The 72,089-nt window shown below is 38.2% G+C and overlaps 2 protein-coding genes across 2 annotated transcripts; one reads left to right on the top strand and one right to left on the bottom strand.

Moving 5' to 3' along the window:
- Positions 1-122: 122 nt before the first annotated feature.
- On the bottom strand, positions 123-13,790 carry LOC117420908 (polyadenylate-binding protein-interacting protein 1-like). Its single transcript, XM_034034656.3, has 11 exons — positions 13,095-13,790; positions 9,100-9,275; positions 7,170-7,373; positions 6,279-6,391; positions 5,818-5,929; positions 4,789-4,914; positions 4,181-4,287; positions 3,699-3,816; positions 3,505-3,559; positions 1,804-1,897; positions 123-599 (listed from the first exon to the last, which is right to left on the bottom strand). The coding sequence occupies exons 1-11, from the start codon at positions 13,309-13,311 to the stop codon at positions 500-502; spliced, it is 1,422 nt and encodes a 473-aa protein (XP_033890547.3). The 5' UTR covers positions 13,312-13,790; the 3' UTR covers positions 123-499.
- An 808-nt stretch (positions 13,791-14,598) lies between these two features.
- On the top strand, positions 14,599-69,049 carry LOC131737226 (NAD(P) transhydrogenase, mitochondrial). The gene is made up of 23 exons (XM_059024790.1): positions 14,599-15,095; positions 15,875-16,050; positions 18,425-18,629; positions 22,315-22,544; positions 22,897-23,114; positions 23,465-23,552; positions 23,857-23,945; positions 24,423-24,610; positions 26,494-26,627; positions 26,894-27,085; positions 27,453-27,606; positions 29,353-29,514; positions 30,476-30,586; positions 35,758-35,903; positions 41,161-41,356; positions 41,618-41,851; positions 42,905-43,065; positions 44,268-44,447; positions 48,349-48,508; positions 54,581-54,662; positions 65,269-65,387; positions 65,539-65,654; positions 66,802-69,049. The coding sequence occupies exons 3-23, from the start codon at positions 18,482-18,484 to the stop codon at positions 66,946-66,948; spliced, it is 3,255 nt and encodes a 1,084-aa protein (XP_058880773.1). The 5' UTR covers positions 14,599-15,095; positions 15,875-16,050; positions 18,425-18,481; the 3' UTR covers positions 66,949-69,049.
- Positions 69,050-72,089: the final 3,040 nt, after the last annotated feature.

Below are 72,089 nucleotides of genomic sequence, written 5' to 3'. Positions count from 1 at the left end.
GCCCTTTCCTTAAGCATGTTTAGATACTTGGAGCTCAACAAGAGCCCCATTTCACCCCCAAGACATCCGATTCCTGAAAAAAAGTAGACTATATAAAAACATTCCACTAGAAAATCAGGCAATTCTTGTTAGAAAGGATTTATTGCAGCCAAACATACTGTAACATCCACATTAACTAAAAAAACAAACATTTTGTTCTCTGGGATTAGATTTTTATTCTCTTAATTCAAATTATTTGTTTGTACCTGTAATATCTTGGTTCAATAAGCTGTATTCCATTACTTTGCTGAAGTACGTGCTTAAAGATGTGCTGCCTTGTAGTTTAACAGAAATCCCTGCTATATAAAAACGAAAGAAAAGGAGCGGAGATGTGATAACTTTCTTAAAATGTAAGCATATCCTGTGTTTTGCTAAAATGTAATACTTTATTTTTTTTTTACAGCTGCTAACATTCCTGCAGTATAAACATAAAAGGATTCTGTGCTAGTCTACTTTTTGCTCATTGTTTTCTTTTCTTTTCTGATTCCAAGCAGAATTTCTCAAAGGCTTCTTCAATTTCTGGGTCCATTTCATCATCATCATCATCATCATCCAAGTATCTGAAAGCAAACAAACAGCTGTTACAGCCTACTCATTAGGACCATGATAGTGCAAATACAATTGATTATGGACATTTAAATCTCCACTTTAATAAATAATAAACCTTCATCAAGGCTATTGTGACATACAAGCATATTTCAATCTTAAGAATACTTCAGTTTCGTGAACTATTACAGTGTAAAATTTAGGTTGATTAGGTGCAGCTAACAATCTATATAAAACCAAAGGACTTACTTTATAGGCGGTCAAAGGAGAAAGCTGAACAGTGTCTCTGTTCTAGAACATACATTTTTGTGTATTTCAGCTGAATTGCTCTTTGAGCTAGTATGGGATTCAGAATTTGTTTTTTTTTGTGAAAACCATTATAAAACCTGATGTTCGATTTAACAGATTTATTAAAATAAGAGAATCAAATGTCGGAATGATGAATTTGATCTGCGAGCTATGTTATAAAAATATTTCTACTTTTTGATTAAATAAGGTATGAAAAGTGTGAGTAGATCCTATGAAAATGTATTTTATTTTTAAATTATTTTTGTAGACACACTTGTCTTATATAGAAAGGCTTTTTCAAACCAACAAATTATAGATTTAATGAAGAATGTAACAATTATTTTTGAAGGGTTACCAAGTGGACTAACTTACCTTGTAATGCACTGTATAGCTTTTATAAAAATGGTGGTAATGTTTTGAATTTTCACAAATATTTATACTTATTTATTAAATAGGTATTCTTTTGTAATTTAATATTAAGTTATTCCTTTATTATTGCTGATCAGTTAGCAACAGGTGCTTTGCTTGGATAGCACTGTAAATTATGTTTTATTTTACTATTTGCCTTTTGGAAATGACGAATCTACTAATCTATTAAGTTTGATTAATTTGTAATACGTGTATATCCTCTTAAAAAATGTAATCTGTTTGTACTTCGATAAGTGGAAGCCTAAGACTAGTTCTTAGAAGGTTAAGTGCTAATTAACTGTGCTCTGACGAAGGTCTTGTGACCAAAACGTTTCTATTTTCTCCACAAACTATCATGACTACAATACCTTGTGTGCAGGAATGTCCATACAAAGTTTCATATCAGTTGGACATGATTACAAATTTATTATGCAACTCAACCATAATATACCTACTTTTCAAGTACTGCCAAGGTTTTATAAAAAAAACACCACTTGTAATTATAATCAAAGCAAGACTTACGCATCACCGCTGTAAGGATGTGTTCCATTCTCCTCGTAGAAATCTGGAAACAAATCCTCACGATCCAGCATCTCCTGGTATTTTTCAGAATAGTCTGGAAAATTATAATTTTATTAGTGATGTCAAGCTTTTCTTTGGAAGCAGACTGATCACACTGCTCATGTAATACCTGTATGTAATACCATGTTCAAAACATCCATAGGACTTAAAATGGGACAGGCCAGTGCACTAATGTGCATACCTTAGCATGCTAGTTTAGTTCAGTTATAAAGATTATACATGTTGGTGTTGCTGGACTTGAATTTGGATGTATGGAAAACATGGGGCCATATTACAGAACAATTTCCTAACTTGCTTTCCTATCTTATCTTTCATAGCTAGGATAGGATTTTTCCTAACTTGGTACAGTACATGCCAGCTAAACAGGACGACCACTTTAGTGAGACGTTTTAATGGGAACCGATTAAAAATGTGCAAGTCATTTTCAGTTTGTAGGCATGATAAAAATACAAAATTTCGCTTTAGTGGGACGACTGGCGGGCTTTGCCTGTACCTAAAGTTAAACAGCAGTTTCAGCAAAAAAAGTGTGGCAAAGAAACGCAGGGCTCTAAATTTTACTCAGGAAGAGAATAAGGTTTTGATCGCAGAAAAATCTATAATAAAATCTAGTTAACAATAAATAACGGTATTTAAAAAACACAACTTATTAAATTTCAGTCAAACACCATTTTATATTAATTAGGAATGCCAACACACAACAATATCTCACAGGCTAAAGTAAAGCTAAAAATAAGAACAGTACCGTGATGTTCGTGCCTCTGGTGTGAAAGAAAGTGTAATAATTGTGTACATGATTGAGTCCAAACAAGTCATTTTCGAGTTACATTACACATGAGCTGCTGGTTATAGTTCAAAGGTCTTGCTGTGTAATACAATAACACAACAGAATCAACACAGGATACTTCATATCTTATTCCTCACTAAACCTTAAAATATCAATCATCATAATCACCAACAGTAACGTGTGAGCGTGTCAAACTCCAACTCCATGCTGTCCCGTACACAACACGATGAATCACCTTCTCTCACAGGAGATGGGGCTAGATCTAGATGTAGCTTACTGTTAAAAGGTACGCATCCCAAAATATACTAATATACAGCATATTCTATATAGGTTCACTATAGAATATGCTGTATATAATAAGACCTACATTCCCAGAAATGTGTACAATACAAAACTTAAAATCTAAAGCAGAACAACAATAATACATGAGCATCATTTTCTCTTTTGGTTTTTTGCATGGTTTGTTCAGATCTTGCAAACTAACAATTAAGCAACAGATAGGAAAGGTTCCACCAAGTCCTAAATGTTAGGAAAGAAACTTAGGAAATGACCAAGTTAGGAATGTTCTGTAATATGCTATCTTAAATTAAGATAGGTAAGTAAGTTAGTAGAGCATTTCCTGTAATATCAACTCTAAACTTGTAATTAGGACATTCTATCTCTTAAGATGTCACCTCGGATGCTTTTGTAATATGGCACCAGGTCCTAAATCAGGGGAAGGTGTGTATTATGAAATCCCAGGGTTGTTTCTTATTAATATATTATACCTGTGGGATACAGGGATTAAATACCCAGCTATGTGAGAATAAGATACACACAGTTGTTACATATTTTTTTATTCAAATATTCAAACATACCTGGATCAGCCGCAGTAAAAGGTACACCGTCTGCTGTGTAAAATGTTGGCTCGTTCTGTTTGGGGAAAAAAAAAGAATATATATTTATATATATATATATATATATATATATATATATATATATATATATATATATATATATTCATCTACAACAACAGACTGGATTATATATTTGCCAGTTTGTTGAGCTTTACCATAAAATAGTTGGGATCGTTTTCTGGAGTGGCTTCGCTACAGGCTGCTGCTGCCTGAACTCGCCCCCAGTTACTGGACCTCAGCTCCACCAGCCTCAGTAACATCTGCTTCACATCCCTAAAACAAAACAGAGGTACAATACTGGCAAGAGAGACTATAGAAGCTTGCATAAAAGTCAGCAGTGCTGAGCTGGCTAAATCCCCAGGCTAATTTAATACACTTCAACCAACATTATGATTGTCATTAATACCTATTACAACCTTCAAATCTTTAAAGCCATCTCAAACCAATTAGATTTTGTTTTATGGTGCAAAGTAACATATGATCTGTACTAGCTTTAGTGTTGTAATGTGATTTTTAGTATTGCTTTGTACTGCCATCTAGTGGCCTGATGCAGTATTTTAAAAGTGCTTCTTAGGTGGATGCTACTCTTCTGCCACCTCTGGATTCCTACCATTTGTTAGCAGGGATAGTATCCTACCTGCTGCAGGATGCATCAAGCACGATATTTTCAATTCTCTGAATAAGCTCATCCATATCTGATTTTCCTTTTTCTTTCCATGCATCTTCCAAAACAGACCCAGTTAACTGAGGGGAATTCAAAAGAGTACAATCATTAAAAAAACAAGGTTCTCATGCAATCCAAAAACATTGGATTATTCAAATTTATTTGGAGGGAAAAATTACCACGTTGTAATTAAACAGTAACATTTGTGAAAACCTTTATTTGTTTGCACCTGCTTCAAAATAAGGCCCTTTATTATGCATGAAATAGAAATCGGCAGGCTTTCATTGGGGAAGGTGTCAGACTGAAAGTGACTAAGGTACTTTCAAAGTATGTAGCGTTTAAGGTGGTCTCCAACATATAGTCCTCAATACATTACTGTGACATTGATTCTGATTCCCTTAAGGGAGCTGTGCATATATATTTATCAACTAGATGAGCCATTCTCAAAATAAAAGGTAAAAATGTAAGTGTTTGAAATGTTTTAATTGTCAAATAAAAAGTACCCATATCCTTGCCTAACATTTAATACAAACATGATAAGCAATACAAATGTCCTCAATCCAGTGCTATGAAGTTATTACCTTTAGTAGCTTCACTGCACAAATAAGGTTACCATCAACAGGGTTAGAGAAAAGAGCATTCATTAAGTCCCGAAGACCAGTCAGAAGAATTTCAGCTCTGTTCATCTGCCCGTTTGACCCCTTTATCTACAGGTAACAAAACAAGACTTGTGATATCATTTTCTGTTGAACAAAAAAAGGATGATCAATCATTCATACAGTTTTACAAAAGCATTTATTAAAACTAAAAAGGAGTTACTGTGCAGAAAAACAAAGCACCATTTAAGGCGTATGTCATCTCAGATCGAATGGTTTGAATATGGATTGTGATATGTATCATTGATGACTACAGGTAAAAAAAAAATGTGGCAGTAAAAAAGTTTTCCATGAACACCACCTGCAATGAATTTATTGAGAACTAATGAATACAGCTTATACATGCACTCTGAAAGAGTTGTTTGTTTCAATAATATGGTGAGAGTTTTAAAAGAATGTGGCACTGAAATGGTTAATGTTCACTGGACATCACTGGTAATGGAACTTTATCTGAAAGAATAGAATGCAGCTGTGTACCAACTATAAAAACCCTGTGTCAAAGCATGTGGTCTGTATCATTGAGGTTAAGCACTGTAGCCGTGGTTATTGTTAACTCTGGAACTTAAGTTGGAATATAAAAGAATACATCGGTTTACCAAACATTAAGACAGTAGCTCAAAGTGTACAGTTTCTCTGCAGCTGTAACTTCAAAAGGTCACATGACCTCAACACCCATATTACACCAGCAGTGAATTATATTAATCACTAAAATATGAAGTCATCACCTCAAATAGTTTGGTCTTTGACACTGTGGGGACAGCTTAGCAAAAAATTAAAACAAAAGGGGTTAGTTTTTATTTTTATAAAATTGGAATCATGTGACTCAAATAAAAACACTGCAGTTGGATTTTGATTACCCTTAAAGAGAACTTCCCATCTCTCCCCAACTCCCGCTCAGTTGGGTTTAAAATAAAAGCAATCATTTGCTATAAAACACCATGAGCACACTCTTACCTCCAAGTTCAGGTACAGTTCCCCCAAGAACAGCACAAAAGAATGAAAACGTTTCCGAGTGGCTTCATCCTCCTTCACTGCCTGTTCTCTCTTGTCAAACTCTGTCTGACATCTATACAAAATTACAACTTTATACGTTTTAAAAAGGGACTAAATAACTAATTGTGCTTCAAACGAGAACCATTACAATTGAACCACTCAAGGCATATGTAAAGCACATTTTCCACAAATAACCATCAATAGTGGATCTAGATCTTAGGAGATAAACAGCATGTAAAACATTAACACATTCTAAGCAACAATAAATGGCTCATTTGAAGACATTAATGGTCATAAGCTAAAACAATGCAAGTTCTTAGCCACATTTAAGTGACTATGATAAGTGCGTTTTGGCGTCACGAAGCACTCAGATAACTATTCATTAGGGAACAGCAGCAGTTAATGTGAACACACATACTAACCTCAGAAGCAGCAGCTTTCTAAAATTGCCACTTGGGGGACTCATAGTTAAGTGATGAGACAAGTAATTGCACAGTCGTGCTCCTGTGTATGAGAAGTTCGGGACCAATGTGGACTGAAGACAAAAGAGGAAAGAGTTACTTCACATAAGAAAACAAGAAGTGAAAGTGTGTGGATATCTTCAGAGTATGGTTGATATAACTTGCATCTTTCTTCCCAATCAATTACATTTATTTTTAATTTTTGTAAAGCAATCAAAAATATGTCAACCGAAAAATCAACCAGGAATGTCTACTTAAATGAATAGCTATGGGATGCCACCAATGACCGATTTAGATTATGACTTCAGAAATATTTTTGAGTTTGTGTTTGTCAAATATTATTTTGGAGGGTGGGTGGATACATCAGAATTAGCTTTTTCAGTTTGAGGTTATTTTTCAAAAAGAAGAATACAATCTTGGTATGCATTTATCTAACTACAGACAGGCACTCTTGTTTTGCAGATTTGTGTTTTGCATACAAGGATCATATATCTTAAGACTTACAGGCAAGCACATCCAATCTGAACACTCATTGTGAACCGGAAACAAATACACACACTGTCTAGTTGCCAAATTCCTGTCTCCAGTGTGCTCTGGTGGGCAAGTCCACTGGGATCCTTACATTGTTGGTTAACTCGTTTCTCTACCTCTTAATGGTAACACTGTATAACTCCAAGCTCTGTCTTTGAAGGTCTACGTTTTCAGTTTGGCCATGGATCATGGGTGAAGGGTCATTAAGGTCATGATCAGGTACTGAAACAGTTCTGAATATACAGTTACTGTGTCATGCAAAACTTGCCTTTACTATACGGTCATTAAACACTAGGGAAAAGCTGCTCAATAGAAACACACCTGTTGATAGATTAGTTCTACAAGTTCGTGAAGCATCTCGTCTGTAGTGACCCACCCATTCAGCATCGCAGTGATGTGCTCAATGTCAGTCTCAAAAGCTCCCGGGGAATCATTCAAGTGGCTTAGGAAATCTTGCACAAATTCCGAAAGAGTGGGCTCAGATTGTATGGAAAAGCTATCGCTTCCATCTTCAAAAGATGTATCCTGAAAAGAAATGGCAAGAAATATCTCCACTGACACAATTATGTTTTCTGTTTGTATTTCAGTAGTTTTAGAGAGGTTTGGCAGTCCAAGACTTACAATAATTACATTGGTTGATTGTTCCTTACTGGAAGAAATACAATTCACATGCAACTTCAGCTGTGGTTCTCTTCATTTTTTGTTTAGGTAAATGGATTTGGGTCTACTACTCATTGGATTATTTCTGGTCCCTCAAGATTCAATCCTAGGGCTAACTTTATTGTAGGGCTGCAACGAAGGGTACATTTTAACCTTTGAAGGTTCGGAACACATTACCGAAGGAAGGTTTGAACCTTCAATGGTACTAATTTGCATAATTTACTGGTTACGTCACCATAACTACTTGTTTATATTTGATTGAAAAACCTATTTTACAGGTAATCCATTTAAATGGAATAAGACATTCACATGTAGTTTAAAAATACGATATATAGAACAGTAATCATGTTTTTAGCATTAAAATATACATTTATTTACACGTGATTGATGCGCCTTGCGATATATACAGTAAGCTTGTATTGCAGCAGCACGAACTGCAGTGGACTTAGGCCACTGGATAACACAAGTTGGAGGGAGGAAGGGCAGACGGTGCTCAGTTTTCAAAATTAATTATTAGTGTTAGCGTATATTTTGTATGTTTCAAACATATTCTACCATAGCACTTATTTTACACTGTCTTGTATTCAGTACATATTTTACTGAAGCACTACAACTGCTATAGGTACCCACCCAGTGCTTTGGCATACTATACCCTGCTCCATACACGGCACGGCGCCATATAGAGTTGAATTTATGGTTAGAACATGGTCAGTAAATTGTACATGTACTATACTTCACTATTTTTAATGTGCAAGTCAGATAATGAAATATTGAGGTAGCACTACAACATTCATTTTCACGTAAGATGACAAAACCCAATTATTCATGTCTCGCAAGGGGCGCTCCTCAGAGTTAATGTCCAGAATCTCTGTTGCAGAAAATATTTAGGAGTTTTGCATTATGTAGCCTAATAAAATAAATGTACGGCCTGCCAAATGTTTGTCTACTACCTCAAAGTTACCCATAGTCTACTGTATGAATTTCACCCTAACAAACATTTATTTTTTGGCATAACTGTTTTAATTAGTACCCAAATGTCCTGTCCTTTTTTTATCTTGGATTTTTTTAAAGGATATTTTCACAACAACTTAAAGGAAAGTGGAAAACCCAGGCCATGAATTCCTTTCTGACAGCTGTTAGTCTACTGCAGTCACACGTGTCTGAATATCACACAGTGTTATTCTAGCTATAAATAGGCTGAAACTTTAGGACATGTCATATGATTTAATAAGCCTGTCGATCGCCTGCAAACATTGGTAGTAAAAGTTTGATTTATTTTTCACTTTACCATAAAGAAAAACAGACTTTGACATTAAAACAAAATATTGTACAAAATATATTCTAATCGCTGCATGACCTAAGAAAATCTACATACTGCAGTGACTCTAGCCAAGGATGAAAAACAAACTAAGTACACTGGATAAAACTGCCCTACAGCACAGGATACCAATGAGAACAGTATTAAACGGTTAAACACACAAGAATGAAACTTATCTCCAGCAAATTGTTATCTTTAACTCTCTGCTCCACCTCTATTAAAATATGTATTGCTGGTTAGGTTATAGATCATACATTGCAGTTTGGTACTTACTGTGTATGAGCTGTAATTTGCTGGGTAGAACTCTGGTGCTGTTGCCGATAGTCTTGAATCTGCAAGAAGGGCGTCTGCCACTTGGGGGTTGACTCTTGGTGCGCTGTTACTGTTGTGTGCTGAGTGCTTCTCATGTGCTCCAGGGGGGGTTCTGGCTGCTCTTCTACTGTCTGAAACTGTACAAAAGCATGTGAAAAGAAACTATTTCACAGTAAACCTCAACATTTATATATTGCCGTTTTTATAATAAAATATAGAAATATTTTTTGTCATGTGTTATATGCAGTACATGTCTCAGGAGGCATTGTGGTCCAGTGGTTAAAGTCCAGGGCTTGTAGCCAGAAGGTCACCGGTTCAAATCCTACCTCTGCCACTGACTGACTCACTGTGTGACCATGAGCAAGTCACTTAACCTCCTTGTGCTCCATCCTGCGGATGAGATGTTAAATTAATGTCCTATTGTAAGTGACTCTGCATATAATGCACAGTTCACAGCCTTCCTCTGTAAAGTGCTCTGTGATGGTGGTCCACTATGAAAGACTAAATATAAAAATAAAGATGTTATTTTGTTCGCCGATAATTTCCGAAACGTCCAGCCATATTGTTTAACTTCTGACGATTCTGTTTACCATCTGACCTGTATTGTTAATTTATGCAGAAGATGGTTTAGAGCATGTCTCAGGTACAGGCACCTCAGTAAGTTGCTACTGTGCAAAAGTGACATTTCCCCCCTAGAGAAACTTACTGAATAGAAGACTTCTATAAACTACAAGGGTAAGGTATCGTGACCATTCCATGTCAAAGCAAGCAGTGCTGAAACATCTTCAGCTTCCTCATCTTCGATTTCTTTCCGACACTGAAGCATGAACCTCTACTCATCCTGTTACTGGTCATGGTGATAAGAAATTGCTCGAAAGCGTCACCTTTTTCAGTCACCAGTGAATTGTATACTGAGCATCAAAAGAAAATGATCACATTTATTTTCGGAAAAAAAAAAAAAGTATATAAACGATGGACATTGACAACATTTTTTGGTTTCTTTTATACCACTTGATCATTCATCCTAGACCATGACACGCTTCAGTGACTGACTGAAGCATATGCACTTAATCACCTAATTAGTGAGACAGTTGATTGGATGTTGATCGGAGTGATTTCAGCTGTTGAGCTGAATAAAAGCAATAAAGAAAATCATAGAAAAAAAAAACAACAATATGCTACTTCTGTCAAGAGAGCAGCACCTTCGTGCAATCGGCATGTTGGAGGCTGGACTAGGGCAGAGTACTGTGACTCGCCGTCTTGGGTGCTCACAGCCAGCAATTTCAAACCTGGCGAGACAGTATAACCAGACACACTGTCAATGACAGGCCACAAACTGGCCAATATCGACAGATCATTGTGCAGCATCTTCGTGATCATTTTCGCACTGCTAGTCGAACAGCATCTGATACTGCAGGTCATAACAATCCATTCATAAGCAGTTCAACTGTAAGAAGGCGGTTACACAGTCATCATCTACAGGCCAGACGACCATACAGGGGTCCGGTGCTCAGCAATGTGCACCATCACAACAGGATGAGGTGGTGCCAAAAACACCTTACGTGGACTCGCCTTCAGTGGAGCCAGGTCCTATTCAGTGACGAATCGATGGCCCTGATGGATGTCAGCGAGTATGGTGTAGACGTGGTGAACAATACGCTAATTGTTGTGTACGAGAGACCAATTGGTGGGGAGGTCCAAGTGTGATGGTCTGGGCAGGAGTGTCAAGTCACTACAGAACTCCGCTGGTAGTGACTGATGGCAACATGAGTGCACAGCGATATGCTGGCCAAGTCCTAAGGCCTCACCTGGTGCCCTTCTTGCAAGCCCATCCTAATGCGACAACATTCCAGCAAGACAACACATGTTCACATGTTCCTCGTGTCAGGACAGCTTTTTTGCAGAATGCGAACGTGAGAGTCATGCCATGGATGCCTTATTCCCCAGACCGAAGCCCAATTGAACATCTGTGGGATGAACTTGGAGGACAAGTGGCTTCTAGGGCTTGGAGACCACTGAACAGGCAGATGCTTATCCAGGCACTACAAGAGGAATGGGCCAGGATTCCACAAGACAGCATCCGAAACCTGGTGCAATGCATGCGTAGACGTACTGCTTGTATTGCTTCCAATGGTGGCCACACACGCTATAGCCTGTGACTTACACAGTATCCCCCGTCACCCCATAACATCAGACAGTAAAATGTCAATTATTGGTCAGCACAATAAAAAGTCACTGCACCTGCTCTGAGACAGTTTGTCATTTTTCGATCACATCTTGTGCATTTTATCCAAATGTGCGATACGTTTCTTTTGATACTCAAATATAAGTGATACGTTTCTTTTGATGCTCAGTATATGTTTGTGTAACTTACTGTAGCTTTGTATGAACAACCATCCTACTTTAATACAAATGTCACATGAAAAACACATCCATGAAGATGGCTGAGCAGAGGATACCTTGCATCTATAATCAATAGGCCATGTCTCTGAAAGTATTCAAGATAGCCACCTGCCGTTTTGCATTTCCATCAAAAACAATTAAAATATAAGATGGTCAAGTTAGAATTTCTTGTTGATTTGATACGGAATTACCCTTCTGTATGCACAGTTCTTACATCCGCCTTAGAGATATCCCCAAAGTCAGACATACACGCTGGTAAGGAAACGGATGCAAAAATTCAAACTGATGCCTTTGAGAAAGCAGATTTTTTTGTAACAAAACTTGAGGAAGGGCTCATCTTGACAATAATATGAGTAGTGGCATGTGTTAAATTTAGGACTGTGGGCACAATTTAGACAGAAGGGAAGACTGACAAATACACTACGGGAAAATAAACTGGGGGTAAGTGAAGGAAACAGAACAGGACAAGCATAGCCTTTGACCTTTGTTCTTTTCATAGTAGACCTCTAAGGAAACAGCAGCAACCCCGGTTTAATATTTGATTGAGTTTTACACACCGGTTTTGCGGAGAACATATAAAAAAGAGCCATATTAGATTTCCTTAACACCCAACCTCTCATTGCACAATACCACTCTTATCCACCCAACACTGGAAACTACACGTTTACATTTTCTTCTTATCGGCATCCTACTTTTGCTTCAAATCAGAGGGAAACTAAATGCTAATTTTGTAGACAATCTTAAGAAACAAAAATAAAATGGACGGAACTGCTGCCACACTCTAAAAGGGTTTTATAAAAGCACGGGAACTTCACATAGGTAAACGAGAGATTAAATAGGTGCAGCTGCAGGCCAAGGCAATGTGTACATGTCCCCTCTCAGTACACGCAACATAAATTAGTAACCATATAGTTTACATAAAGCTATACCCATTCTAATGCACAGAACGTTCACACAAACACTTAATAAAACTAAAACAAGCGCTCGACACTGCAGGGCCCACACAGCAATAAGTGTTATGGTGGTATAGGATCACCAGTCTCCTCCTAGACACCACTGAATGAAGATCGATTTGCACCACGACAGGTATTTTCCAAATAACGTGCGAGGTCTATTGAGCTGCAGAATTTCTTCAGCATCAGAGGCGGGGTGAATTCATAATCGGATGATATTCTCAAGATTTGGTCTTGTAACTACTGTCACACGATTTAATATAAAATACTTGCTCGTGGGCAAAGACTACTTTTGCTAAAAAAAAAAAAAAATTGTTAATAAAATGTATTACACTTATATTCAGTGTTATGACAAACTACCACAGGTCTGCACACGCCCACTCGAGCAGGTCAGCAATTAAATTATTTACCGTAATTTTACAATTACTCTGTCAACTACTTAACTCAAACCAAGTACATTTTACGCGCTCTACACATACACTGTACCTTAATAAAATAAATTATGTTCAAACGTTATTTTCTGAACACCACGTGCAGCATCTTTGCAATTAATTATATTATTATTTCGGAAACACTTCAGAAGCATCATGTCTTGGTTACCTGCATTTGCACTGTTTTCTACCACTGGAGGAGGGGACGTTCTCGGCTGTCTGAGTGGCTCCTGTTGGAAAAAACACTGTTTGGGTTGCGCATCTCCACTCGCTCCCCCGGCCCCAGGCACAAGGATCCGGCCGATCGCCTGCTCTCCCAATCCGGGGCTGTTAGGCTTTGCCCGGTTCCGTCCCGCCCCGGGAGCACGATCGAAGTTCTCCGTCATTCCCGCAAGTGAAAGAGGCCTTTGTGGCGCTTCACAGCAGCCGCATTCGGACAGACAGTTAGGCGTAATAAACAGAATCGACGTGGGTGATATTATTATCACGTATATTGGCCTGGGTACGTTATTATTGTTATTGTATGTTACTCGGAAATCGAAACTAAACAAACGCTACCGTTCCGGAGTCAGACTTCCTGCTGCAATACAGCAGCACAAATGACTGCGACTACTAGAGGCGTGGAGTCCGAAAACAAACAGTTCCGAGGTACAGACGGTACTTATCTTTCGGAGACTGAATGCTGTGTTAGATTCCTTTGTAAATTCAGGGTCATCAGCTATAGATACGTGCATTTATCAATTATGTGAAGCTTTCAACGACGCATGATTTTATCTTCCAACACCAATACAGGCGGCATGCTACGGTGGCTCTGAAGGGCAAAACACAAGCAAATAACAATCATGTTCGCGACATGCAAACAAATTCAAGAAATGGAACACTTAAGTGAGCCAATGGAGGAACAATCACTCATTGGTATAGGAGTGATTGTTCCTCCATTGCCTTTGCTTTGCAGAGTCCTTGGTATGTGTTTTTTTAATTTTACAAACAGAACATTTGAATACAGGATTTTAAGCACAGCTGGAGAATGGTGTCGAGAGTGTAAAACTGTTTAGTCTAAAAATATTTAGATGATTTACTATTTGTATTCAATTTTGGCTATTTATTAATCCCTCCCTCCACTATCTATAGCACCCGCCCACTTGAGTGTTCCATTTCCGTTTTCAAAGTTTTTTATTTGATGTGCCGGTGTTGTGCACGTTGTTTGTATGATGCTAAATTTTTACTGCCTTGTGTTTTGCACCGCAGCATGCAGCCTTGCGCCTCACATTTAAGTGCTAATCATTTTTATACCTGTACCACAGGCAGAGCATTTTCTCTTACAAACATGAAACAACCGTGCAATGCGATCATGTTATGAGAACACAATAACGTCAAATTTGCCACAAAGAAAACGTGGAAAAAAGAAACAAAACATTGAATTTAATAATCTTGAAATCATAAAGAAACAACTTAAATGTATAAGTTTAAAACAGATGCTTAGGGCTGCGTTAAGGTTCGAAGGTTCGTTCGCTAGCCAGGAATTCGAAAAAGGTTCGTCAGGCACCATTCATGCACTTTATTATTATTATTATTATTATTATTATTATTATTATTATTATTATTATTTTTATTATTTTTGTTAACAGAAGCTGTTTGACAGTGTGTGAATACTATAAATCACATATTAATGTCACTCGCATCTAATTCGATTTTTTGGTTTGTATAATATTACTTAAACAAAAGTTGTATTAAAATCCACTACCAAATCGTTATATGTAGCAACTCTCGGCGCCGCTGCCATGTAGGTATAGTATCCAAAGCACTGGGGCGGTAGGTTGTAGTGCTTCAGTAAAATATGTACTTAGTGTACAAGACAGTGGAAGAGAAGTGCTAGAATATGTTTGAAACATACAAATTATACGCTAACACTAATAATTTCACTTTAAAAAACGGAGCCCCGTCCGCCCCTCCCCAACTCCAGAGGCAAACCTTTAATGTATTCATTCGCCATCTCGACAGCAAAGCGTTGTATAGCGTAAGCGCTATCGAAAGAAATGTCTCGAAACCCCTCTGCTGTTTGGGATGTTTTTGTTAAATGCCCAGACGACCAACACAAAGTTGAATGCAAACTGTGCAAGAGACTGTTGATGTATCAGGCACAACCAATCTCCGAGGTCACTTGACAAGCGTAAGTTCATATTATTATTATTATTATTATTATTATTATTATTATTATTATTGTAGTAAAATGTGACTGTGACTGATAACCTACTTGGAACGGTGACTGTTAAATTAAGTTTGTTTTGCATAACTTAAATCCGCTGCAGTTAGTGCTGCTGCAATGCAAGCTTACTGTACGCAAGCAGCATCAATTACGTGTACTAAATAAACAATGTGTATTTGTATTTCAATTATAAAAACATACTGTTCTATATAGTGCATTTTTAAACTACATGTGAATGTTTTATTCCACTTATATGGATTACAAGTAAAATAATAGGATTTTCAATCCAATACAAGTAGCTATGGTGACGTCACCAAATTACTACCATCGAAGGTTCGAATCTTGTTTCGGTAATGTGTGCTGAACCTTCGAAGGTCAAAATGTACCCTTCGTTGCAGCCCGAAACACTTGAGATCATGCAGCAGAATTTTAGGTACCTAACAGAGGCAAGTTGTTTGACATGGTTATTCAACTTTTTTTTTTAATTACTACTATTCAACATACAGTATGTTATTACCAATTTACTAAACAAGCATATTATATACTGTACTTGTTTATATTATATTATAACCCCACCCATTGACAATCTGAGACCAGTTTTTTTTATATTTTCCTGCACATTTCATGCCATTAGACATACCAATAGTGCTAAATGTTTAAGATGAACAAAGGAGTCATGCACCGAAAAAACTACAAAATCATATACGTGTATAAATACTTTTTTTTGTTTTTTGCAACTACAGCATAAACGGTCTGCACATACTGTTGGAGTGGTCTGTAGTGTCCCCCATTATATGTGTGCTAAACCCTAATCACGTGACAAGAATGACTATGACCCAGCAGCAATTGAATTCGTTCCTGGATTGAAGTTCAACTTCATATCTTCTCCGCTCAATCTCTCCTACCCGGCTTCCTAAAGGTCAGTGAGCGAGATTGCTTTATTTTTTTTACTTATTGAAAATATAGACGAGTTGATGCATTTTAAAGGTTTTAAATAATATTGCAAAAACATGTGAATCGATTTGCAGTCGTAATTATCTCTTTAGGGAGGTTTTTGAAGTTTATTTTTATTTATTTTTGTCTTCACAGGCAAACGCAGCCAGCTGCCAAGTTAGGCAAAAACATAATTATTATTTTATATGATTTATTGTAAGTTGATTTTATGTGTAGCGATTCGCCGTTTTGTTTGTGCTGCAAGGACTAACTAGTGTAAACGTATGTTTCCAAATACACGATACACAAATTCATATGTATTTGTGGCGGGTTATTTCCTTTTTGCTATATCTCGCACAGCGCACGCTTTTTTTGCTTACTATGGTGTTATTATTAATGACTTATGCCATATGTTTACTAAGCCAAACTCCTTATTGCATCTGATTTAAAAGTTTAAACACATAATAATCAAGCTGAAAATCAGAATACCAGTTTCATTGCAATTGGTTCAATGCATTATGAATGTTTTAATGCAAATTTTGTTGAATCTTTTTGTTTACAAGATCAGATGGACAGAAACGTGCCATAAGGAATATACATCACTAACATATGAATATTTGAATGAAGTAATTCAATACAAAAAATGTTTAAATACAAAAAAAAAATCGTCTTGCTAGGTGGTTTTTAATTAATTTGTAAGTGAATGAATGTTTTTTTTTTTCAGATAATGAATGAAATGAGGTTTATATCGTTTTTGAATGACAAAATGTGTTACCAATCAAAAATAACTCGTTCTAAAAATGGAACGAGGATAGCATTTGGATTCCAGATTACAGTTAGCCAATTAAGATGGTCTGAGGGCGGGTTTGTATTGCTGTACAAAGGTGCTTTGCTGAGAAGATGGTCTGCTGACGTGGTATTTAGTGCACGGGCTTTCTACCTTTGTGGGAAGTTGTTATGGTAACTGCCAAACGCTACAGGCCGGTGTAGGAGGAAACAGTCACAGTACACATGTCTGAGGCGTGAGAGAACCACAACCATGATTATATATCTCGTCCTTAGTCGGCATGCTGTATTACAGTAGCAGTGGTAGAGCTTGGGAGGGCATTCGGGTGATAACCTTTTAAAGAGAGCCTCCAGAATGTCTTTAATACATTTTAGGACATTAGGTAACCCATTGTGATCTGGCACCAAAGTATGTTGGTTGGCATTATGACAGAATAGATCATTTTTATTTTATTTTTTTCTATCATGTTTTGCCTTTCATGTGTAACATGTTGTCATGGTATTCCGATAACCATGTTATACTGGCAGCAGCCTAATTGACATTATGAGTGCATTGGAGAGATTAGCGGTCTTGTATTTTACCTCTTGAATATGGAGAGATTATTTACAAAGGGTGATTAGAAAGTACGTTTTCCACGTCAGTGATATGGTGCGTTGATGTGATAAATTTACTTTCTAATCATCCTGTCTATAGGGGAAAATAAATCATCCTGGACCAGCTGTACACTATACATAAAGTTTGCTTCAATAGGAAGAACCGTGATTTCAGATACATATATTTACACAAACACATTTCTTCAATCAAACTTAGTTTAAATACAGTGCTTAGGTTTCTGGGTGAATTTTGCAGTGTTCAGGTGTGGGTACTTTAAATAGACAAATAAATAACCTACCTATGTTAAATGCAGAGTGTTTATCTTGCATAAATTGGACAGTGTGACTCATGCAAGCAGTAGAGTGTGAAGGGTACAGCAAGGATACACTGTATGTGTGTGACACAGCCCTACCCAGCTTTAAAGCTATGTACATGCAACAACCCCACAGAAAAAAAAAAAAAAAAAACCATGGGCAGAAATCTGAAACGGTAGCAACAAATGGAAAAGAGACCTAATTTATTCTGTTAATGTTAAGATAGTCCAGTGTTGGAGGCTTCCATTATTATATGTTTGAAAATCAAGAAAAGTGTATAGAAAAAGAAAGGAACACGTTTTATTGAAGTAAAAGATCTAAGATTATAAAGCAAAACTTAAGAAACACTTTGATAAAATACTCACAATGGACAAAAAAAAAAAAAACACACACAAAAGTACAGTTTACACCTCAAATTATATATTTTTCAACCCACTTGTTCTGTTACTGTGGACCCATTAAAGCCATTACTTTTCCAAGTTCATCTTGAAACTAGACACAAGCAGATTTTGCTGTAGCTTCAGTGGTTAATCTTTTCAGCCAGCTGCTCAGAATGTTTAACCCTCCACATTCCATACTGCATTGCTGTGTCTGCGATCAGCTGAGAGCCTTTAGGTTATATCACAAGGGTACTGAAACCTGCTCACTGTCATTTCCATCTGCAGGAGGAGGACGGTAAGGCATAAAGAAGCAGCAGCTCTTGGTAGCCCGTCCTGTGTATAATGGCCAGCCTCCTGCGAGTGGTGGTCAGCAGCTGCTCGAGCCCAGTCTTCAGCAGGCTGTCTGTGAAGGTGCAGACGGTGAAGACTCCATCTTCACGGTTATTCCGAACTCACCAGGCCCTCCGGTGCCAGAGCACTGTTAATCCAGGTAAATGATTTCAAGCACGTTTTCTTTCCAGTGGCGTGTGAGGATGATGCATACTTCGACATAGTACATTACCACAAAATCTGGTTACATTAGATTGTTTTTGTAATGTCTCCTTTTTTGTACAAAGTTAGAATAAATCCAGTCAAGATCCAATCTTACAATCTTCCTAACTGCTGTTTTGGCATACATACAAATGGTCGCTATAAATATACTTTTCTACCTCGTGCCATATATTGTTGAGTGTAAACTAAAGCCATGCCTGTACCTTTATGACTTTATATAACTGAATACACTAAGAAAAAAAAGCAGAGGGCACGTCAAGGAGACGGGACTTTCCTGCTGCTGGTTGTACAGCAACTAGGCCGTACTGTTCATATGTACATTGCACTGTGATTATTGCTTTTTTAAACCGCATGAATAAACATGCAGTACAGTGTACATATATACAGATCTATTAAATGAATGACCTGCTCACTGTGCCCCTTTTCAAAGCATGTGTGGAAGCATGCCATTAATAGTCATTGCTCCAGCTATGACGTGGAAGGGTGCTAACAGGTGCAGGCGGCTATTTCAGGGGCCCTCTTGAATAAAGACTGCTTTTGCTGCACACACTGAATACAGTGAAGTATACACATGTAATTTGAATGACTAGTCTTATCAATCCATGTGTGCTGCTGGCTTTAATGTAACACATCTACTGAGCAGATATTCAGTTCACCTTCATTGCATTGTCCAGGGTCCCCTGTAAAATGTCAAAGTAAATGTTCATCAAGTGCAATGTGCCCTATTCACAAAACTCCACTAGTAGCGTACAGAGAAGTGTGGCGAGATTCAGTGCGATCGTCTGCATAAAGCAACTTATATCTGACGTACAGCCTCAAATAAGTAAAATTAGAAAATGGCTTGGATAAATGAAATGCTGTGATTGGCTGAACAAGGTCACATGACCATGCGGTAAGAATTGTCTTATATATGGCTAGGGGTGAATCACCTGAGAAGATCAATCCAATTTCCTTGGGTTTATTTTCATTAAAATCTCAATCTCTTTGGCCACAGCGACAGTTCCAGTAAAGTCCATGGCTTAAGTATCAATAGCCATTCAAAGAGACATGATTTTAATTAACGCAAGAACAGTGAAAGATACGTAATGAAGATTGCCTGGTTGCTAGGCGGCCTGTCTGTGAGAGAAGTTGCCCGGAGAATGAGATGTTCTGCTTCAATAATCAGCAGACTAGTCCAGAGAAACCAGGAAACTGGCTCTGTGAGGGAGAGGCCACGTCCTAGAAAGCTGAGGGTCTTCTACCCTTGACAGACCTGATGAAAGACAAAGTGTATGAAGACGTCGTGGTGATCATTAAGCCTGGGACAGACAGACAGACAGACGCGGCACCGATGGGCATTTCCACGGTGCAGTACTGCTAGTCTGCACCCGGACACACAGGAGTGGTATGCACTATGCGGTACAGTAGTTGTCAGTACCACACTGAAGGCTATGTACTCAAATAGAATTTACATATATGGATAAAGGTTTTGCATCACCTAGTAGAATATTAGGATGCAGACATTAATTAAAAAAAGAAAAAAAGCTATATGAACATAATTTCGATATTTTATTTAACATGATGCAATCTAAGAAACTACAAAATGGTATCTCAAAAGTCTACAGTAGTAGTACAGTATTTCATGTTAGATTTGGAAATGCCACATTTTTCAATTTTTGGAAAACTACAAAGTGATATGTAATTTCAATATGTCAACATAACATTATTAATTCTATAGGGCGTGATGCAAAACATTTAGCAATAGCTGAAATGCCCCCCATATGATCTACTAAATAAAAACACTGGTTTGTTTTTCAAAGTTTTTTGTTTTTCTCTCATCTGTAGCAGGTGTATCCTTTTACAGCCAATTATTTAGTAAAAATAGTAGTGAACTACAGAAATAATTTAAAAAAAAAAAAAAAAAAAAAAAAAAAAAAAAAGGTAGGTATCAAATTGGCTACAGGAAGGATGCTGATCAGGGGTGATGTATTAAATACTGACTTGCCTGTCTATGTATGAAATATGGGAGGGATTAAACACTTAAGGGTTTGGACACCATATGAAAGCAATGCCAGCGATACAGGTGGCAAAATGCCTCATGTGCCGCGCCGCGCCGTGCCTGTCCTGTCTGTCCCAGGCTTTATTTTTACTGTTGCGTTGTTCAAGCCAACCGGTGGGGCGGTGGAAGCGTGATGATGATGATGTAGGGAGGAATCTCCTTTAACACAAGAACGCCTTTGGTGCAGATTGAGGGCAACCTTACTGCTTAGCGATACATTGACGAAGTCCTTGAGGCAACAGTTTTCCGTTCCTGCAAGCCAATCCGGAAGTGTCGATTTTCCAGCAGGACAATGCAAGACCACACAGTGCTAGGATTACAATTGCACAACCTCAAGAAAACAATGTCGAGGTCTTGCCGTGGCCAGGTTTTTCTCCTGACCCGAGTCCAATAGAACATCTGTGGGACCAAACCGCCAGTGCCATCCTCAGGAGACAACCGAGATCAGCCAACCTTCGCCAGCTGGCTGCAGCTGCACAGGAAGAGTGGCGAAACATCCCACAGCAGTCTATCCAGAGGCTGAGTAGGTCTATGCGTCAACGCTGCCAGGATTGTGTTAATGCTCAGGGAGGTCATACCCGATACTAACTTTCAGTTTCATTTTGACAGTGTGTCACGTTTCAGACTTAAAACTTACCATGATTCTTTGATCTGTATTTTCACATTTTCTGTGATTGTTTTAAAATATTGGATTAAATCCATTGGTGCTGAGTGTTGCGTTTCTTTTGTGCATGAGTGTGTGTGTAATAAAAAAAATATATATATATATATATAATGTGTGTGTGTATATATATATATATATATATATATATATTACACATATATATATACAATATATATTACACATTATACACACACTGCTTAAAATGCTGCCAAACTTAAATTGTCCTGGATATATAGCATTTATCAAAATGAGACGTAGAATATCAAATTTCTACTTTAAAATGCAGATTAACAAAAATCACGAAATTTAATGCACAAAAAATCATTTAACTGCTAAGTTAGATTTAGTGCTGCATTAAGTCTGTGATGGGAAGGTTTTTCTTTACAAAAAGTAACATTTTCTGCTTTATCACATAAAATCCTGTTCCTTTTCTCATCCACAACATATGAAGCAAAACTAAATAAACATTCGCTGTCAACATTTCTACATGGGGCTGAAAGACACTTTCTTACAGCTTCAGCCAAATTTGGAAAACTGCAACATGTGTGTGTTGCATATGGCTGCAAGGAAGATTCCCGTCTCGTTAGTCTTGCGCCAAATAGTACGCATGCTGAACGAAACGTTGCATTTTAATACGGTGAGAAATTAAAACATACAGTAAATATTGGTGTGCATAATAGGCTAAAACAACAAAAACAGGCAGCTAGCCGATTTGTGCAATTGTTGTATATCGGTGCTGATTCTGCTATGCTACCGATTTTATCACTACACCCCTTGTTTATTTCTTTATTTGTTTTCTCACCACATTTACACAACTTGGCCTGCAAAACAGCATCAAACTGTGTTAAAATTTGCCTGAGCAGTGAAAAACAATGACCCATTGATGCTAATTTCCTGTCCATTTCTCTGAATTACTTACAGGCATTCCTTATAAGCAGCTAACAGTTGGGGTCCCCAAGGAGATCTTTCAGAATGAGAAGCGAGTGGCCCTGTCCCCGGTTGGGGTGCAGGCTCTCATTAAGCAGGGATTCAATGTGGTGGTGGAATCAGGTGCGGGAGAATCCTCCAAATTCTCAGATGAACATTACATTCAAGCCGGGGCCACCATCAAAGGGACCAAGGATGTTCTGGCTTCCGACCTGGTAGTCAAGGTAACTTATTTTGCTCTGATGTTAAGGGAACTTGGAAAATACTTTTGTGAGGTCATGATTTCTGCTGTTGTCTGCTTGTGTTCAATATAGCTTTTATATGGGCTTATTTGGTTGTTAAAAAATGTTGCTTTTTGATAGAGAAATGGTAATACAAATTTGAATTGGTTTATTTCAAATGTGTGGTCCTGGCAGTTCTTGTATAAAATACGGGATCTCGTAGAAATGCAATATAAATAAATTGTGTTGCCCTGATATTAAACCGGGAGTGTGTGTTTGTCCTTGTTCACGTTTGCATGTTCTAATTTTGCTGAACCTTCTGTGATATTTCTGTTTTCTTTCTTTCTTTTTTTAGGTGAGGGCTCCTATCTTCAACCCTGCACTTGGTGCCCATGAGGTTGACCTTCTGAAGGAGTCTGCCACCCTGGTCAGCTTCATCTACCCTGCACAGAACCCAGAGCTCATTGATAAACTTTCACAGCGCAAGACCAATGTGCTAGCAATGGATCAAGTACCTAGAGTCACCATCGCACAGGGATATGATGCCCTCAGCTCTATGGCCAACATTGCAGGGTATGTTTTACTCTCTGGGAGTGCAAGGGAATGCTTGCCCAGGATACCCTTAGAAGGGAAAGTCAGTTACTAGTAGGGTCTTGCTGTGTAACAACTGTTGTCTACATATAGTAGAAACTGTACTTTTTTGTTCTTGCTGAATTGGAAGTTAAGGCAGTATATCTAAATCCATATGCAGTCTAAGCCCTGTTTCCTCATCCTGAATCTACTGTTCCTATGTGCCATCCTGTCACAGCATGCCATTTAAGATACGGAAGCTTATCTGAAACCGGTAGATGTATTGTCTGTGATGTACCACATAAAATGTATAGTCCTCCTTTGTGATTCATGCTCTTTGTTTATTTTGACAGTTACAAAGCTGTTATTTTGGCAGCTAATCATTTTGGACGCTTTTTCACCGGTCAGATTACAGCAGCTGGCAAAGTTCCCCCTGCTAAGGTAAGTACACCTTACTTTTCACATTACCAAAGTACGACAATGCTTCATTTCAATTCTTTTAAACGCAAAGGACCTGTCTATAATTCCGTGTGTGGCATTAATTCATGATAGGCAAACACAAATTAATCCATCAGTAAGAGAAGTAACCCTTGTAACTTGTATTACTATTGCAGCCTTTGAATTTCAAATGTGTGATTTATGTATTTGCACACTGATGGTTTCTAATTTCAGGGTGCAGCCTCCTGCTGTAAAATGGATGACATTGTCCAATTACATGGCTGTATTCCCTTCTGTATGTTTCCAGGTTCTTATTATTGGAGGTGGTGTTGCTGGTTTGGCTTCAGCAGGTGCTGCCAAAGCCATGGGTGCAATTGTGAGAGGATTCGATACCAGGTAGGCAAATACGAATATGATGACCAGAAAGCATAATCTTCTGTGTAAATGACTTGCTGCAGCGTTCATTTTACCATTGTCCAGCAGATGGCAGTATTTGTAAAGCGATCTCTATGGAGGAAAAAACACCAGTGCTTCAGCTTCTATGAACCTGATCTCGGACAATATAAATGATGGTTAAATCATATAAGACTGAAATATTCCTTATCTTAAAGCTTAATAAATGAACCAATTTATAAACTAAAGTTTTTAGCAGCATAAAGCAAAAGTATTTTTAAGTTAGGTGATGATGGTTTCTTTGTATATTGAATTGTGAAACTTCCTTAAATGATGTGGTGGTGGTGTTGTTGTCTTAAGTCTGGACTTTATAAAAAATAGTCCCTCGTTATCATTTTATCTTACCCATCATACAGTGTAGTCTATTGGGACTTCTTTTATGATCTACATTACACTTTGAATTTCTTTTGCCTTTTACAGAGCTGATGCTTTGGAGCAGTTCAAGTCCCTGGGTGCGGAGCCACTGGCGGTGGATATAAAGGAGTCTGGGGAAGGTCAAGGGGGCTACGCTAAAGTAATGTCCAAGGAGTTTATTGAGGCAGAGATGAAACTGTTTGCCAAACAATGTCAGGAGGTGGACATTGTAATCAGCACAGCCCTCATCCCAGGTATGCTTAGCTCATGCTTTTCAAATGTTTGTAAGACTGGGATGATGCATTAACTGTTTTGAAAAATTACGCATAAATGTCCCAAAAAAAGTCACCATAACCAAAAGGAACTACCGATTTTTAAAATACGGAATAGCTACTAAATTATTATTACATCAATTACATGAAATCAGATTCTGCATAACCCCTGTAAAAATGTCTTGCCTTATTTTTGCCAAGTGGTGATAAAAACATGAAAATAATCCATTGAATAATTAAACAAGTAAATCCAAGTAACGGATTGGTAGTTTTCAACAACATAATTATTTACAAAAACAGTCCTGTATCTTGGTGTCCGTTTTGAATATTTTGTTTCTGTTAAACAGGACAGCTTCCACATTCTTTGCTTTTAAAGAGGAACAAAGCTTGTTTACAATCTGCCCTGCCTTGCTGAAAACTCACTCGCTGGGGACTAATGTTGTTGCTGCAATGCTTAAAATGCTTCTGGCCAAGCGGGCTACTTTTGGAAACTGATCTGTCTTTTTTCCACTATTTTATTTGTGTAGTGGTATAAATTAATAAAATTAATCCAAATACCATTACCTTATGTTTTTTGAATGGGGTGCATAGTGAAAACTCAAGCAGGCAGAGGAAGTGTTGTCGTCACCCCCCCCCCCCCCCCCCAAAAAAAAAAAAAAAATATGCACATGCTTGACCATTGATGCATCACCCCAGCCTTAAATGTTTGTTCTTGTACTTCGTCAATTATCCTTATTTATTTATCCAAATTATTGGTACTCCATGAGTATTCTAAAGTTTTGAAAGGTGTGTTTTTTGGGGTTTTTTTTTTGCTTTATATTTTAATTTTTTTTTTTCTAAAAACAGACTTTGTAGAAAACCATTATTTTTAAATAACTTGTTTAAAGCTTTGTGAATAGGATCCATTATCTAAAAATTCATAAGTTCTTCAGGATCTTTGTACTTTTGTCATTACTGCTAAAAAAAAAAAAAAGTCTAGTTCCTATGTACCTCTGCTGGTAAAAAAGTTGCCTGTCAGCAAATCCTTGTGTCAGCTATGCAGATGGAGCTGGCTTTTCCAGCTGTACTAACAAGATGCCTATGCTGAGTATAGAAAGAACCCTGCTTCGAATCCAGCTATCACTGATAGATTTAAATACAGTAGAACGCCAGCGTTATGAACTGACCGGTCTACCGAACCCCCAATTTCAACCGGAAGTATGCAGTCACTGAATCACGCATGCAGTGGAGCCAGATAGGCGCTCTTACGTAAGCGGTGTGCTGGTCATGGAGGAGGCAAAATTATTGTACCAACAAATGTATTCAGAAAGGTGAGGCAAATTTCAAAGTAAGTATTTGCAATTTTACTGGGAACATTTTAGTATTAAACAAAGCACGGGTTTTTTTTTCAAGCCAAAGGAGGCTGAGTGACTGAGCAAGCTGCACAGCTGCATTTGTTTAAAAACAAGCACAACGTTAACCCAGGTTTTCCTGGACGTTTAAATCTGTGTTTTTGCTACAGTTACGATTTCAATGGTAACTTCAGTTTAGCCTTTTTCTATTTACAGTACTGTTTTGCATTACTGTGCTGTATCCTTGTATTATTCTTCAGTTTGAGGGTGTAGATAGCAGGTGTACACATCTATTAAAACCATTGAAAACTCATGTTCAGAGTTAAGCATTTCGGACTTACGAACAACCTCTGTTCCCAAGGGGTTCGGAACTCTGACGGTCTACTGTATTTTTACTTTGAAGTAATAATTATTTATTTGATACAACATTGACTGCAAAACTGAATTGCCTAAAAAGGCGTATTGATCAGAATCATTTTTATGACCACTCCTATCAATGAATCCATATAGTCATCACTGTTATGTCCGTTACAGGCAAGAAAGCCCCAATTCTGTTCACTAGAGAGATGATCGAGAGTATGAAGGACGGGTCAGTTGTGGTTGATTTGGCTGCTGAGGCTGGAGGGAACTTTGAGACCACTGTACCTGGGGAGCTGACTGTGCACAAGGTAAAAGACAAAACCATACGTTCTCTTTCTGATTGAGGTCTTGGCCATTCAGGCTCATGAGTTTGGAAGTGTATTCATATAGCAAAGAAGAATAGAGATGACACCTACGAGTTTCGAAGTCTTGCTCAGGTAAAGCTGCCTGTACCAAAGAGAATGCACCCTCCAGACTGCTACCGTTGTATTTGTTATCCCCTCTGGCGTTGAAATATGTAGATTGAGGCGATGTATGTATGAAGGTTATATTAGTTGTATTTGTTTGTTCTTAGGGGGTGACTCACATTGGTTACACAGACCTCCCAAGTAGGATGTCCTCTCAGGCCAGCGCTCTGTATTCCAACAACATCATCAAGCTGCTGAGGGCGATCAGCCCTGACAAGGACCATTTCTACTACAACGTGAAGGATGAATTTGATTTCGGTACCATGGACCATGTTGTTCGGGGCACAGTGGTAATGAAGGCAAGTAGAATGATAAAGAAATGTTAAGTTGCTTAGGAAAACCTATACGTACTGTATGCATGTAAATATTTTCATATTCATCATTTGAACAGGTAGGAACAACTTGGATTAGGTTCTCATGACCTGGGGAACAGGAAAGAGGGAAGGTGTGTGTCCTAGGATGCTAATTCTGTAATAGAAATGTAGATGAAAAGTAAATAACAAACGTATTTCCACTTTAGAGACTAGAAACACAATTATATAAACTCTTTAGATACGAAGGATTATGTTGAACCAATCACTGAGAGTTTTTACATTTCTGAACATTATGTTCCTATGTTAATATTATTCCTGTAAAATGTCCTTATCCTCCTTTTTCTTTTAATAGGATGGGAAGTTCATCTTCCCAGCTCCCCCTCCAAACAATATTCCTGTGGCTGCACCAGTGAAGCAGAAGTCTGTTCAAGAGCTGGCGGCTGAAAAGAAGGCCACTGTTTCTCCTTTTGCACAGACCTTGACAAGTGCTGGCGTTTACACTGGAGGTGAGGAGGGAGTAAATCTGATCAAGTATTCACTACCAGTCAGGAAATCCTTTCATCTTTTCAGTTTTAAAAATAAATTGACTTTTGCCTTCACATCATTGATTCAACTGTTCCGAATGTTGTCCCTTAATATGTTGTTTCTAATTGAAAACTTTGATATACGAGTAGCTGCTGTAATACTCATTTACTGTGGTTGTGCTATAGACTGCAGTACCACTAATCAGCCTCTCTTGTGTTCAGATTAGTCAGGTTTGAAAAAGGTGCAAGTACCTTATATTGCTAACAGATGGCCTAAATGCCGCAGTTTAAAATCAGTTTGAGTATCTCAGCAAGTCCTGGCTGGAGATCAAAGCAACTGAATTCCAATTTAAAGACAAGCCATTGCTGAATTTCCACGCCACAGTATTTCAAATAAATGAATTGTTAGAAATTCTGTTCTTGGGTGTTTCACATCAAGAAAGGTACTGTATTTTGGGGGACAAAAAAATTATTTCTGCCTCATGTCTGCATTTAAAGGCTCCTAATTGGTTTAAAATGAAGTGTCCTTTGAAGTGCCAGGAAACCAGGAATCATAAAAAGGGCAACATTAAAATCTAAACTATTTTCCCACAGTCCTCGACCTGCTTATAAAAAGGCCCCACTTGCAGTTAGCTATGTCTGTGCTGAGTCTGCTTGGGGTGTATTGTATTTACTTAACAGATATTCTGTAGTAAATGTAGTATTTCATTGTCTTTGTTAATTTCATTCCAAGCAGCAGGGATGCACAGATTGACTGAGGTAAAGGTAAACCATTGCATGCCTGTTCAGTGCTTCAAGTGCTCCTATGAGAAGCACAGCAGACTGCAGATACATAGTGGGAACAATTTCAATAAAAAATAATAGATTTGTAAAAAATTGTCCTTTTTTTGTAGTAAATTTCACTTGATGGCAAATATTTATAATTAAAAAAAGTAGGAGAATGAAACTGTTGTGAAATGCATTAATCATAATTCTAAGGCTTGCAAATCTGTTTGTTTTATTGAATCAGACCCAAAACAGAATGAATTGATATGATTCATTGCAGTTGGTCCTTCTCTTGTTTTTTTTTCTTAGTCATTCACTTTTATTTTCTGTGCACATGGTTCCACAGTAATACCACATTTGATAAATTTATGTCAATTTAGATTCTGTCCTTCAGAAGGCTTGAAGGCTGCTGAATGTTTCAGGAAGAATACTTGTATAAAGTTACTGTAGATGTGATGCATATGGACGGGGGCCTGGGTTGCCCTCATTCTGTTTTGTTTAATATCCTAAATATCCTGCTCCTAATCCAGTTCCAATGGGGAAAAAAAATCAAACTGGCAGTAAGCACTACACTGTGCTATGGAACCTAAAACTCAATTGTGGATGCAAGAATTCAGGAGGATACAGAGCACTTAACGTTTTAAAAATGATTATTCATTGTTAAACCAAGGTCATTAACATTAATGTTAGAAATGTAGAGGCTTGATGGTCCAGCGGTTAAAGAAAAGGGCTTGATACTAGGAGGTTCCAGCTCTGCCACTGACTCCCTGGGTGTGACCCTGAGTGGGTCACTTAGCCTCCTTGTGCTCCGTCCTTCGGATGAAACCGAGGTCCTATTGTAAGTGACTCTGCAGCAGCAGTTGTTGATGCATCGTTCACCCCCTAGTCTCGAAGTCGCTTTGGATAAAAGCATCTGCTAAATGACTGAATAATAATAGTAATAATGTACTTGTTTTGTCACAGGTATTGCTACTTTAATAGGACTGGGCCTTGCTGCTCCTACTGCTGCCTTCACTCAAATGGTGACAACCTTTGGTTTAGCTGGAATTGTGGGCTACCACACAGTCTGGGGCGTCACTCCGGCCCTTCACTCTCCACTCATGTCTGTCACCAATGCCATCTCGGGTAAGCCTTCTTAGAAAAGTCTCTTGTGTTCCTTTTAATTTAAACATTATTATTCAGAATCTCATCAAGACTGCAGTCGACAAAATTCCATACATTGTCAGCCTTAGGTTTGATTCTGTCTCGGGGTGTAAACACAGAGTTCTACACTGTATTTTTGTTTGTTTGTATGAATGAATGTATGATTGGTTATTGAAAAAAACAAAGCTGGTGTAAGAAAGCCTATGTATTTGATAATAATCCTCTGCTATCAAACACTAGATAGGTACTTTTCTGTACAATGCAATAGTTCGCTAAACCCAACAGAATGAAGTGCCTGTAAAATAGAATCAATCTGCTCTCAGTTCATGGAATATAGTGCAGTGGAGTATCCACAAACCAGTTAGTCCTTCATTGATGGTGGTCAGAAAAACTGCTGTATCTCAGAAATGCAGCTTCTCGAAGAATGAGACTTTGTTCCAACCCTGTCTTTGTATTTTTGTCATAACATCAGTATTTAAGAGAGGTTAAGCAAACTATTTTTTGTGAGCTAAGCAAGGTTATTTTTTTCTTCTGATTTGATTGAAATTCATACGAAAAATTATATGCTTCCCAAATAGTTTACTTTTCGTAAGCATTTTTAACAGTCCAGGCCTGTATTAAATGATTGACATGGATTGGAATTTGCTGAATGTCAAGTGAGTTTAACTGGCATGCTATGCATAAAGAGCTCTACTCACCCACTTCAATAAAATAGAAACCACTCATTGTGACACATGTGCAAAAGGTTTGCTTTCTGTACAAAAAAGCGGCACGTGTTTACTTTAAAGATCATAACATATTGTAGCGACTCTAAGTTAACATAATAGGTGAACTTTAAATGTGAAGTCAAATACATTTTTTTGTGTGAAACGCATTACGCTCCTAACAAAGTACAAGCTCTGTGTCATCATATTTCTCGATGTTATTTCTTTTTTTTGGACAGGTTTGACAGCAGTTGGTGGGTTGTCTCTGATGGGAGGGGGCCTGGCCCCCACTGCTACTGCAGAGGTACTGGCTGCATTGGCAGCCTTCATCTCCTCGGTCAACATAGCCGGTAAGCGATTCTGAGCAATCTGCACATCAAAACTAAACATCAAGTGACCCTATAAAAAAATCAAAGCTTTTCTTTTATTTATTTAATTTTTTTTATTTAGTTTAATTTTTTTGTACATTTAATAACATGAATTTATTTTTTACAAAAAACAAGTTTACAAGTTAAAACTACATTGGTTTGACAGCCTGGATGTCTTGACCTTTCTGACCTCCAACCCAGCCTTTCCCAGATTTGTTTCCAACCAGGCAACAGTTTTAGTTTTATTACAAATGGGTGTTTCCCCTTTTAAGACACCCGAACCTGAAGATTTTTATACCAAAGACTCGTCAGAGCAGGGAGACGCAGCAGCTGCTGCTCCACCGCCACAACATACGGCAGCTATGTGCGCTGGTAACATCGCCATTTTCCTTTTTCAGCCAAGCTGATTATTTCAGAGAACTGATATGTATTGTCTTTTTTTTTTCTCTATATGCCTTTTTAGCGATTTTAGCCTTGCTTTTAAGTGCTGAATTATTACTGAATCGCTGAAGTAAAAATTGTTTATTTCGAGCTTTTCTTGTTTTACAGTCTGCGCTAGCTAAGTCCCACTGCGGCCTTGTGCGCCGTGGGAAGCCTGCGGCTCGAGTAGCTGTTCCTTCCCGGGCAAAACAGTGACTGCGACCTGTCGCCCCCGATCCTAAGGGACTGAGGTTACTGTTTCGGTGCAGGCTGCTTCTAGTCTCGTGTTTGTGTGGGTTAGAACTTTAGCCAGTGGCTGACTGGCAGGTGGGCATCCCTGCTAAAGTGCCACTAGCAGTAACAGCGATTTATTGCCCGCGATCTCACAAATGAGATCGCGGTTACTGCTTCGGTATCGAGTGCACGCGTCGGCACACGGTGTCGTACCGAGTGCACCGCGTCGGTGCAGAGTATCGGTACCGAGTGCATTGTGTAGTTTGTTGACACTACTTTTGTGTACACTGCAGTATTACTATGGCTGGATTCCATACGTGTGTCTCTTGTAAGGCCAAGCTGCTTGCAAAAGACAGGCATAGCGAGTGCATATTTGCCTGGGTCTTGAGCATGCGCGGAGAGCTTTAGCAGATGTCGCTTCATGTGATATTTGTGCCTCTTTCACTAAGCGTATGCTTGAAAATAGTGGCATGTCATTCTAGGGACCTTTCCCTCACGCCTGGGCAGTGCTCGGCATCGTCAATGAGGCTGGTCCCTCCTCCCATGGTTCTGTACCAAGAGAGGGTAGGCGCAGAAGGAGCCCAGTCGAGGAACCATGCTCCTCCACTCCTTCCTCATCATCTTCCTTCAGTTCCCCTTCACCCCCACCCCTCCAAAGCTGAGAAGGAAGAAAGCTTGCCGCTCACATTTGGCAAGCAGGGGACGGATTGATAAGATCTGCTGAGCTGCTGCAAGTGTTCAGCCCCACTGGTACTGCCAGTGGCTATACCATCCGCCTCACCTGCAACTTTGCAGACAGTGGCTGGCGAGGTGGAGAGTGATATGCTTTGTATCGCAGCCTCCGAGGAGGTTGACAATCACGTGGGGTTCCCATCTGACTATGCGGAATCGGATATTCCAGTGGCACAGCTCTCTTTGTCAGCAGAGCTTATGCCCCTAATGCAGCGGGCTACTGCAGTCTTGCAGGTGCCCTGGCCTGCAGCAAAAGAGGAGAGGCGCTCAGTATATGATGAGCAAACAACAGTCGCTCCTGCTGCCCCTCTGCTCCACCCGGATATTCTGTTTGAGTTGAAGTCCACCTGGGAACACCGTGCCACGGCAACGGCAGTTTCAAGTACAGTGGACTCCTTGTACAGGGTATTTGAAGCGGACAAGCTGAGTCTTACCCACTTTCCACTGGTAGAGGCCCCCATTGCTGCGCTTGTTCAACCTGCCAAATTGTCCTCCTTATCCAAGGACGCGGCATGCCTGAACAAACATTGCAGAGTGACTGAAGTCATTCTTAAAAGGGCATATGCGGCTAGTGCTTTCACCGCAAGACTGGGAAACTACAATAGTATTCTTCTAGCTTACCAGGCACACCTTATTGGGTCCATCACTGAGACCTATAAGCCTTCCTCTCAACAGCTGGACTAGCTTCGTTTGATCTCCAGGAACCTGTTCAGGCTATACAAGCTTAGTGGACAGTCGATGGGCATAAACCTGGCAGCATTAGTGGCTGCTTGCAGACAGCTCTGGCTGTCCCAAACACGCGTGCTTGATGGCGATAAGACCGCATTGCTGGAAACTCCTGTCACCCCAGGTCACACTTTTGGCCCAGCGGTGGACGAGATGCTGCAGCAGTATCAGCACGCCAAGGAACTGGTACATCTCCTTCCTAAGCACCCACCTCCACCATGCAAGCCTGCAACACAATCGCACCCTAAGCCACAGTTTCAAATGATGCCTATTTCCACATCTCCATAAAACCAGCGCACAGGAAATACCTGAGGTTCTTTTTTCAGGGAACAGTGTACCAGTTCTGCGTTCTGCTGTTCGGCCTCTCTCTGGCTCCACACGTTTTTACAAAATACATTGAAGCTAAATTGGCCCTGTTGAGACTGGGAGGCATCAGAGTCCTCAACTATCTGGCCGACTGACTCATTTGCACCAGGTGTCCAGTACAAGCGCACAAACACACAGAGGTTATCAACCATCTACCTGTTAGGTCTGAAAGTGAACTATGCAAAGAGCCAGCTGGCGCCCGCCCAGATAGTTACTTATCTGGAGGTGCGTCTGGACTCGAGGCTTATGTTGGCCACCCTGTCAGACGACAGAGTGAAGAGAGTATCCACCTGCCTAGAGCTGTTTCAGCTCGGCAGGGCACTACCAGTAGTGGCTTTCCAGAGGCTTCTGAGCATCCAATATCCTCCCACTGGGTCTTCTGCATATGCACCCCCTGCAGGTTTGGTTCAGCCGCACAGTTTGTCAGCCGGTGTTGAACTGCGACCTGTTGACAGTGTCCAATCACTGTCTTGGTGGAGACAGCCGGCCCATCTATGCCTAGGCGTAGCGCTGGGCAGCGTCACCAGGAGAGAGGTCATCACCACAGACGCAACCAACTCAGGCAGGGGTGTAGTGTGGAAGGGCCGAGGCGTGCAGGGTGTGTGGCAGCCCCTGTGGGAGGGTAACCACATCAATATTTTGGAACTGCAGGCAGTGTACCTGTCCTTGCAAATATTTTTGGAGAAGGTTTGGGGAAGACACGTGCTCGTCCGTACGGACAATACGTCTGTGGTGATTAAATGTAGTGCTCAATGCACTGACAAAACTTCAATTTTTAGCCCATGCATTCAGCTGAGCTCAAATTTTTGTCTTTCAAGGCAGCTTTCTTGCTTGCTATCACCTCCGCTAAGCGAGTGAGTGAAATGCAGGCCCTCTGTTTTGAAAGCTTGTCTAATTTTTTCAGAGGCCAGAACGAGGGTCACTCTTCGTACTAACCCTGCTTTTTTGCTGAAAACCATCTCGGCTTTCCACGTTAAGCAGTCAGTGGAATTGGAGGCTTTCCATCCCCATCTCCAATCTGACAGGGAGCGCCAGCTCCGTACGCTTTGCCCAGTGCAGGCATTAGTATATTATGTTGTCGGGTCTAAAAGCTGGAGGCAGTCAGAACAATTTTTTGTTTGTTACGGGGCTAAATCCCAGGGACAGGCTCTGTCTAAACAGCGTCTGTCTAAATGGCTGACGGGCACAGCCCAGACTGCTTACGAACTGGCCAATCTGCCAATCTGACAGATATTTACCAGTACATCTTGTTAATCTCAGTCCAGAAAGGTTATCCAACAGCACAGGTTGAAGTCGTGAAGAAGCATTTCTCTGGAGTTTGATTAAAATTTCAAAATGTCAGGTAAAGATGACTGGAGTTTGAAGCGTTGTGTTCTTTTAATGTCAGTTATTGCTTATCCAAACTGGGCCCCTGAATACCAAGTTCAAGTCTTACTGACATACTCTACTGGAGAGAATATAAGTGTCCCAGCTCATTATGCTTTGAAACAGTAACCCTTGACACATTTCTAGATCTTTCTTTCCAACTAAAAAATAAATATCTCCTCTCCTCCCTCCCTCCCTCCCTTGTCTGCTTCTAAACATGACTGACTAATAATGATTGCTTTCTTAGGTGTGGTATTACTTTAATTGACAATTGGCGAGACCTTTTTGAATCTGGCCATTTCTGCTGGAGTTCTCTTCTTACAAGTTTAATGAAAGGTTAATCAAAATTGATAGAATGACTACTGGTACAAAATGAATGGATCCATAGAAATAAATTCACTCTGAATACAGGAATGCAGCACAAAATATACTTAAAGTAGTACTGCTGTTGAAAACTGCAAGCCAACAGTAAAACAGCAAGATTGGCTTAATCTTTCTTGACATTATGTAATGCAGGGGTAGGCAACCTTCGGCACTCCCAATCCATTCCATTGCAGGACTTTGTTCCATCATAAATTATTTAATTGACCCTGTTGGAGGTCAATTAAATAATTAAGGCACCATTTAGAACAAAGTCCTGCAATGAAATGGATGAAATGATAATGCCTACATAAACATTAATCTCCAAACATACTTCCATAAATTCAAGTCTTAATCTGTTTTGGTCATAAACTTGTAGTAACTCTAGAGAAGTTTAAAGTCAGCTTGAAGCCTGGCAGTTGTGACAGAGAAATGCCTGTGTGCATGTTCCTAGCCCAGTTCTGTGAAAGCTTTTTATAAGTGTCCCAGCTCATTATACTTGGTCTTCATCGGTCATGTTTCAGTGTCCAAGGGTCACCACCAGCCTTGTAAATGAACTTGTTGTTAGATTTGTTTATTCATACACGGTGTCCTTGGCTTCAGCGCTGCATCACACTTGAGTGCAGATGATTTGATTATAAGAGTTCTTACTGTTAGATTATACAAAAGAAGTACAGAATGATATATCCACACTCGAGTCTATTAAAATAGTTGCCAGAATGTGCTGTGTATTTAGAAAAAGAGGGACTGTGTGCTCTAAAAGGGTTTGGCTTGGAAACGTATTAGTCAATATCTGTACATTGTGTCGTATACTTGTGTCAAACGTTTATTGCCATAAAATGCATAGAATTCATAATGCGTTCCTTATAGCAGTTGTCAAGAAAATTGGCAGATGCAGATAATGTACTAATATTAACACCTCTGACTTGTTTCGTATCTTTTCTCTGCAGGTGGCTTTCTTGTCACCAAGAAAATGCTGGATATGTTCAGGCGTCCCACTGACCCCCCTGAGCACCACTACCTGTACCTCCTGCCTGCTGGGGTTTTCGTGGGAGGATATGCTGCTGCACTCAATTGTGGTTACAAAATTGAGGAGGTGAGGGGCTTTCCAAAAAACACAATATACTTCACTGCACAGCACACATTCTCATTAACTATCAAATGATTCTTAACCTATTTATTATTGTGCTTGTATCTACAGCATACCTTGTACTCTAAACATATTGTAAGATTCCCATGGTGTATTTGTAAAAAGATAAATATGTTCTGAATACATAGAAAAACAGATAATTTATGTAGTCAGTCTGTGTTCCTTTGGGAATGGTATAGCATTGGTTTCTCTTTTTTTTTTTTTCTTTCTCTTCTATATTCCCTAGACAGTGAATGTGATTGTTATGAAGTGTTACTGAGCAACATTATTACTTTAACCTTTACATTTTTATTACACAGCATTACAGGAAACAGAAAATTGCAGGTTGCTAGCATAAATAATGACCTTGTTTCTACTAAATATTGCCTTGTTAAAACTCCAGCACTTCAAGACGGGATGTAGTAGTTACAGGATTGTGAGGTCTGTGCGACCGACTTTTAAAATTCCACCCCATACTAGGGATGTGCTTTTGGTACATTTGTATGAATGTTTAAATGCTATGCAGGTGTCAGCATTAAACCATATCTACATACGCATAGACTCTTTATATTGCATTCTGATGTATACTGACAGCCCAGGTTACAGTGCCTTGCATAAGTATTCACCCCCCTTGGACTTTTCCACATTTTGTAGTGTTACAACCTGGAATTAAAATGGATTTAATTGGGGTTTTTACCATTTGATTTACACAACATACTTAACACTTTGAAGGTGCAAAATATTTTTTATTGTGACACAAAAGTTAATTATGCAACCAACAATTTTTTTTAGTTTTGTTTGTTTAAGTATTCACCCCCCTGAGTCAATACTTGATAGAAGCACCTTTGGCAGCAATTACAGCTGTGAGTCTTTTTGGGAAGTTTGGTAGAGACTTTGCACATCTGGATCCTGCAATTTTTGTCCATTATTCTTGGCAAAATTGCTCAAGCTCTGTCAAGTTGGATGGGGACCGTTGGTGAACAGCAATTTTCAAGTCTTGCCACAGATTCTTAATCGGATTGAGGTCTGGGCTTTGACTGGGCCATTCTAAGACATTCAGGTTCTTGTTTTTAAACCACTCCAGTGTAGCTTTGGCTGTGTGTTTAGGGTCATTGTCCTGCTGGAAGGTGAACCTCCGCCCCAGTCCCAGGTCTCTTGCAGACTGAAACAGGGTTTCCTCTAGGATTTCCCTGTATTTGGCTCCATCCATCTTGCCCTCAATCCTGACCAGTTTCCCAGTCCCTGTCGATGAAAAGCATCCCCATAACATGATGCTGCCACCACCATGCTTCACCGTGGGGATGGTGTTCTCAGGGTGATGAGCAGTGTTGGCTTTGCGCCACACATAGCGTTTTGCGCTAAGGCCAAGAAGTTCAATTTTGGTCTCATCAGACCAGAGAACCTTTTTCCACATGTTTGCTGTGTCTCCCACATGCCTTTTGGCAAAATCCAAACGGGATTTGATATGGCTTTCTTCTCGCCACTCTTCCATAAAGCCCAGCTTTGTGGAGCGTCCGGGTTATAGTTGTCCCATGGACGGTTTCTCCCATCTTGGCTGTGGATCTCTCCAGCTTCTTCAGAGTTACCATTGGCCTCTCGGTTGCTTCTCTGACTAATGCCCTCCTTATCTGGTCACTGAGTTTTGGTGGACGGCCTTCTCTAGGCAGAGTCGCGGTTGTGCCATATTCTTTCCATTTTTTAATAATGGATTTAATGGTGCTCCGGGGGATGTTCAAAGTTTGGGATATTTTTTTATAACCCAACCCTGATTGGTGCTTCTCCAGAACTTTATCCCAGACTTGTTTTGATAGCTGCTTGGTCTTCATGATGCTGTTTGTTTAGATATGCTCTCTAACAAACTCTGGGGCCTTCCAGAAATAGGTGTATTTAATCTGAGATCATGTGACACTTTAATTGCACACAGGTGGACTCCATTCAACAAATTATGTGACTTCTGAAGGCAATTGGTTGCACCAGAGCTTATTTAGGGGTGTCACAGCAAAGGGGGTGAATACTTATGCAATCAAGACTTTTCAGTTTTTTATTTGTAAATAATTTTGAAAAATATGTAGGTTTTTTCCCCACTTCGACATTATGGACTATTTTGTGTAGATCAGTGACAAAAAATCCTAATTAAATCAATTGTGGAAAAGTCCAAGGGGGGTGAATACTTATGCAAGGCACTATAGTATTTTCTAAGCAAAGAAACCATAACATTAAGCAAATAACGTTTTAACATTGCAAAGACTTAACTACAAAGTTAAGCTACAAAAAACACACACCAAAGTATATATTGAAATTAGGGCTGTCACTCGATTCATATTTTTTATTGGTTAATTTATGGGCATTAGTTGATTTAACCAGTAGATTCATTCGTGCACATTTTTAATAAAGGTAACGATCTTATAGTGGCTGTCCTGCATTTAATACTGAAAAATCAATAGAATGTTAAAAAAAAAGGGAATTTGGTCTTTTTAAAAGCATTTGTATTATTATTTTTATCTTGGTAAATCTCTCTTGGTATTTGTACTGCACTATTGATGTACCTGTAGACACACAGTGAATAAAATAAAATACTTTTTTTAAAACACATTATATTATATAAAAGAACAAAACCAATAATAATTAAAAAAAAAAAAAAAAAAAAAAAAAGTTTACAGGTGTTGCAGAACCTATCAAATGCACAGATTCCAATGCATTGTTATATTAATGGTTCAAATGTATGTGTGGATTTATTTATTTATTTTTTAAATATCCCCTTCAGTTGACAAATTACATGCAGTTGTAGTCAAAAGTTTACATACCCCAATGGAAATGTTATAATTTCTAGAAATTTCTTGAAAACACAGGATTTTACGAAAAATCTTTTGTAGCAAAAGTTTTGCTTTTGTGGATGAGGAAAACTAGTTACAAGAAATAGACAAGGAAAATAAAATTACCGTACAACCTCCATTTTCCAAACATCTATTTTCCAAACACGGACCGCCTCCCCTGCACTCTACCCCCCTGCCTCACACAACCTATTCTTGACATGTGTTTAATACGCAACTAAATGTCTGCGTGCTTATTGGCTTCCGGTTTTTGTGTTTTACATTGTGCGTAGTTTGAAGTACAGTGTACTGCAGCGATGGAGGGGAAAAAAAAAAAAGAACGGTACAGAATCTTTCACAAAAAATTGAAATTGTTAAACGTTTGAAGTCAGGTGAAAGTGTTACAGAGCTTACTACCGAATTCAAGATTGGAAAATCTACAGTAAGCGATCTGAAGAGAGATGCTGAAAATTTGTTACAGTTTGTGAGCAAGAGGGATACACTAGAGTTAGGAAGTCCTAGAAAAACAGTGAAGACTGCTGAAAACGATAAGCTGGATGAAGCAGTCTGGTGTTCCACCAGTCCCACTTGCAGCCAATTCATTTTGAATATCTTTGGCAGTCAATCTCAGATTGTTGTTAACCTTCCTCACTATTCTTCTACTTGTTCTTGGTGAAAGAACCTTCTTTCTTCCAGACCGAGGGAGTGTTGTGACAGTACCATGAGTCTTGTACTTCTTGATAATAGAAACCAATAGTTGAAATTGGGATCCTCAAATGCTTGGAAATCTTCTTGTATCCTTCTCCAGCTTTATGACAATAAATCGTTTTCTGCCTAAGGTCTTCAGATAGCGCTTTACTTTTTCCCATATTGACTTATTTGTAATGTCAGCATTAATCCTATGCCTAACCCTTTTATACTCTGTAAGAATGTTCACCTATAAGCCAGCAATTTCTAGACCTTTCTATAATTTTTTCCTCATCCACAAAAGAAAAACTTTTGCTACAAAAGATTTTTCCTCAAATTGTTTGTTTCTGAGAAATGTCTAGAAATTATAAATTTCTATTAACTTGACTACAACTGTAGATATCAAGGACATTCTATTGTTATTTAAACAAACGATTTGCATAAAAGTGTACTGGTAAATTAAAGCCGATACATCATTTATTTACAGGTATGCATTCTCTGAATTAATTTTGGAGGAAAAAAAAAAACTTCCTTTTAAAATCGTGTTATAAATATTCACAGAGATGTAATGGGTAAATAAATGTCAGTCGCCACCTGGAACGTTCTGTTTATTATGGATGTTTGCTTTTTACTGCCATCAGTAACTCCATCCACAGTAATTTCTGAATGCTTTCATTTCAAATGGTGAAGCATTGAATGTGTTTTTGTGGTACGGCCATTTTGTTTGGCATAATTATTTACATACCACGGTTTTCTTGTCCGGTTCCTCAAAATGCTTCCAAACGTGGCTTCCCTTTGTTCCTTTGTTTAGTGATGCCATTTTATTAAAAATATATAACAAACTTCATAGAAACGCCTGTCATTAACTTTTACAGCGTGGCGTTGATACCATACCATGTCTACTACAGCATGAAAAACAGAGTGCACCAATGAAGCGTAAGATCGACTGAGAATAAAACCCGCCCCAGTATCAATCTTTGTTGCACCAATTAGAACAGCTACTCCCTTTTTATAATATCCGTCCTTACTCTGGCTTCACAGCAGTCGGATATGTGACGACTGACTCTATATGATAATAAATTACTAAAATGAATACATTAATAAATATGCCTTTGAAATTTGTCACGTGAGCGATTTGTACGTGTGGCATATTATTCAACTTTAACCACTTCTTTGGAGTTTATACGTTTAAATGTTTAGAATTCCCATCCTTACCCCATAACTATTCTTTTATTAGTGAATTTCAAAGTGATAAAGAACCTCTTGTCTCCTGTATACTGTACGTGTTGTTTTTTTATTTTTTTTTAAATGCAATCATGATTGCTGTGGTGTTTGTAGCTGTGGTTTTTACAGTAACGTTTAGGTGCTATTGAACTCGGTTATGGCATTAGCACAATTTTATTGAGAGCAACAGCCTGTTGGTATAAAGAGATGCCTTTTACTTGGAATCCTAATTTACAAGACAAGCGCCTGCCAAGGGGCCTTGCCATTTTATACTTGGGGGTTGAGGGGTGGGAATTTTAAATCTGGGTTCTCTATTTCATTTCCTCATTTACTTTTGAATATGTTAGTGTAGTGGTTCTGCCATGTGCTGAAATTAGTGTTTTTAAATGTTAATGTTTAAACCTACAATAGTTATACTTTAATAAAAAAAAATAAAAAAAAATACAGGCTTTCCTTTGTTCAACCAAGCTCCATGAGTGCTGTGCGTCTCTCTCTCTCTCCAGATGATGTACCTAGGCTCTGGCTTGTGCTGTGTAGGAGCCCTGGCCGGCCTCTCCACCCAGAAGACGTCCCGACTCGGCAATGCCCTGGGCATGATGGGTGTTGCTGGTGGTCTGGCAGCCACCCTTGGAGCTCTGAAGCCTTCTCCTGAACTCCTGGCTCAGATGAGTGGCGCCATGGCCGTTGGTGGCACTTTGGGTAAGTGTAAGAGCTTGAACTGTCATTTTGTCTCTTATCCCCAAAGCCATTTTAGAGCAGTATAGCTAAGCACAAATGTGCTTTATCTCTGCCATTTACAGTATGCCTTGCCTGTCTGGGGGGACGATTCATGAACAAGTAGGGACTGAAATATAAAGCACATAAGGGGTGAACCTCATAATTTTTTTTTTTTTTTTTTATTCACAAAGGAATTTTGTCTTCAGTACTGTGTGTGTTTAACCCCACTTCACATCCTTTTAGGATTGACTATTGCAAAGCGAATCCAGATCTCGGACCTGCCTCAGCTGGTCGCTGCCTTCCACAGCTTGGTAGGGCTGGCTGCAGTCCTGACCTGTGTGGCAGAGTACATGGTGGAATACCCACATTTCGCCACTGACCCGGCTGCCAACCTCACCAAAATCGTGGCCTACTTGGGTACCTACATCGGAGGAGTGACCTTCAGCGGCTCCCTCATCGCTTATGGGAAACTCCAGGGTATGTTTGTTTTGTTTTGGGGGGGGGGGGGATTCAAAAGATATTAAAATGAAGTAAGGTTAAGTATTTGGCAGAGCTGACTCCTATAAATATGACATACACATGTGACTATAAACCTTAGGAATGGCAATTTATTAATGTAGATTTCTTTTTAAATCCCAGCACAAATACATTGGATAAAATATATTTATTCTGGTATTTCTATGCCCTTAATTTTATGTAATCGCTTTATCATATGACTTGACATTTTGGAAGTTCACAACACTGTCATAATCATCACTTCAAACTATTATTCTTTGTTGTCACATTATCTATAATAATATATCTACTACCGCCTTGCACCGTTTTCGCATTGTACTTTGTAGCAAAATGGTGGTCATTATTGCATTGACACCCTGTGAATTCAGTAAATCAGTAATTTGAACATATTACAAGCTAGTAAGATAAATTAGTAAAGAAATAATCAAATAAAAAATAATCCAGGAAAACCAAAATAACACGGTAGTTTTAGTGATTTTAAATATATGATGATATTACTTTTTATTCTTTATTATTCTGGCCTTTTATTACAGCATCTAAATTGCTTAGCATAGCATGTACAGCCTTTTGCACAAATATTTTTTACTGCCGGCTGAGGCAACTTGTGGCAAAACTATTGCGTTTCATTTCATATAAAGTGCATAGTACTGTCTAGTCTGTATCCAGACCCAACATCAGATTAGGACCCAATTAGTCTGCAGCCTCCAGTCATTTTCCACAGCTCTTCGGTGCGGTACAGTATGCCCTCCTGAATCATTAAACAGTAGAACAATCTTGTATGGAAACCTTTACAAACAACAGGCAATTAGCAAGGCTTTAATAAAAACCCTTTCTTGCCTCTTGTTAGTATAACAAGTGCTTTATCATTCTTCTGTATATCATTTAGTTTTCCAGACTTCATTTTTTTCTCTTTGACTTGAGTCTATTACATTGATGAAGGCACTAGCCAAAAAAAAAATGAACTTGCCATGGTTAGTACACAGGTTTCTATTGCTGACATCTGTTCTCTCAAAGGTGTCCTGAATTCATCACCTCTGATGCTTCCCGGGCGTCACTTCTTGAATGCTGGGCTGATGGCAGCTAGTGTGGGTGGAATGATCCCTTACATGATGGATCCCAGCTACACCACTGGTATCACCTGCCTGGGCTCTGTGTCTGCACTGTCTGCCATCATGGTAAATACTGACCGACAACCGTCTTCCCAAATTCCAGCACTGGCCTGAACATGCGTCAGGGACACTAACATACTAATCATGATATGTATAGGTTACTAAGCTGTGGCATCATATTTGTTATATTCTAAGATCACTTTTTCATAATTTACATAGACAACAAAGATGATTTATTCAGTGATGCAATTTACTGTATTTTAACGTGTATTTCACCAGTTTTCAAACTCAAATATTTTCTGTAGGTGGAGTTTAAATATCTACATTACATTAATGTAGAAAAATACAAAAGAAAGTTGAAAGTGAGTTTGTAAATTTGTAGTGATTTAAGATTAGCTAGCAAGCATACTTCAAAGCCCAGCTGTTTTTTTAGTTTTTGTTTATTTAATATAAAGTTTTCCAGATGGAAGGATTAAGGTGCATGTTAAGGATTTTTAATTCAATCAGGTGGATAAAGAGACACTCCATTGTGGATTTATGTACTGATGCATAATGAAAATGCAACAGCCCTCAATAGCTCATTGGACACAGACATAAAGTTATTTGCATTTTAAATAGTGAGCAGATTTGTTGAGTGTTTTAGTATTGTTCCTTGTTATAACAAAATACTGAGAACAGTGAAAGATACGACCGTGCTCCGCTTGAGTAATGAAGATTGTCTGGTTGCTAATGGCATGATGGAAGGCGGCCTGTCTGTAAGAGAAGTTCCCCGGAGAATGAGATGTTCTGCTTCAACAATCAGCAGACGTCTAGAGAAACCAGGAAACTAGCTCTGTGAGGGACAGGCCACATCCTGGAAGGCAGAGGGTCACCACACCGGCCCAGGGCCGTCGCATCCGACTGATCCATCTGCAAAATCACGTAAAGACAACCGCGACCAGCCAACCTTCGCCAGCTGGCTGCAGCTGCACAGGAAAAGTGGCGGAGTATCCCACAGCAGTTTATGCAGAGGCTGCTAGGATTGTGTTAATGCTCAGGGAGGTCATACCTGATAGTAGTTTTGACAGTTTGTCACGTTTCATAATGAAAACTTATCATGATTCTTTGATCTGTATTTTTGTTCACATTTTCTGTGATTTTTGTTTGATATCTATGTGTTAAAATATTTGATTAAATCCATTAGACCCGTGTGTTTGTGTTTCTTTTGTGCATCAGTATATACAACTAAATACAAAAATGTGTTTGTTTTTTTTGCTTCTCCTAACTAGGGTGTTACTCTGACTGCGGCAATTGGGGGTGCTGACATGCCCGTGGTGATCACAGTGTTGAACAGCTACTCGGGCTGGGCTCTGTGTGCAGAGGGATTCCTGCTCAATAACAACCTGCTCACCATCGTCGGGGCCCTCATCGGGTCTTCCGGAGCCATCCTCTCCTACATCATGTGTGTGGTAAGGCAAAGAACTGCTCGCATTTCCTGCGGAGGTGCTCCGCAACAAATCCAGTACATGGCATGGAAATACATGAATCCTAACATAATCCACACCTGTTTAATTTTGATAAATAAATAATTAAATGTTGGGGAGAGAGTTGTAGATGTGCACCTTTTTAAATGAAGATTTCTCAAAAGGCAACAGAAGTGTTGGTTATCATATTAGAAGCCCTGGAAGAATGTGGCCTTAAAGTTTGGGTGAAGTCTATGACCAAGGAACTAAAACAATGTGGTTACATGTACATGCCTTTAAAGAACTTTATAACATTTTAAAGCTTTCTGAAGTAAATAACAGTATTTCCCGAGCAGTTTCAATTTACTATCAGAAAATGAATATCCAGATTTCTTAAGATCCTGCACCACATGTTTAAAGTGGCTCCTTTTAAACGTATCTAGTCAGGCATATCTACCATAGGGCGGCAATGTTAGTGTTGGTATAGATCACTTTTAACACTAGAAGTACCGGAGATATACTCATACCTAGAAGCCCCGCAGCAGTCTTTCTGACGGCTGTATTCAAAACACTGTAAATAGTATAACGAAAGGAGAAACAGTCGGATATAATTAGTTTTTTTTTTTTTGAGTACGTTACATAAACATCTGAACAACCGAAGCATATATACGTAAACATTTATTTTACAAATCAAAACAAGAAAATGTAAATAGACATCTGAACAGAAATCGGTATACAAAATACATATTTATAAAACTGAAACGATAACAAAACATTTTTAACTTAACAGCAATCGGTTTATTATTAGATGAGCAAAAGCAACTGAACAACGTAGATTAAAAAAACTTAGAAAAAAACATTTTATAGAAGCGCAAAAAAAGTAATTTTATTTCTTTTTTTTCGACAAAAGGGTATTCCTTTACTTTGAGTCTAAGGCTGTTCACAATCAACACAGATAATGCGCTTCTCCACGCTGCCTTTCTGCACAGGGCACAGCTATCCGAAGTTTTATTTTTATTGCACTTGCCAACCTGGTATTGGCGTCTCTTGCGGCTCTCAGCGGGATTGCCAGCTTCAGCTATGGGTACCCGCTTGGCAGTCTCCCTCTGTTCCAAATGCTTCTTGCGAAATTGCTGTGCTAACTGTAAAATATAGTCTCTCCTTGGTAAGTTCTTCTCTGTGTATTCTTTGTAAAGTACCCAGGAGCTGATGGCTGGTAGGTCCAATACATTGTAAAACACCTGAACAGACCACCGTCGGGAGCCAGCTTTCACGGAATACTTCCGTGCCATCTGATCCAAAACATCAACTCCATATTTTGTTGCATTGTAAAAGTCCATGGTCTCTAGTGTTTATTTTCACTAGTCCCGATGCTAATTGACTGACCAAAGCGGCGCAGCTGGCAAGCAGACGTCAGCCTTCAAAAGGCTGATTGAAAACAATAGACTGTCAGTCATTCACTTAGGCAGAGAGTAGAGACTAATCTGATTACAGCTAAACACATTGCGGACTGGTAAATAAAAATAATAAAGTAGAATACCGTTCTGTATAATCAAAATACAATTGTTTCTGTGTGGCCGTCAATGTGACTGCTCCCGGGGCTTTTAGGTATAATGTAATATATCTCCTTTATTTCTGCACTCCAGCGTTTCATACTTTGTGAGAATATTTTATACATACGGACAGAAAGGTTCACGAATGCACAGCCCCATATGTGTTACACGAGTGGAGAATTACATTTTAAAACCAAAAACCACCAAAATGACTGCCACGGGTCTTCTAGTGTTAAACTGGCATTTAATATCTGTATTAAATGCATTAACAATATGTGCCATTCCATTTAGTTGGTGTTTGTTTTAAGTTCTACATTTACTGAGTGAGTATCATAACAATAAGATTATAAACCTTAAAAGTCAGCTTTTGGTTAGTGATCCAATCAAAGAGTCCCTTATGAATAATTTAGAATTTTGTGGAACTCCTTTCTCAATTTAATGAGCTCTCTTCAGATAGTGTTTTTGAGATGGTTTTAAAATCAAAATCTACCACCTGTTCTTTTAGACCCAATTCCAACACCTATTCTCAAATCAAACTTTTCAGCTTTGTGCTCTCTGGTAACTCGCATTATTAATGAATCACTTTGTTCTGGCATGGTACCTTTTGCATTTAAATGTGCTGTAATCTCTCCCCTTTTGAAAAAGCATAATTTAGACCCCAGATTGCCCTGTAACTACAGACCTGTTTCCAATTTACCTTACTTGTCTAAGATTTTGGAACAAGCTGTTGTTTATCAGTTACAAAATCTTTTACTTAACAACAATGTATATGATGTTTTCCAGTCTGGTTTTAGATCCTTGCACAGCATGGAGACAGCTCTTATTAGGGTAGTCAATGATCTACTCATGAATGCTGACTCAGGTTCTGTTTCCAGTCTTGTCTTGTTAGACCTTAGCGCTGCTTTTGATACCATTGATCACACGATTCTCTTGAGTAGACTGGAGAAAGTTATAGGAGTAACAGGCTCTGCACTCAGCTGGTTTAAATCCTAACTGGTAGAGAGCAGTACGTAAAAATTGGCCAATGTTCATCATCAAAATTTACAGTTGCAAGGATCCGCAGGGATCTGTTCTGGGGCCGATTTTGTTCTGTAGTTACATGCTTCCATTGGAACAGATTTTTCGTAAATATGGCATAAAATGACACTGTTATGCGGACGACACCCAGGTTCACATGCACACTTCTCCAGACTTGGAGTTATCAGTATCTTGTCTTACATTTTGTCTATCATCAAGAATCGGATGCAACTAAATTTTAAGTTGAATCCGGACAAGACTGAGGTAATGCTGGTCGGCTCCTCACATCAATTAAATAAATGTGGAAATTTTAAACTGCTTGTAGACGGACTTGAGACCCAGTCTAGCACTAGTCTAAAGAATCTTGGCATTATTTTTGACCCAAACTTGGCTTTTGATGAGCATATTCGTAATATTACTAAAGTTTCCTTTTACCATCAACGTAATTTTGCGCCTATTCGCTCCTGTCTTACTCAGGCAGATGCAGAAAAGCTGATTCATGACTTTGTTTTTTCTCATATAGACTATTGTAATGCTTTGCTTGCTGGTGTCTCTAAAACCAAATTCACTGATCATATTACTCCAGTCTTAGCCACGCTGCATTGGCTCCCAGTGGAGTTCAGAGTAAAATTTAAAATCCTATTGCTGATTTTTAAGGCTCTGCATGGGTTAGCGCCAAGCTATATCTGCGAGCTTCTGGTACCATATACCCCAATGCGCAGTCTTCAATCCTGTTATTCCGGTCTACTTAAGGTACCAATAACTAAGCGGCGATCTTTCAGGGACAGAGCCTTTTCATGTCTAGTCCCAAGGCTGTGGAACGACCTCCTGAAGGTCAGAAGGGATAGTGACTCTGTAACCACTTTTAAATCTAAGTTGAAAACACATTTTTTTTCAATGGCTTTTATTGTATAAACAAATTGTTATGTTTTTTTTTTTTTTTTATTGTTCAGCGCTTTGAGATGCACATGAAAGGTGCTATATAAAATAAAAATTATTATATTACTATACTTTATTGGAAGGAATACCAACTTCATATTTCTCACACATATTTTGTTCTAGTTCTATTTAATATTTAATGATTCAATCTGCATTATGATCTAAAACAAATATATTTTTCCGTATGTGCCTATAGCTATGACAGGAGGGAAAGTTGTCATTTCCCCCCTCCACAAGAGGCAAATCCTGTAACTAAAGTTCCAACACAGATCAATAATTACCTGTGCTGCAACATTCACTCTGAGACCAGCAACTGAGATGCCTGCTGGTGTGCATGCTGGTTCAGGAGAGATTGCAGGACGCTTTATAAACTGCTCTCCTCTTGTTTTAACCCACAGGCTATGAACCGCTCTCTGGCTAATGTAATTCTTGGTGGCTACGGTACCTCTTCCACTGGCACTGGCAAGCCCATGGAAATCACTGGAACTCACACAGAGATCAATCTGGATCAAACTGTTGAGATGATCAAAGAGGCCAACAGCATCATCATCACTCCAGGTATTTCAGCGGCCTCAAATTGTGTTTAGGTTCAGAAAATAGAACACACTTGAATATTGTGTATATTGTTTTCCTCTGACCAGGTATAGAAAAGACTGCAGTAAAACCTGTATTTTTGGCCAACTATACTAAATTGCTACCTGTTAACAGCTAGTAAATTATATACATGTAACCATAGATGTTCTGCCCCTTTGGTGACTGGTTAATTCAGGCACTGTGTGTGCAAATCATGGTGCGTTTATGAATTCTGGAACTACAGTCAACAGATGGTTTTCACAAGAATATGAGGGAAAGGGTTCACAATATACGTTTGGCATAAAGTTGAGGGGCTTAGGTAGCCATATATCTATCAGTCATCTTTCCTAGACCTATAGGTATGCACTCTTAATCCAAGCCGCTGTATGCTTTGGGGTTAGTGTAGATAAGATGACTTCACCCAAAATATCAGACCGGTAAAACATTCTAAAAACAAATTATGTATCTATGCCTGATTTATTATTATTATTATTATTATTATTATTAATTTTTTTTTTTTTTTTTAGTACAATATACTGAAATGTTTTTATTAGTTATCTTTGGGTAGTCTTTATGTAAAGTTACTTGGTGCTGAAAGTGGGTGCTTCTTAAATCAGGATGGAAACGAAAGCATTCCCTGAAGGACCAATCATTAAGACCAGCAGCAGGATATAACCTGTAATTATTGGAAAATCCTCACAAGCTGTACTAAATCAAATGAAATGGGATGTTTTGAATTGGATATTTGTAAGAATATGCATGTTTAGGTTCCTGGAAGTTGTTGGTTTTTTTTTTAGTATTTCAAATGGTAACCCAGACAAGAGAAATACAGATGTTTTTGTTGATTATTCTTGGGGGATTACAACTTGCTGTTGTGGACATTTAAAAAATCTTTGAATTTTTTTTAACCCCTGTGCATCAAGCATATTTAGAAGTCTTTTAAATTAGCATTGCAAGTTAAATGCATATTTTATGGCTATTTTAGCATTTCAAACAAAACCAGTATGTAATTGGGTGCATGATGTGCACCTATTTATTCTTGTTTCTTTGTATTTTATTTATTTAGTTGTATGTATGTATGTATTTTTATTTAGTAACAGTTAGTTACAGCTCACATAAGAAAAGTAAATTGATACAAGAATTTCTCACAGCTTGCAAGATCACAGCATTTTTTTTTATTTTTTATTATAACTCTGGAAACCATGGTAAATGTGGGCAAAATCCTTTGCTCATGTGGGCACTAATTCATGAAATGGTATTCCCACTGTAGTCATGAAGTGTGTCCTAAAATCGTTCTGTTATACTTTGCCCATTGGACAAAGGTTTTCTTGTGTGGTTGTTGTCTTTTTTTGTTTCTGTCACTGTTTGTTCTGTTGCTAGAAAAAACACTCTTGGTAGATTTCTAGAGAGCTATGCAAGTTTCTGAACACTTTTTAATTGTAGAAGTCTAGCATATACACACAAACATTTAAAAATGCGTACCTCTAACCCTCAAACCAAAACTATATACTCATGTGCATATCCCTTTAATTCACAAACCCTCAGTCACACACACAGTAACCAATGTACTTACCGTAAATGAATGCAATTATATTATTACTAATTTACAGTGCTTTTGTCTACAGTAGGAGCCCAGTAAAACGGCAGAAGCAGGAAGGTAAAGCACTGACACCAGGCACTGCAGATTAAAGTAAATGAAAGACGCGGCGGCGCCGTTTTTATTAACAAATAACAAAAATAAAAGGTTTGAACAAAAAACACTTGCTCACAGAGCAAAACAAAACACTCAAACTAAACAAAATCACGAACACAAAAATACAAACTGAATAGGTCAGGCTGGGCTATCGCCTTCACTGTTCCTATACGTTTTGCTGTTTAGCTTCATTTTTCTCTCGTTCCTCTCTGTCCGCTCCTCTCATAGTACACCCACCACGAGCTGGAGAGCTGCAGGCTTTTTATACCGTGGCCGAGGGGTTTAACTGCCTAGTAATTAGTCTATTACCCCTCGGCCACAATCTGCACGAGTTTTTCAATTACTGTGGATGGGGTTTCCCATCCACACTACTAACCAAAATAAAAACACATTCGGCTACGCCGTCATATTTATAAACAAAACATACGGCGCTTCGCCGACAAATCTAAATAATAAATACATAAACAAACAAAAAACCTGCGGCGTTTCGTCCTTCATATTAAAACGCTAAATCATAACGATGATAATAATAATAATAATAATAATACAAAATAACATGGGGGCGGAGGGGGAAACCCGTTCTAAAAAAAAATAAACAAGTCAATGTACAGGGCACCTCGCCCTGTTACATATGGGTATTAGTTTATTAATTGGTAGATTAATCCGTGCACATTTTTAATAAAAGTAATGATTTTATAGTGGCTGTCCTGGGGCCCGTTTCACAAAAGCGTTTAAACGTCGGGTCTCTGTCATTGCCATTGAAGACGAGGAGGAGCTTGAGGGTAATGAACTGCTAATAAGCGACAGCGACGAAAGTGACTCTCAGGATTAATAAATAATAATAATAGAAAACGTAACTTAAGGTAGGCCTACATGTAATGTATATTTGTGTAATGCAGTTATTACGTTATTAAAAGTTTTGATAATTCTAAGTATGGTGAAAGTAGGCCAGATACAAACCATTTGGTATATTTTAAAGTGTGTTGTTGTATTAACAATGTACAAGTTTGAGATTAAACAATACATTCTTAATGGTTTCTTTATTTAAAAACATTTTAGAAGTATTATTATTATTATTATTATTATTATTATTATTATTATTATTATTATTATTATTGTGCTGTAAGTGTAGCCTACACGCCTGTGTTCTGATAGCTACAGGACTCTTAGTTGATTTAACTGCTTTTGTTTTTGTTATTATTAACAATGGTAGATCTAATTCAGTTTTTAAATACAAATTTGTACATCTGCTTGTTCATTTTCCAGTGTTTTGCATACCGTATCCTTGTTAACCAGTGCATATAAAAAGCATATACTTGAGGGTGTACAATACAATGTAATTGTTTTATAAAACAAAACTTACTTAGCACTGACACACAACCTTTTAGCAAAGTTGCTGGAATGTTGTTTAAATTGAGTTATGATGTTGCTACAAGGTTGTGTGTTAACGGCTTCTCAATGACCGCATGAAGCATGTGAAGCTAGTGAGCTAATATAAACACCGGTCTCCAGTACGCTCCAGGTCTGCTGGCAAATATTGTAAATAAACGCCAAATCAAGCGTAGAACCTGACGATTATTGTCTTATGTGCTCGTTGTGATATATTGTATCCCTATGCTTCTGCTCATCCAGTTGAACATCAATCCAGGTTTGTCCACAAGTTGAGTGCACTGTTACAGTGGCTCACTAGTGACTTTGTTTTTGTGCTGACTTCGTTAGACATCCTAGATTGCTGTAGCCATATCACCTTTTCTGTACTGAACAAAAGACAGTTCCAGCAGTATACTTTTTTTTTTTTTTTTGGTTAATTGACAGCTACCGGTAAGCCACAGATACCATTCATAATTTGAATGCTGGAAGTGGCAGGTATATCCTTTCCCTTCCTGTGTCAGTTTGGGTATTTGTGGTGTATATCTCCCATTTTTTTCGAGGATAGTTCTTCTGAAAATTGATTCGTAACCAAATCGACTACAATGCCTCCATTGTCTTAGACATTTTTTTATTTGAAACAAGCAGTTTGAAATATTACTTCGAAGTTCTCAATGTAATTCTCAATAATGGTCTATAATAAGCAATATCGTGCGAAATTTCAGCTATTCTTACACCCTTACCCTAGGATATTGGACCCAATTGGACAGTTGCAAAACCAGGGCAGATCTTTGACTTCCCATTGGTTAAACTCCCAGTTATGTCCCACCTCTGCTCACTCATGATTGGATACCTGCATAACAGGGGGCAGATCTTTGGCTCTCCAATTGGTTAAACCTGCTAAAGACCTTCACCTGTTTATGTCCCACCTCTCTTTATTTTTATATACAAAAATATAATTCTGCACGATTTTAAATTGTAAAAAAAAAAAAAAAAAAAATCTGCGATCAACTCTTTAACAGATTAATCGGACCGATTTTTAATCAACTAATCAGAGCAGCCCTAATCTCTCTCTCTCTCTCTCTCTCTCTCTCTCTCTCTCTCTCTGTGTGTGTGTGTGTATGTATGTATGTATGTATGTATGTATTGTCAAGAATTCTCGCAATGTACTCTTTTTATTTATGTATATGCTCTGAGCACACTCTTAAACTCAGGGGAGACGTTCAGGAGGACATTAAGATGTTTAAAACTCCTGTAGTGGATTGTTCGTGCACTGGGCTTGCAACGTATCCAGATGACTTTTTAATAATAAAGAAAATCACACAGACTCATTTAATTTGAAGTTAACGAATCAGAGCAGTAGTAGTGCTCTTTTTGGTTTATTAAATGCTTATGTTAAAAATGGGATTGGTTGGTTTGGCAGACCACCATAAATCCCAAGTAAAAAGCAGTCTGGGCGATCCAGTGCTTTACAGGTTTAACAGCATTAGTACTTCAATACAGTAATACGAATATGGTCATCATATATTTAGCTCTTAGGCTATAAAATGCAAAAAGCTAAAAACGCCCACCGCTAAATTCTAGAACATTCAATATATATCACTCTCTTAAGACTAAAACATTATTTCTATACCTTATAGCAATGCATCAATATAAAAGAGATATTTAATTCAAATATATGCTTACCTTCCAGTATATGGAAGTGTAGTTTAGGATATATTGAAAAATAAGAACTGTCTTCAAAAGGCAAACACTTGTGAATACCACCAAACAGCAATCTGTTTTTCAGAGATCTTCAGAGCATGGATCACATCAGCTTGTAGTTAGCAAGTTGAGCGATACTTGACTGGGGTTTTACTTTGGTTTTTATAAGATTTTTCCCTCCATTGAATACTTAATGTCCCAAGTGAATCTAATCATCACTCGGCCTTGACATTTCTTATCTTTAAGTTAATGATACATTCTAGAAGGATCTGTTCAACTCCTTTTTCAAAACTGATTGAATATAACTTCTTGCCAAAAAACATTGAAACAGGATTTCATCGCTCTCTTTTTCCAACTCCTTTTTCTAAAAAGTGAGGTGGACCAAAGTTCACAGAATCCTTGCTATAATATAATACAAGTATATGTGTATATACGAGAGTTGTTTTTAATATGTAACACCAGCTCTATTTGATTATATTAAGCTGGGTCAAAAAAGATATGTCCCTCCTAGCCGCATATTATGTTACCTTTTCAGTGTGTTGTGAATGTATCGGTTCAACTTCATAAACAAATGTGTGTTAACAAAGTATTTGACAAAGACTGCCTTTGAATAAACATACAGTGGTCAGTTCAGTTAGTTTCATTTAAATTTTAAACTATAATGAACTATAATGAAGTATAATAGTCTTATTTAAGTGTGCCATTCTCGGACTATGCCTGACCTCTCTCTGTTTCTAAAAGTTGCCTGCTCAAGCAGGATTCAGACACCCTGTTTTCTTAACAAGACTATTGTTTTGATTAATATGAAACACCATTGTAAGCACTTCTCCAAATTTATCGCATGAAATCAGTTTTCTACCCAACGAAAGTCGCTACTTATTTGATAAAAACTGTGACTGGACACAACTCCCCTAATTCGTGGAATGCTCCCTTCTGTGACGAGGTTTTGTTATCATAGAAAGACCTTGGTTTCAAAATTGCAGGCTACAAGTAAATCTCACTTTGACTGCCAAAAAGGATCTTCCATATCTAGCACCACTCTGCTTGCAAGTGGATAAGGGCAAGGCTATTTTTCTGTAGATTTATTGTCTGGTAATTTGTCTGTTGAGGGAGGTTGACCAGAGTGCATCAAACCCTCTGTTTTTAGGGACAACATTGACAAATTAGCTATATCTGTGTCATGATGTGTTAGTGTTGTACATTAAATCTGCTTGCTCTTTGGCAATCTGAATCTTATAAAAAGATGTGCTCCTTTTGTATAAACCTTACCATGTTTAATCTGCTTGTTTCAGGTTATGGTCTGTGTGCAGCAAAAGCTCAGTACCCCATCGCTGAATTGGTAAAGATGCTCCAAGAACAGGGCAAGAAAGTCCGGTATGTCGCACTTAGTTGTATGAAATGTATACTTTTCAACAAGCACAATTTTTTGTTATGTGCAACAGCAGTGTATTGACAGCAAAAAATGAAACATGATCCAAAGCAGCAGATGATCAGATGGTAATGGCTCTTACCCTTTGACTGATCTAGTCTATATATATATATATATATATATATATATGTGTGTGTGTGTGTTAAGGGCGAAAAAGACTCGCCCAAATTAATGGCATGGACGAACCAGATTCGCCCAGCATCGATTCTGAAGCGTTGGACGAAACTAGACTCGCCTGAGCTAGTCCCGAAATTCAGTGAAAACTGTTGTAAAAAACGGGTTTCGTCCAGTCATCTTTTTCAAGTTATGGGCCAATCTAGATTCGCTCGATTGGACGCGGGCGAGTGCCGAAACAAAGTGGTAACTTTGGGATTCGCCCAGAAGCCCTTGGCAAAACTAGATTGGCCTGGGCAAAACTAGACTCGCCAGACCACCGGGTTTCTCCCTTAACGTATATATTTATGGACGGGAACTAGAACTGGTCCTGAACTTGGGCAGTTCCTGAGCTGTGGTAAGAAGAACGTGAATATTTGCAAAAGGAGTGATTGCAAACCTCATATAAATTACACTCCAAGCCTTCCCTTTGCTCCTGTGTCTGTCAGCCACCAACACACAAGTACCTGCTTGCATACTGTTTCGTAAAATAAAAATATTGTCGGTAAAACCTATTCATGAGGGGAATTAGTTCCTGACCTCCTGTACAAAATCTCTACTTGCAGTGACAATTACTGAAAACACATTTGGATCGGCCTAATAGGGCTAATTTACAAACTGTGGCCATTTGCTGTGGAGTGGGCAATTTGCCTGTTAGTTTCCCATGGTGGAAAATATCTTTTAGTATTATTCACTTAGAGGGCCATTTTATAAATGTATTTATCATTAGTCAGACTCGTGTGCTGCATAAATACAGCAATGCCATGACTAGCTCTGTATGGAGTCACTATGTAAATGTTTGATTTAATTCTGAGCACCACTTACTTGTTGGTGGTCATTGCTATAAAAATATTTCACAGAGATGCATGTTCATTGAAGGAGGTCTTGTCGCAAAGTAAACTAGTTTTCCCAAAATGTAAGTGCCGATTTTTAGCACTTAAAAAAAATAAATAAAAAAAAATTTACAGAGTGAATAATTTTTTACTAACTCTCATTTTAAACCCTATCCTTGCATTTAATGCAACAAATGATGACGTGTTGATATGATGAGGTGATATTCATGTGCAGCTTGATTTTAGGGAAACACATTTCTGAATCAGCAGTGTTTTCGGTTTAAACTCTTGCAAATGTATATTCTTCCAATATAACACGTGTGTGTATGTGTGTGTGTGTGTGTATGTATATATATATATATATATATATATATATATATATATATATATATATATATATATATATATATATATATACACATCATACAGTACTGTGCAAAAGTTTTAGGCAAGTGTGAAAAAATGCTGTAAAGTAAGAATGCTTTCAAAAATAGACATGTTAATAGATTATATTTATCAATTAACTAAATGCAAAGTGAGTGAACAGAAGAAAAATCTAAATCAAATCCATATTTGGTGTGACCACCCTTTGCCTTCAAAACAGCATCAATTCTTCTAGGTACACTTGCACAAAGTCAGGGATTTTGTAGGCATATAGTCAGGTGTATAATTAAACATTTATACCAAGCAGGTGCTAATGATCATCAATTCAATATGTAGGTTGAAACACAATCATTAACTGAAACAGAAACAGCTGTGTAGGAGGAATAAAACTGGGTGAGGAACAGCCAAACTCAGCTAACAAGGTGAGGTTGCTGAAGACAGTTTACTGTCAAAAGTCATACACCATGGCAAGACTGAGCACAGCAACAAGACACAAGGTAGTTATACTGCATCAGCAAGGTCTCTCCCAGGCAGAAATTTCAAGGCAGACAGGGGTTTCCAGATGTGCTGTCCAAGCTGTTTTGAAGAAGCACAAAGAAACGGGCAACGGTGAGGACCGTAGACGCAGTGGTCGGCCAAGGAAACTTACTGCAGCAGATGAAAGACACATCATGCTTAGTTCCCTTCGCAATCGGAAGATGTCCAGCAGTGCCATCAGCTCAGAATTGGCAGAAAACAGTGGGACCCTGGTACACCCATCTACTGTCCGGAGAAGTCTGGTCAGAAGTGGCCTTCATGGAAGACTTGCGGCCAAAAAGCCATACCTCCGACGTGGAAACAAGGCCAAGCGACTCAACTATGCACGAAAACACAGGAACTGGGGTGCAGAAAAATGGCAGCAGGTGCTCTGGACTGATGAGTCAAAATTTGAAATATTTGGCTGTAGCAGAAGGCAGTTTGTTCGCCGAAGGGCTGGAGAGCGGTACACGAATGAGCGTCTGCAGGCAACAGTGAAGCATGGTGGAGGTTCCTTGCAAGTTTGGGGCTGCATTTCTGCAAATGGAGTTGGGGATTTGGTCAGAATTAATGGTCTCCTCAATGCTGAGAAGTACAGTGCCTTGCGAAAGTATTCGGCCCCCTTGAACTTTGCGACCTTTTGCCACATTTCAGGCTTCAAACATAAAGATATGAAACAGTAATTTTTTGTGAAGAATCAACAACAAGTGGGACACAATCATGAAGTGGAACGAAATTTATTGGATATTTCAAACTTTTTTAACAAATAAAAAACTGAAAAATTGGGCGTGCAAAATTATTCAGCCCCTTTACTTTCAGTGCAGCAAACTCTCTCCAGAAGTTCAGTGAGGATCTCTGAATGATCCAATGTTGACCTAAATGACTAATGATGATAAATAGAATCCACCTGTGTGTAATCAAGTCTCCGTATAAATGCACCTGCACTGTGATAGTCTCAGAGGTCCGTTTAAAGCGCAGAGAGCATCATGAAGAACAAGGAACACACCAGGCAGGTCCAAGATACTGTTGTGGAGAAGTTTAAAGCCGGATTTGGATACAAAAAGATTTCCCAAGCTTTAAACATCCCAAGGAGCACTGTGCAAGCGATAATATTGAAATGGAAGGAGTATCAGACCACTGCAAATCTACCAAGACTTGGCCGTCCCTCTAAACTTTCAGCTCATACAAGGAGAAGACTGATCAGAGATGCAGCCAAGAGGCCCATGATCACTCTGGATGAACTGCAGAGATCTACAGCTGAGGTGGGAGACTCTGTCCATAGGACAACAATCAGTCGTATACTGCACAAATCTGGCCTTTATGGAAGAGTGGCAAGAAGAAAGCCATTTCTTAAAGATATCCATAAAAAGTGTCGTTTACAGTTTGCCACAAGCCACCTGGGAGACACACCAAACATGTGGAAGAAGGTGCTCTGGTCGGATGAAACCAAAATCGAACTTTTTGGCAACAATGCAAAACGTTATGTTTGGCGTAAAAGCAACACAACTCATCACCCTGAACACACCATCCCCACTGTCAAACATGGTGGTGGCAGCATCATGGTTTGGGCCTGCTTTTCTTCAGCAGGGACAGGGAAGATGGTTAAAATTGATGGGAAGATGGATGGAGCCAAATACAGGACCATTCTGGAAGAAAACCTGATGGAGTCTGCAAAAGACCTGAGACTGGGACGGAGATTTGTCTTCCAACAAGACAATGATCCAAAACATAAAGCAAAATCTACAATGGAATGGTTCACAAATAAACATATCCAGGTGTTAGAATGGCCAAGTCAAAGTCCAGACCTGAATCCAATCGAGAATCTGTGGAAAGAACTGAAAACTGCTGTTCACAAATGCTCTCCATCCAACCTCACTGAGCTCGAGCTGTTTTGCAAGGAGGAATGGGCAAAAATTTCAGTCTCTCGATGTGCAAAACTGATAGAGACATACCCCAAGCGACTTACAGCTGTAATCGCAGCAAAAGGTGGCGCTACAAAGTATTAACTTAAGGGGGCTGAATAATTTTGCACGCCCAATTTTTCAGTTTTTTATTTGTTAAAGTTTGAAATATCCAATAAATTTCGTTCCACTTCATGATTGTGTCCCACTTGTTGTTGATTCTTCACAAAAAATCACAGTTTCATATCTTTATGTTTGAAGCCTGAAATGTGGCAAAAGGTCGCAAAGTTCAAGGGGGCCGAATACTTTCGCAAGGCACTGTACAGGCAGATACTTCTATGATCTATCATGAAATACCATCAGGGAGGCATCTGATTGGCCCCAAATTTATTCTGCAGCATGACAACGACCCCAAACATACAGCGAAAGTCATTAAGAACTATCTTCAGCGTAAAGAAGAACAAGGAGTCCTGGAAGTGATGGTATGGCCCCCACAGAGCCCTGATCTCAACATCATCGAGTCTGTCTGGGATTACATGAAGAGAGAGAAGCAACTGAGGCTGCCTAAATCCACAGAAGAACTGTGGTTAGTTCTCCAAGATGTTTGGGCCAACCTACCTGCCGAGTTCCTTCAAAAAGTGTGTGCAAGTGTACCTAGAAGAATTGATGCTGTTTTGAAGGCAAAGGGTGGTCACACCAAATATTGATTTGATGTAGATTTTTCTTCTGTTCACTCACTTTGCATTTTGTTAATTGATAAATATAAACTATTAACATGTCTATTTTTGAAAGCATTCTTACTTTACAGCATTTTTTCACACCTGCCTAAAACTTTTGCACAGTATTATATATATATATATATATATATATATATATATATATATATATATATATATATATATATATATATATATATATATTTATACATATATATATATATATATATATATATATATATATAGTAACACAGCAGGGGTTAATCCTCCCTGCATGAAAAACATGTGCAAATGCACATTGGTGTAATTTAATTGTTTTTGTTTAATTGTTTAATTTAATTTGTTAATTGTTTTATTGTTAATTATCCCCTGCACCTGGGTAGTAATTGTAAATTAGGACCAGGTGCAGGGTATATAGGAGGTGCAGTCAGTCTGCACAGGGCTGCTGTGTAGAAGGAGACAGGTGATGTGTTCTGTCTCCAAGCAGTCAACTGAAGAAGTAAGTGTTAAACTCTGTGGTTTATTTTTGGTGTATGCCAGGTAAATGGCTTAGCCGTCCTGCAAGCTAGTCAGGGACCAGCATAATGTGGAGCAGAGGTTCCCAAACTTTTGATTGCCGCGTACCCCCTTCCAGACCTATCAACTGTCTGCGTACCCCTAGCATACAGATTTATATTTTCATGTTGTTTTTAATATATGCTTTCTTAATACACAGATTTATACACAATAATATACTTACAATATAAATGACTATAATAATATAATTACGGCTTCTGATTTTAGGGTTTAACCGATAAAACACCCCTGATACTACAAAAAAAAAAATAATAATCTGTGTATAATGAACACCAGAAAAACCCTGGGAATATACTCAATTCACATAACTCAAAAACCTAATTCATAAAAAACAAAAACAAACTACCTTTCCCTAACTTGTATTGATTAGTTCTGAATACTTTCTCGACTGGAGGCTTGTTCGCGGGATTTAAAGCTATATTACAGTTAAGATACGTAGGATTTAAAACAGAATTGCAAATTGTGGCGAAATGTAAAAAAAAATGCCTAAACACAAAAAACCCAGAAGAATGTGTCCGTGACCACAGGGATTTCGTTGTGGAAGACAACAAAGGAAAGAAGGTACAAAGTGTGGTACTGTACAGTTACTACTTTGTGACAGAAAAAAAACAAGCATTTTGTAAAGTACAGTAACAGAAAACAATAATTTCATACAGTACATAAAAATCGAAAACTCTGAAAAAAATGATTTACATAAAAATCGAAAATAGCTCATAATAAGCACCAAAAAAATGTAATTAATACAAAACTAAAAACATACGTCATAAATATAATACATTTAATTCGCGTTGTACAGTTATTGGTGGTGAGAGTTCTGTACGTCACTGTCCCTGTGTATCCTTGTTCTCATTGTTACCTCTTGGAGGTTTGCAATAAACGAGCACACCACAGCGTTGATCCCAAGTGTCCCGCTGCTGCGAGATTGTTTTGCACGGCTCTCTGTTTGTTTCTCCATTTCATGGCAGAAATTAAAATGAATTTCCAATGCGTTTTAAAGTTTTGTGTGAATATGACAAGTCTTATGAAAATGCCAAAAAAAAAAAACAAAAAAAAAAACAGAAATGTTCGCCATTACACAATTTGTCACGCGTACCCCCTAAACACGTCTCGCGTACCCCTGGGGGTACGCGTACCACAGTTTGGGAACCTCTGATGTGGAGTAAGCGCTCCGAAGGAGCTAGGTGTTTTGTTATGTTTTTGTTTTTGTGATTATTAAAAATAGCATAACAGCGCTTTGAATCCTCAGTTTCTTGTGTCTGGGTCTATTTTTAAAGGGGCAAAAGAAACCGAGTGGGTGCGGTTCGTTTACAATATTTTATATATATATATATATATATATATATATATATATATATATATATATATATATAATATAAATTGGCTGCAATGTTTTGGCTTCCGATTTCAGTTCATAAATTACTTTTACTTTTTTTTTTCTTAAGTATTTCTAGTGATTTGATGGGTAACCTGATTCTCCTTGGATTAGAGCTGTTTGCTGGCTTTTGAATTCTCTGTCTCTGTCTCTGTCTCTTGTGTGTATATATAAAACAATAAGAAACGGAAAACATCTGTGTAGCAGAATATTTCATACAGCTGTTTGCATATAATGCTTGTAACTAATGCAGTCATTATTCAATTCCTTTTGACCTAAAGAAATAATTTTACTTGCAAGAAAGTCTAGTAATTCCTAAGAGATGGAATAATTAACACTACTTGAATTTACCATTAATTCAACTGTCAGGTTATATATAATGTGTAGGGCCCTGCGAAAATTCACAGGAGAATTAAAACGACTGGACTAACCTGCAATTCAGTCCTAAACCTCCAGATGGCCGTGTAGCCACTCCAGCTAAACTGATCTAAAGAATAATTAAGGAATCAACACATTACATTCTGGATAATTAGAAAATACCCCCTAATTATGGCCATTCTAGAAAGTGATGCGTTTTAAGTAAAAGCTTACCACCTTTGAGAGATTGCATGCAGCAATATCCACCTGGTGTCTCAACACTTCCCTGATTGCAATGCATGGTAAGGGACTAGTGGACCGTATACAGTGGTTTGAAAGCCGTAACATTAGTATTCAAACACATATAATAAAGTTGTAGAATTATTAAATATATACTGAGCACTGGCATAAGAGTTGCACAGCACAGATGCCAATATTAACAGGGTGTTAAAACTTTCCACAAAGTTTATGTAAAATTGACGAGCTGCTACAACCCTGATCAATGCAGAATAAAACCATGTTTTATTCAACCAGCTCAAGTTTCTGAAGCAGTAAGGATTTTTGATCCACAACAAGTTTGCAGTATGGATAAAGAAACCCTCCCATTAGATTCTATTCCATGGTTTGATGCTTACTGTAAATTAAACATGGAAGGGTATTGGCTATATGCAAAAATAAATGGCAGTGGAATTTCTTTCACTGAATTTGAGAAATGCAGAATAACCGTTTCCCAATTTAGCAAGAAAGGCTAAAAGATATTCGTCAGTTGTTACCAATTCAGTGGATGCTGAAAGAAGTGTTTCTTCATATGCCCTTTCACAGAGCAACGTGAATCCGTGAAAGACGACCGGCTTAACCAACTGACAATGCTTAAATTAAACAGCAAAATATAATGCACAAGAACTGAGAATAAAACAAAACCAATAAAAACAAAACAAATAATAAAAAAACACAGCTAATATATGGTCTTGTGCAGTTTTATAGCCAATCAGCTTCTTCCCCAGTTGACTGACATGCTGTCAGACAGTAACATGCTTTGACCCAGAAGACACTGCTGGGGTGAAATGACCAAGGAAGTAAAGCAGGAACAGACTTTCTGGAAGACACAGCAAGCACATTGAGAACCTACTTTAACTTGCTGTAGTACCAGATGTCTCTTTAAATATGTTTGCTGTAACATTTTTTTTTTCCCCCTCTGGCCTAAATGAGCCATCATATTTACTTAAATTTAGTATTCGATATTCTGTATGTTTACCATAGCATTTCTATTGCAACATTAGGTATGGGTTTGTGCAGTGCAAAATTAGTAATTGCTACATAAAAAGGTCTGGGACTAGATCGTTTTTAAAAACTTGAATCTGTAGAAACTAGGAATTAAATTACTTGGTGGGAATTTGACAATTAATTATAATTGAATGAGTTTCTTTTCCCAACTATTGTACCCTGTAAACTACACACATGCGTGCCCATCTAATTAATAACATATCCCATGTCCAGTTGTCAATGTATGCTTGCTTTTATGTGGAAGTTCTCCAATTAACCTGTATAATGGTAAGCAGCCACTCGCATTGGATTCTTTCCCCTAATGGGAAATGGTAAACTGCAGAGGGTCACAAGTCTCCTTGCTTTACGGCTTACTACTAAAGTGCTTTAAACCATTTGTGTGTGTGTGTTTCTCTCTCAACGAAAGGAATCTGTGATGTGTAGTAATTGTAGTGTTTTCATCGCAAAGTGGAGATCCCGTTGTGTTCATTGAGTGCAGCTGTTGGCACCCTGTCTTCAGTAGTTTCTGAGCTCCTCAGAACTCTGTGTGCACACAATCCAGATGTAGTAACTGGGTCAGGGCCAGGCTGGATACAGAGCTAGTCTTCAATTTGCTGCTGCTGTCGTATGCCAAGAAAGATATCATTGGGCATTTTGCATTTATTTATTTTTTTCACCTCCTCCTCCTTTTTTCAGCTTTTGTGATTCACAATTAAGTCAGAGGGTCAAGAGTGCCGAAATGTCAGGGGAGCTTAAGTCCCTTTTAGCTATAAAACACCAGGTCTGTCATCGGTGCAGAAGCAAAGGCTGGGCGAGACATTTTCCTGACTTACAACATCTGCAGACAATTAACTGAGTCACAGAAGGGAAATGCACGTGTGGAAAAGCATCTTCCTGCTGGTTTTGTTATTGAATTCCCCAACCTGCTAAGCAGTAATGGAACTATAACACACTCAATAGATCAAACCGCAGGTCCCCCATTGTCCAAGACTTTACTGTCATAAGAGTCAACTGCCAGTAGCTATTGTACATTTCTCCCTGTATTTGATCCAAACTAATTAGATAGATTTAATTGACACTGGGGAAACGAATAGTTTTAGTGGACACATTTGCTGATTTTCACCTCAGGAGTCTCTGGTTCATATTTGGACCAGGTGACAAAGGAAATTTAGATTTGCAATTCTGGGTTCTTTCCCTTGTGGACGATGTTTCCCATTGTAAAAGTGCCACACAAATATTTAAACCATTGCCTCTGTTCAGAGAATGGAGCCTGAACCACTACTTTTAACATTTGGCTTAATGTTTTGAAAATTTGCATAGAGAAGACTTCACTGTGGCTTCCTGAGCAAACCAAAGGCTTAAAAAAAAAAACTTTTTATCTATCTCTATCTCTCTATCTATCTATCTATGTGCCTCTCTTTTTAATTGTCAGCTATGCATTTCCGTAAGAATGAACAGGCTTGTGAATGAAAGCATCCTGTCAGCAGGGTGTGGAGTGAACTGACAGTGAATCTGTCCTGGCACACACTCTGAGGACTATGTCTGCATCTGGAGGCACAAGCTTCCTAAATTGCTGGCATTGGGGAATGAGGTTCATTCTTAATAACTTCTTGATTTGTTCAAAAAATATGATTTAACTTGTTTGCCCTTGATGCTTCTATTTTCTAACCCCACCGACAACAACCACAGATTGGCTGGCTTAGGATATGCCTGCTTTCTGCACTGCAGCACGGACCTGCTTGTGTCTTTTTATTACTTGAAATGATCCAGTATTCCACTGGGTGGGGATGGAGACAGACTCTGCCTTAACATAACCTACAGCCTGAAGATAGTAATAATACAACATTGTTGGGCAAGGAATGAGGGAAGACTAGAACCACAGGCAGTTCCTCCCTTTACCAAGCCAAAAGTATGTGGTGGGAGACATAAGAGGATATTGGGGCCTTAGATGGCCTTGTGGAGAGTTAATGTAGTTTCATAACAGACACTCGGATTCTCTTTGGGTATTTAGGCGTTCCTGCCACATTTAAACCACGTGAAAGAACATTCTAGGAAGGTACTTTCGTGAGGCTTGGATCACACTCGCATCGAGGAAATGGGAGTTGGTTCGTCATGTTTCAGTAATGCTTGGCTCTCTTTCAAGTACGAAATGTAACCATTAACCCATTGGGTAATGGTTACATTTCTCTTTCAGGGCAGCAGGGTTATGATGATAACCTGACAGTTTTCAGTTTACTTAGAAAGGTTATTTGTCCAGTACCACATACAGCATGTAGACGAAGGAACTTGGGATCTTTCTTGTATACAAATGAAAAGACTAGTGCAAGCAACATTTCAAAAGCGTGTGCCATTTCTAAACTCTGCTGTTTCTTATTCAGTGCATGGGGCAGATCCTGTCACTCTAATCCACATTTGCCCTTTGAGTACTTACTTAAGCAGGAGGCTGGAGACCTGTACAAACTCTCCCGCTATCTTTGTAGGTTTGGGATCCACCCAGTAGCCGGCCGAATGCCTGGTCAGCTGAATGTGCTGCTGGCTGAAGCTGGAGTTCCTTATGACATAGTGCTGGAAATGGATGAAATCAATGAAGACTTCCCAGGTATATCTGCCGTCATGAGCCTAGTTAAACATAAAGACTGTGTTCCAGGCTGTGTACTATTGTGCATAAGGTTTACTATATTTCTTATCTTTTTCTTAGCAAGGGGTAGAATATTTTGCTAAAAGTGGCATGTTTTATTCTTGACATTTAGAAACTGACCTGGTTATGGTTATTGGTGCAAATGATACTGTGAACTCAGCGGCCCAAGAGGACCCGAACTCCATCATTGCTGGAATGCCGGTTCTGGAAGTCTGGAAGTCGAAACAGGTGAGTAAAATATGAGGGCTCTCAGCTACTTGCATAATTTCTGTTAAGACAGCAGTCGGATAAATCAGGTTGCAAAGCATACCTGAAGGAGGTCCTAAAGCAGAAATGATAAGAATTTTAAAGAAAGTGCTTCTCTCTCTCTCTCTCTCTCTCTCTCTCTCTCTCTCTCTCTCTCTCTCTCTCTCTCTCTCTCTCTCTCTCTCTCTCTCTCTCTCTCTCTCTCTCTCTCTCTCTCTCTCTCTCTCTCTCTCTCTCTCTCTCTCTCTCTCTCTCTTGCCCTAAGTGAAAGCCAAAAGCATATATTTTCCTCAATGGGAAATGTAATAATTTTCAAACCTTATTATTTGGTAAGTTGTTCTCCTATATGAAACTCCTTATACTCAATGAACTATGTTGTTGGGGGGTGGGGCAGGGAAATTTTAATATGATGCAAATGGGATAAATCGGTTGTACTATTTAGAAATGCTACCTTAGGTAAGTTATCGGAAGTTCTTTATTGTATCCAAGTGGATTAAATATCTACCAAAAGAAACTGCTAGTATCGCTAACAAGGGTACCATGTGTTCTGAAGTAGATTTGACTTAAGTAAACCGGTTTTCTCTCCATGGGGTATGTATCAATACAGCTGTATTTTAAATATAACAAACTATATGTCTTCAAAGCAATGAAAAGCAACGGTTAAATGAAAGTCATACTGGATGTATTAAATGGGTAGAAAAAGCAAAGAAATTAGAAACCTAAGTGGTGGTTCCGTTCCCAGGAAATGAAGGGCAACTCCTGCTGACCTCAAAACTCTTAGAAACCTTACGCAAATGATCATAGGTAAAAGGTAAAAGCTGGTGTAACAATCTGTTTACCGTCTACATTTTATGATTAACGTACTGATCCAAAAGCTGTTCTGGGTTGACTTGAGGAGACTGGAACTTTCTGTTTAACAGGTCACGGATGAGCAACTGACATTTATCAATTTGCTCACAGATGGCCCGTCGAGAACTGCCAAAAGAAACAAAAACTACCAGAACACATTTTAGTCCCTGAACAACCAGATTAAAGTAAAAATGTAACAAATTTAAAGTGATGAAAACCTGTGTACCACACTGAGCATTCAACCTTTCCTCTGGGTTTTGACGTTTCTTGCTGTCTACAGATCATTATAATGAAGAGGTCCCTGGGAGTAGGCTATGCAGCTGTGGACAATCCTATCTTCTACAAGCCCAACGCTGCAATGCTGCTGGGTGACGCCAAGAAGACCTGCGATGCTCTGCAGTCAAAAGTCCGGGAGTCGTATCAGTGAAGAGGCAGATAAACGGTCTGCAGCAAACAGCAGACAAATCTCCTAATTACTGAAAATATACAATACAGACAGATCTTGTAATCAAAGGATGGGTCCCCACAAAGGATGGGTCCACACATTATGTTGGTGTCTTCCCAATAGCTTTTATTATTAGTAGTAGATGAAATGAAATGAAATGACGGACTGTCCAATTTTAGTATAATGTGTGCAGTTTCCAGTGTTTTTTTAAATTGGAATATAAGATTTTTCACAAACTGAAACTCCATATTTCTTCTTAAGGTTGAAAATGATTCAAGAACATTTTATATTATTTAATCCCCCAGTAAAATATTTTTTTGAAATAGATTTCTGGACAGATGACTTGCTTCTGTAGTGTAAGGGATTCCAACGGAAATATTGAATAATTCTAGAGCTTGGTCTATTTTCAAATGTTGTAGGTTTTAGTCTCCAAATCACCATAATGTATTATATGTAATCAGAATACAAGGGGATTTGATTTTTATTTTTTTTACCAAAAAAAAAAAAAAATCACTATTTTTCCTGATTTAATTGTTATTATAAAGAAAACTCAAGATTGCTGGTTTATATATATATATATATATATATATATATATATATATATATATATATATATATATATATATATATATATATATATATATATATATATATGTAGTAAACAGAGGAAGGGTACTGCAGCTTTAGATACTTTTGTAGTTTGCACCCGACAGATGGATGGTTTCGTCAGGAAACCTTTGTATTGTTTTCAGTATTGCGTTACTTAACAGCAGGATGAATTTTAAAATTAAGTTGGTGAAACAGGCATACAGTAAGCAAAAAAATTCTACACAGTACGATTATATATCAATTAAGAAGGCTCCATAAAAGTGAATGTAAAATTCGGTAGTTTCTAACACATGGAAATATTTACTGATTGTCTTTTTAAAAAAAAAATTATTGCATCTTCTCTTACAAGCTTAAGTGATACACTGGTACCAGTAGCCACATACCCCAGTACTGTAGTGTTTTTCCTGCTAGTATTAGCTTAAAAATAAATAAATAAATAAATAATTAAACTGGTGCAGCTTAGAAACCAGTCCAGTAGTGAAGCATATAAATATTGTAACAATTATTTAGTATTAGATATACAGCTTAATGGCCATTGTATCAAATATTAGTAACTCAGCACTTCAATTGCAAAGCATTGTTACCAATTCAACACTTAAATTGTAAACAGCTTTTATTTCTTTTGTAACTTCTGTTTGTTTCCAGTATTGTCGGCACAATCGGATGTACCTTTTAACTCATGCTTAAAAATAGCTTTATAAAAAATACAATTAGTCTTGTAATTTGGGAATTCCTCTTGGGGAATTAAATGTTAAACTTCTAGGTCATCTGTAAACTGACAGCATCTTGACTTTATTTATATAACTACCTTAATGTGATTTTATGCACAAGGACTTGATGTCATGTATTACATTCAAGTACAGTTAGAAACATTGCCATCACAACTTCCCTACCTCCAAATCTGGTTACCAGACCAACTCGCACTAACTCCTACAGATTTTGTGCATACACTTGCTTGACTTGAAACAGAATAGGATATTTCTGCTTGTGTAGAACACAAAATGCTACTTATTGGGATGTCAAGGGTGCCAGAGAGCTATTATTTACTTTCAGAAACGGAGTGGCTGTGTGTTGGTTAAAAAGTGTCCTATTTTTGTGCACCATTGCAAAAAAAGTTTGGGAACAGTTGACGGCGTAGTTTACAAAGTATTTTAAAAAGTTGCCCCATCAATTCCAGTAATGGGAAGGGTCCATAACTAAAAGGAACAATGAATTACTTAGGTAGGTGTAGTATTTAGGTCTTACTGGCTGCAGTCAGTTTTCTAGTATTTTCTTTTCTTCATTTTCTGTGTCCGTTTTATTTAGACTGTAAATTCTTTTAATACCAGCTCTGTAAACATTTCGGAAGAAGAAAAAAAAAAAAGGCATTAAAATGATGAATTCAGCATGCTGTGGAGAGTGTTGAACTGATATTAATCTTCAGGCTGTGTTGTATCATGGAACATCACAAACCTAATAAATGACCTGACAAGAACTCTTGCCTATTTTCATTTTTTTAACAATAGGGGTGATTTCAAGAAGTCATGCCTTTTATTTTACAAAGCCACTTTATCTTTCACCTGGCGAACCTGGTTTTGAACCCGGCCCAGAATGAAAAGACCAAAAGCCTGTTTGGTATTGCTTAGTATTTAGAGCAGAGGATTGGAAGTCTTTACGCTGCTTTATCACAAGATGACTATTCTTGTGCAGCCCCATCCAGGTATTAAACTTTCCACTGGGTGTAGAACACCTTTGCATACCATGAGCCCAGTTTTAAGTAGTGTTTTGGTGAATTGGTGACTATGAATGTGTTGAAATGGTGCAGAAGGACTTGCTGTGGTCTCTCCAACACTGTTCAAAGGTTTGTTATACAGTAGTCTCTGGCTAAGAGAGCACCCCTTGGGAAGCAAGTGAAGTGTTCTCTTAGACAAGAATTGACCACCAGACACCAATATGAATCAATAAATATGTATTACTTGTCATGACGCACGTGCATCAACATATGAAATAAGCTGAATAAGAGAAAAGCAATAGGCAAGTCTATGTTAATAAACTATAATAATAATACAGTAACAAACCAACTAATGTTAATAAACTATCAAAATAAATGAACACAGCATCCCTACACACGTTAAATGCAGCAGCAGCTCTAGATGTACAGGAGCAATATTTAAGACAAGCAGAACATTATTTAACAGAATGGGGAAACACAAATTGCTTGGCGACTTGTGTCTGATTCAAGTTTTTTTCAAGAGCTCGAACAATTTCCAACGTTTTGTAGCAAGAGAAACAGCGGTGCATTTTACCGTTTGTTTACATGCCATTTTGTAGTGATGAAGTGCACTTGTGGAAATCGGAATACAAAACGAGGCAATGATATGATCGCGATTCTTGAAAGATTGAATAAACCAATCGGTGTGCATCAAGACACTCGTGATGACAAGTCATTTTTTTAAAAGACTGAATAAACCATTTTAATGTTTGAGTTATCTGGTTACAAAAAGTACTGTATCCGTTGTGAACAATCCCTGTCGGTGCCAAGAAGGGGTTTTTAAGTGAAGTTCCTGTTCCTTTAGCTGGAGCATTTACAATGGGAAAAATCAGTTTCACCACAAGGGCATTTTCATAGGCGAAGTGCAGTGGAGTACAGTGGAGACTACTGTACTACTAAACTATGTACCGGATTGATAAAGGTGTTTTAAAATGATTTGTAGCTAACAAAATAATGGCATAAATAGTACCTGGTGTGCACTTAACTGCATATTTGAGATCTATACAACACATTTAAAAGGTATTTATTTTAAAACCTGATATGTGGTATTACACTAGGTTAAATAAATCTTTGTTGGCAAGCCGTGTAGTACCAAATGAAAATGCATATTTTCTGTAACATGTTTTTCTTTTAAAACTGCAAAATTGAGACACGTGCAGGATTTATGGAGTTACAGTATTTTGTGGCTAAAAACTTTTTTACTTTGACAGAAAAATAGTGTAATGTCACTTGGAATTTTCATTTTTGGACTTCAGTGTTCCTACTTTTGTATCAACAGCAGTTATATTTCTTCCACTAAAAATTGTGGATTCTTTCTGCTACTGTACATTTCGTGGGGTATTGATTGTGGAAAGGATATGTTCTGCAACTATTTTTGTTATCCTTAAGATGGGATTCCTTCCAGACATAACATTAATGTTGAGGCTGCAGCATAACATGACCTGTGCTGGTTGTCCTAAAATTGTTATTATTTAAACAGCGTGGATTAATTGATATGCTAAATACAGTAAGTGTAGTTTCCTGTGATATCATTCCCCTGACTTCTCTTTTAATTGGGGAATTAGTCTTATTTTGAGACTGAGGAGGGAATGAATTTATCCAGGCCAGTATTTTATTGACCAGTACTGGAATTTATCCACGACACTGGGGTTAACAGACCTGGCTCTGCTTAGTTGAGTTGTTGCATGCGTGAAAGTGCTCTGTCTGTAGATGGAATTCCGTCAAAATGGCAAAATTCCTATGATTCATGTGGAAATGCCAAACAAATCTGGGGGTGTGGGGGGTGGGGGGACTGTAATGTTTTCGGATGTACTTGATGACTTTTAGCATATTTTTCTTCTGTTGAACTGTAACTTGATTCAGACCATAGGCACCTAACCCATAGAGCACTGGGAGGCAAGCTATATATCTGCCACTGCTTTTTTTTGCTCATTGCAAACACACTATTATTCTATGTTTTGTTATGGTTTTGCTTATAAACAGTTTAAAATGTAAAAAAAAAGGAAGTCGTTCATAAGACGCCATATGTCTAAAATTAAAAATAAATAAAAACCCACAATAAAAAAGCCCCTACACTAACATTGGTTTGACCCACCATAGTCCTCTCTGCACTATTACCACTAGAGCAGTTACATTACTTGATTCTCAATTGACCATATTGAGAACCAAGCACAAAGGCAAATACACAATTCCTTAGAGCAATAAGACCATTTTAATGGTATAAAACAAGAAACAACTGGTCCTTCCTGCAACTAAGTTTATACTGTTGAAATTATTTTATTCAGCAAAACAACAAAACCAAAAATATATATATATTCATTTGCTTCAGAGTGAAGTCTTTTTTTATATAGTAAAACAGTGCTTTTGACATGGCAAGTATTTTGAACTGCCTTATTTGGGGAATAATTACCTTCTAAAGAACAGTACTTGCTTTTCTTTGTTTGTTTAACACCTTTTAATAAACTACATGTGGGAATTCTAGGACTTGGTGTTACTGAATAAGAAGGGTTACTGGCCCAGAGCTTATCTATAAAAGTAAGTATAATTTAGATTTTTGATATGATACAGTTAAATAAACTTAATGCAAAAACTTTATTTTTTACATTTGGTTATTAGTTATCAACATAGAAAATTATGTCAAACTCAGAAAAACTGTATGAACCCTCTATTTACGATATCTGATTGAGTTAAGGAGAGATTGTATATGATTTTTGCAGCTGAGTTTTTATAAAATTAATATGTGAATTGGGCGTACATATAAAAG

This window comes from Acipenser ruthenus, chromosome 1 (genome assembly GCF_902713425.1).
Source record: "Acipenser ruthenus chromosome 1, fAciRut3.2 maternal haplotype, whole genome shotgun sequence".
Lineage (NCBI taxonomy): Eukaryota > Metazoa > Chordata > Actinopteri > Acipenseriformes > Acipenseridae > Acipenser > Acipenser ruthenus.
This window is presented reverse-complemented; position numbering and strand designations above follow the sequence as displayed.

Coding starts and splice junctions, on each gene's coding strand:
- LOC117420908 (XM_034034656.3), bottom strand. CDS start 13,311: ATGACGGAGAACTTCGATCGTGCTCCCGGGGCGGGACGGAACCGGGCA. Junction 6,392..7,169: donor TAGAACTAATCTATCAACAG/GTGTGTTTCTAT, acceptor TTTTGTCTTCAG/TCCACATTGGTCCCGAACTT. Junction 4,288..4,788: donor GTGCAGTGAAGCTACTAAAG/GTAATAACTTCA, acceptor AATTCCCCTCAG/TTAACTGGGTCTGTTTTGGA.
- LOC131737226 (XM_059024790.1), top strand. CDS start 18,482: ATGGCCAGCCTCCTGCGAGTGGTGGTCAGCAGCTGCTCGAGCCCAGTC. Junction 27,086..27,452: donor GGGGCACAGTGGTAATGAAG/GCAAGTAGAATG, acceptor TTCTTTTAATAG/GATGGGAAGTTCATCTTCCC. Junction 44,448..48,348: donor TCTCCTACATCATGTGTGTG/GTAAGGCAAAGA, acceptor TTTAACCCACAG/GCTATGAACCGCTCTCTGGC.